At 43.9% G+C, this 60,948-nt stretch overlaps 2 protein-coding genes across 2 annotated transcripts; one reads left to right on the top strand and one right to left on the bottom strand.

Annotated features, from left to right (window-relative positions):
* Positions 1-9,808: 9,808 nt before the first annotated feature.
* gprc6a (G protein-coupled receptor, class C, group 6, member A) lies at positions 9,809-35,752 on the bottom strand. Its single transcript, XM_068760469.1, has 6 exons — positions 35,538-35,752; positions 26,223-26,517; positions 18,832-19,635; positions 13,394-13,609; positions 13,153-13,276; positions 9,809-10,908 (listed from the first exon to the last, which is right to left on the bottom strand). Exons 1-6 carry the CDS (start codon positions 35,729-35,731, stop codon positions 9,809-9,811), a joined length of 2,733 nt encoding a protein of 910 aa, XP_068616570.1. The 5' UTR covers positions 35,732-35,752.
* An 8,965-nt stretch (positions 35,753-44,717) lies between these two features.
* cnih4 (cornichon family member 4) lies at positions 44,718-56,594 on the top strand. Its single transcript, XM_068760045.1, has 5 exons — positions 44,718-44,792; positions 49,471-49,539; positions 53,332-53,444; positions 55,728-55,868; positions 55,944-56,594. Exons 1-5 carry the CDS (start codon positions 44,724-44,726, stop codon positions 55,969-55,971), a joined length of 420 nt encoding a protein of 139 aa, XP_068616146.1. The 5' UTR covers positions 44,718-44,723; the 3' UTR covers positions 55,972-56,594.
* Positions 56,595-60,948: the final 4,354 nt, after the last annotated feature.

The raw sequence follows: 60,948 nt of genomic DNA, 5'->3' as shown, positions 1-60,948 counted from the left end.
TCCTGCCTCTTCCAGCCACTGGTATGTTTCTCCCATGTCGGCTAGCACTTCAATTTGTCAGTGGTACATGCCATGCCATCCATGATAGGCCTTCTGGTTCCTCCTCCTTTCTGGGCTTCTGTTGGCTGAGGCATTCACTTAGCAGGTCGTCACTGGGTGCAATTTTCTCAATGTCTTCTTGGAGGGATGTCGTTTCCTCCTGGATAGTGGCCTTGATGCTCGTCCTCCTTCCTTCTGCTTTGAGTACATCCTCAGGATGCTGGACTTATGGTGAAACCCACCGTTCATTGTAAGGATCTCTTCAAGTGGTCAGGAAAGGATATTATGCCAACGGGGAATCTGATTACTTGTAGGGCATAGCTGTTAGTGGTCTCGATCTTATTCTTGCCATGAATCAGATTCTTTAGGACCTATATATATTACTGTGTGTGTGTTTAGTCTTTTAAATGTAGATAGATAATTTTTACTTACGTAGCAAATGTAGCTTGCAAGCTGAAAATATATAGGTACCCCTGCATATGCAAATTACTATATTATTAAAATTGGAAATATGGGGCACCACCCTGGAAACCGGGAAAAAGGCAACCAAATGCAGTCTCATCAACAGTCTAAATTTGAGCGCTGATCTAGTTTTTAAAAGAGTAATTTGGCAAAATGATATGAAATTCTTGAAAAATCAAACCAAATTTATTAAAAGTGACAAAATCAATCAGTAATCAACATACCTAAAACAATGAATTCTATTCATCTGCACTACTACAATCATTCAGTTACAGTTACTCCAATCTTTGAATCAGGTATACAGGGATAAAAGAGGAAACCTGTGGGAAAACTGCACATGAGTGCAATAGAGACTTAACAAGTAAAGAGTACAACAGTCATCGACAATGATCAACGACCATCGTTGTCGAACAGCGTCCGGGAGCATGATATTTGAGATATCAGAGATAGTTCCTGAACATTGTGTTGTGTGGTGCTTTTCTTTTGTACATTTTTGCTTCCCAACCTGTGTCCAAGCACTTCAAGGATTTTTACCCTCACCGAAGGGGAGGCGAGGGTATTGCAATTGGGTCCGTTTGTCTGTTTGTTTGCTTGTTTGTTTGTCTGTCCGAGCGCATAACTCAAAAACTAGTAACCCAATCGACTTGAAATTTTACACAAGCAAGGTTCTGTCCGTGGCTCGGTCCTCCCCGAGAATGGTGTTGATCTGGATGTGGATCCAGATTCTAGAATTTTTTAAAGAATTCTTTAACATTGCGAGATAGGGCACTTGGAGGCGAGGGTCTGCAATCTCTGATTGTTCAGCTTGTTAAGGATTGCCTTTACTCTTCTGTGTACTTGCGCTCTGATTGTCCTATTGTATTGGGGGGTTTTATTGTCTGTTCCATGGCTTTTATGATTTTTTTATTGTTTATTTCATGATTTAAATGATTATTTCATCATTAGTTTTGTGTTTTTAATAATTATTTATGTACAACACTTTGTTTCTCTCTCTCTCTCTCTAATGGACTGATGTATCAGTCTCTCTTCCGTTCAGATCAGTTGCAGTCATTTTTAGTACGCAATGATATTTTTGAGAAGTTTTAATCTGGTTTTAGGTCTGGTCACAGTACTGAGACTGCTCTTTTAAGAGTATTTAATGATCTTGTTAACGGTGGACTGATGTGCTGCCAGCCTGTTGGCCCTTGATTTGAGGGCTGCTTTTGATACTGTTGATCTTTGGACCCTCTTTTCATGCCTGTATCACTGCTCAAGCACTAAAGATGCTGCCCTCAAGCTGCTCCAGTCATGCCTAACTGACAGCATATCCCAATTCAATTCAATTCAATTCAGTTTTATTTCTATAGCGCCAGATCACAACAGGAAGTCATCTCAAGGCTTTATAGGATTAGCAGGGAAAGACAGAACCCAACTTGACCCACAAGAGCAAGAACTTTGTAGACGGAGGCAAGGAAAAACTTCCCTTTAACAGGCAGAAACCTTGGACAGAACCTGTCAGCCTGTCAGAGAGCAAGCAGTTTTTAAGTTTCAATCCAATATGACTGCCTTCCTGTGTGTCTGGGGGCGTGGCCATAATATATATATTTTTTCGCCCTGACTTGACACATGTGTGTACCGAATTTCGTGGCTGTCCGACAAAGTTGGCGTCAGACACCCCATAGGCACAATGCATTGTGATTTTTGTAGGTGGCGCTAGCGCGCCACTTTTTCATGCCCAATTTTGAAACACATAAAATAATTAATTTTTCGCCGGTTCTGAGCTTGGTTCAAAGTTTGGTGAGTTTTCGAGCACGTTCAGGGGGTCAAATTGCCGTTTAAACAGCAGAACAAAGAAAGACAGAAAGAATAAAGAATTTTAGCAAAAACAATAGAACTTTTTTTCTGAGCATGCAATTATTACACAAAATACATTTTCCGAATGGTCTCGACGAGGGCTACGCGTCAGTGACACACTGACACACACACAGACACGAGTTGACGAGCGTAGCGAGTCAACTCGTGTGTGTGTGTGTGTATGTGTGTGTTGTTTAGTGTCGGGGTGTGTGTGTGTGTGTTGTTGAGTGTCGTGTGTGTGGGCGTGGGTGTGTTAGTCGCCCGATGGTTGACGAGCGCAGCCCCGCATTCAGATCTGTACAGTTCTGACCACATCCAGACTCACTATGAGAAGCTAGGTGCTAAAAAGGACACTTTCTCTTTCACACCTGTAAATACCGTTGATGTGCTAAAAAAACGAATTGCCCTTCAACCTAACAAGGCCACAGGCCTCGACAACATACCCACCCGGTTCCTCAGAGACGCAGCTGTCTCTATCGCCCCCGTGGTAACCCATCTAATAAATTTATCCATCAATCAGTGCCACGTCCCACAGGAATTCGAGACGGCGCGGGTTATCCCTCTGTATAAAAAAGGAAACAAATTAGAACCTGGCAACTACCGCCCTGTTTCCATCCTTTGTTCCATCTCAAAGGTCATGGAGAGAATAATCCAGGAGCAAATCAACCGCTACCTCGCCGAGCATAACATGCTCTTTGAATTCCAATCGGGCTTCAGAACATCCCACTCCACTGACACATGCCTCATATATCTGACCGACTACATTAAGCGTGAAGTAGACTTGGGCAAATACTGCGGCATGGTCATGCTGGACCTCCAGAAGGCCTTTGACACCGTTAACCATTCAATCCTATTGAATAAACTAGGGGCGATTGGTTTTGATAGCACATCAACAAACTGGATGAAATCGTACCTTGAGGGACGAGAACAAATGGTGGACATAAACGGAACCTTGTCCTCGTCCCTCCCGGTGAGCTGTGGGGTTCCTCAAGGCAGCATTCTAGGGCCGTTACTGTTCCTCCTATACATTAACGACATGAATGCTGCCTGTAACTGCAAATTGTTCCTGTTTGCTGATGACTCAGCGCTCCTGATTTCGGGAGAGGACAAAGTGCAGGTTGAGGAAGCTCTCAGCTCTGAGGTCACCAGAATCCGTACTTGGCTTACGGATAACAAACTGTCACTACATCTTGGAAAAACAGAATCTATTCTTTTTGGGTCAAGACACTCTCTAAGTGAGATAAATGTTGATGATTTCAAGGTCACAGTCGATAATACAGTAATCTCCAGCAAAGAAGAGATTACCTATTTGGGCTGTGTTCTTGACAAATACCTGTCTGGTGATAGTATGGCAACTAAGGTGATCAAAAAAGTCAATCAGAGAACGAGATTTTTGGGCAGAATGTCTACTTTTGTCAACAAAAGTGCTCTCCGGACTCTTGCTGGAGCCCTCGTTCAGCCCCTCTTTGACTATGCTAGCACCTCCTGGTATTCAAACATCAAAATGTCCCTGAAAACCAGGCTCCAAACCTCCCAAAACAAACTGATTGGGCTACTCCTCAATCTGGGGCCCATGTCCCACCTTCTTCCTGGACATTTTGCTAGCCTAAAATGTCTCAGGGTAGAAGACAGGGTTAAACAGCTCAAAATGGGATTGGCATTTAAAATAGTCAATGCAGCTCTGCCCTCAGTCCCCTCAATCCCTGCATACCTGAATAAACACCTCCAAAGATTTAGTGACACCCACAGCCACAACGCTAGAGGGAGCTCAAACAACAACCTGATTACCCCCTCCTATAGGACTAACATGGGTAAATCATCTTTTTATAATACTGCCCCCCGAGGGTGGAACTGTTTGACTCCTGCCCTGAAAAACATGCACCTCTTTGACCTCCTTCAAAACGGCCCTAAAAATACACCTTTCAGGGGGGCAGAAACGGAGATAGTCATCACGACTCTCTCCGGATCAACCCCCACCCCCCTTTTTGTCCACCTACGTTGCACATATTAAGTGTCTTTGTAATTTATTGTAATTTATGTAAGTTATTGTCATTCGTTGTCATTTTGCATCAGTGTTGTAATTTATTTTAGATTTATTGTTAGTTTGCATCGGTGGTGTAAAATCGTTTTATTTTTCTAATGTTATTTTGCATCAATTGAGTAATTTAATATTAGTTTTATTTGTATTGTTAATTGTTGATTATTTATGTACTAAGGACTTTCAACGGAAACAAGACCGCAAGGGCTTTTTAGAAATGCTCCTCTGAGACAGGATGTTTGACTTTATTTGTACTGTAATACATGCTACTGTGTGACTGTACTTGTACTCTAACATTCTATCTAATAAATATTCATCATCATTATCGCTCAGTTTCATTCTATGCAGTTTGGTTTCCGTTCCAGTCACTCTACAGAAACTGCAATACCGTAAATCTTTTTCTAGTAAAAGTTGAATACTATTTAGATTCTTGTCCCCTTGTAGGTGCGGTTTTTCTTGATGGTGTATGGTATTCTTAAAGCATCCAAAAGTGTGGTCAAACTCAAATATATTTCTAAAAGGTGAAGAGCTCCAGTTTGTACACACATTTAAATATATTGGTGTTACCCTTGACTCAAATCTAACTTTTAAAAAACATATTAAAAAATGATGTAACACGGTAAACTTCAATCTTGTTAATTTTAGGCACATCAGACTGTTGCTCCCACAGAAGGCTGCAAAAAATGTTCTTGTATGATTTTTTTCTCACACAGAATATTGTATCACCAACTGGTCAAGCTAAAGTACGCGAAAACCGATAGAATCTCTATAAAAAAAAGCTGTAAGAAATATTGGACAAGAAATTATTTTCCTCCCATCACTGCCCTCTTCTCCAGAAGTACAGAGTAGTCCCTCATTTTCCGCGGAGGTTACGTTCCAAAAACAACAATAAGTGAAATCCGCAATGTAGTAATTTTTTTTATTTTTTTTACAATTATTATACATGTACATAAATGTTTTAAGGCTGTAAAACCCCTCACCACACACTTTATACACGTTTAACAGTCAGGCATTAATCTTTATAGATTGTTTCAGTATTATAGAATGAAACCAAAGATCAAAACCTTTTCAGAACTAAACATTTGTTGGAGAAATATAAATATATAGTACGTACAGTAAACGTTTTCCTGTTAATAATGTTAAGGCGTGCAGGTCGAGGAAAGAGCCGCTTGGAGTGTAGAAGAACAAATATTCTACTCGTGCTGTCTTTAGCCTCTCATGCTGCTTTATTGGATAGCTTAGCACAGCGGAACGGCAGCGGCTACATATATAAACAGGAAGAAACAAAACCCAAAAGGGACGTGACGTTTATGCTCCTACAAAATAAAAGCCTCTTTTTACACAGAGAATAAGAGCGCTATAAAACAAACGCTTAACAAATAAACATGATAGCTTTTAGAAATAAATAATTTAATTTTAATGATCAACCTACGAGGTTGAACACATGAGAAATGATTAATAGAAACTCGCGCGTATTTCACAGTTCCTCCGACCGCGCCCCTTTGTCCTTGCGACGTTTCAAGGCGCGTTCAAGTGCAAAAAATAAAATCTGAAAAATTGCATTAAAACTCCGCGAAGCAGCGAAGTCGCGGAAGATGAACCGTATTATATCGAGGGACTACTGTATTTTTTATTTTAATTCTGGTTTATTTGAATATGGACGAATACAAAACATAGACACCAGTGACGTGCAGTCAGGGGAGGCAAGTGAGGCACAGCCTCACCTGTCATCATATAAAATCATGTATTTGTATTTTTAAAAATAATATAAAAATCATATAATATATAATATAACATCAGTGATATTATATTATATATTTTATGATTTTTTCATTTTTAATAATACAATTAGTGCGTCACGTATTCTTGTGCTCAGCAGCATTAAAATACTGCAGAATGAGGCCGCATGTAATACGGCCTTCAGCCCATAGGAGACCCGTGAGTGATTCAGCGCACTCATCAGCTGATCCGCTCGTTCGAGACGGGCTTGTAAACACGGAAGCGCTGGCTGTCTGGATGTCTGGACGTCAAGCAAGAACCCGTGTTTTCTGCTTTTCTTGCCTTCTTTTCTCAACTTCTGAAGATGTCCGGACTCGGATGGGATATTGCGACATGAAGAATTTACCGAGAAGCCTCCAAACACGAGCAGCGACCACACATATTCAAAGTCAAATTGCGATAGAAACTTTTGGGACGTCCCGGATAGACCTGGCTTTGGACGGACAGCGGAGACTTAACATCAGCGTACGCAAAGCTAAGGAAAAGGAGAACCGAGAGATTTTATTCTATTTATATATTATATTGCACTGTTGCTGCTTCAAGCCCATGAGACCGGCGTCTGGCCGTTTCTGGGACCGATTCGAGCAGAACCAGGGTTATTATAGTTAACGAAAACTAACGAAAAAACGAAAACTAGAATTGAAAAAACATTTTCGTTAACTAGAACTAAATAAAATTAAGAATTAAAAGAGAAAACTAAAACTAACTAAAACTAATAAAAATTAAAGACACTAATCCCTTCGTTTTCGTTTTTATCGATTTTGAAATTGATTTATTTTGCTCGAGGAGTTACGTGTGCCGGCGGCTCCGTCCGGCTGTTCCCGTCACTGCTCGTTGAGAATCGGGTTGGTGACGTCACTAGCGACGGAAGCCGGCAGGAATGTTTTATATGTTATCATTTGTTGAGTTGTATTATTTTATTATATTTTAATCCTGCATCTGACAAATAACTCAAAGTATCAAAAACTAAAACTAATAAAAACTAAATTAAACTAATAAAAACAAAACTAAAACTAATAAAAACTAACAAATCCACTCTAAAAACTAACTAAAACTAACTGAATTAGAGAAAACAAATTCAAAACTAACTAAAACTAAACTATAATTAAAAATCCAAAACTATTATAAACCTGGTGCTAAAAGTGTAAGAAATTAAATATCATGAAACAAGTAACGTTATTATCCCTGCTGTAAAAACAAGGGTTATTACAGACAGTCCTAATTCATCAATAATTATTAAACTGTACTATTCTTTGTTTGTTCTTTTTGCTCAGAGCTTGACCTGCCAGATGGAGAAACCAACAAGTTCCAGAGGATCCATGTCTGGCTCACACCCTCCAGCTCACCCTGAACGCTGCCTGAAGAACCCAAATACTGACTCACTGATATCAAGAGCAAGAAAGCTCGTCCACGCTGAGAGGAAATCATCAGCGGCAAATGAAGTATTAATCACAACGTGTGGCTGAACTCTGGTCCGAGATTGTAGCACGTTAGCAGCTACGCTGCGGACTGTTACGGTTGGTCGTTTAAAATTACTGAATAAATGTTTTATATGTTATCTTTTGTTGAGTTGTATTATTTTATTATATTTTAATCCTGCATCTGACAAATAACTGAAAGTATCAAAAACTAAAACTAATAAAAACTAAATTAAACTAATAAAAACTAAATTAAACTAATAAAAACTAAATTAAACTAATAAAAACAAAACTAAAACTAATAAAAACTAACAAATCCACTCTAAAAACTAACTAAAACTAACTGAATTAGAAAAAACAAATTCAAAACTAACTAAAACTAAACTATAATTAAAAATCCAAAACTATTATAACCCTGGTGCACACCGCAGTGAACACACAACATGGACAAAAAAAAGTGACAAATACACAGTGTTCTGAGAAGAGAGTGCAATGGATTTATTTGTGCTCCTTAATTCTACCCCTTCCATCCAACCATCACCAAGAGTGGTCCCAATACACCAGGTTCACATCAGCCTCTAGAGGAAAGTCTGGATCACCAAGTTCTGAGGAAAAATAGGGAGAGCATAGTGAGAGCCACAAACACTGACCCAGCAACCTCCACTGACTCAGAGATCTGTGGGAAGAGTTAACTCTTGTATTGAGTTTTCAGTGCTGTGTGGTGGATCTGGCATGCATGAAACCTCCACCTAAGCAAAGGGCAGTCATCACGGGGCCAATAATGGCAGCACGAGCCCCCCAGAACACTCCAAGCCACCACAGCACCCAGAGAATGACCCCCGGGACTCCACCAGAGCCACTCGCAAAAGAACCAGCCCAGGGTCCCAGAACGATACAGCCGACAAAACCAAGGCCAGTGCAGGGCACAGCAAGCCGGCCCGATGCCCCACTTGCACCCAACACCTCACAACCACCAGCCCCTCCCCCCCGGCTCACCCATCCACTCCTCCCCCTGGCAACCACCACCCACCCCAGACCCCCTACCCGACTGACCGTCCACCCCATACCAACACCCCCACACAGAGCCCATCCCACTCCCCGCCACCACCCAACCCACCGCCGAGCTCAGGCCACCATCCAACCTGGAGGACCAGCATCTGGAGAATGTGCGAGCGCAGGGTCTTCAGCCCAACCCGACCCCTTTCCAGTCATGTGGGAAGGATGAATTCACAACCTCGGAAGGAGAGGAGGGAGCGAGAGGCTGGCACACCGATCCAGAGCCCCAGGCCCAGCCAGGCAAGACCCCGCATGCCACGCGAATGCTAAACCTAGTGGAAACATCTGTAGCCTGTTATTATATTCCCCAGTTCCCAGACTCGGGAACTATACCCCAGCACTGTGGATGTGTGTACACCCAGGTGCTATATACAGGTGAGTGTGGTGCATTAAAATTGGGGGCAGGTGGGGAAGGACGGCGAATGCGGAGGGAGGCAATGACGCACTCCTGCACCATGGTCGCCCCATCCCTTATCTCCCCGCCCAACACCCACTCGAACCCCAGGAGATGGGAATGTGTGGTGCATTAAAATTGGGCAGGTGGGGTTGCAAAGGAACGTCCGAGAACCGTCCCCTAGCACCAGGCCCCCCAAGTGTATGTGGCCTAAGGGTATATTTACAAAAGTGATGTGCTGTGCTAGGGTGGTGAATTAGGAGGCGAGACACACGAGGCCCCGACCAACCAGACGGGGGGTAGGAGGGAACTCGACCATAGTGCCCCCAACCTTAACCATCCCATCCACAGGTGCCAGAAGGCCCAAATGTTACTTTTTTATGGACTGTTTGTACTCATTGTACATTTTATTTAGTTTTAGCCTTTTTTTTAAATGTACCATGTGTTTTAATATTGTACTTTCTATTTTCTAGTTGTATTTCTTCGTTGTAAGGCTTTTTAAATTGTACAGCACTTTGGTAAACCTATATAAATAAATTGACTTTGACCATCTCTCTACAATGCTGTCTCTTCCTTGCAGTAGTAGTAGTAGTAGTAGTAGTAGTACCTCAAAGTGCAAGCTAATGTGGGTTTTGCTAGTATTATTATAAAGGCAAATGGAACTTGAGCAGGAAATACTACATATTTCATATGAAAACATAGTGAAGACGGAGATACACATCTATGTATGTGTATAATTGTATAGTAAAAACGTGCAAAATATACAGTTTGTAAATTTGTACAAAAATTTCATATGCTGGTGCTTCTTCTGAGGCATTGTCGTGCAGTTGAACTTCTGCGAAACCCTTTACAGCTTGTTTTATCGCTGCAGGTGTTAGAATTGGTTGCGGGTACAGAGAGGGAAGAAGTTCTGAGTATAAATCTTTGCCCATTTGACTGTTTCTCCGACACGGAACTCGTAGACACAGAAACGGGATCTCTGGATTTGTTTGAGTATACATAGAGATTCTTCCTGAAAGCACTTTTGGTGTTTTGTTCCCTTCTGAAAAGTATTACGTAGCATTTTGGGAAAAAATGACAGCTCAGGATTCCGTAGTTTGATATGAGAATGACGACCATCTCCACAGCAGAGAGGTACACTCCTGAAGTGGTGACGTAGACAGGAACAAAGAGCAGCCAGGAGATGAGGTAGAGAAGCATGCTGAATGTGATAAATTTGGCCTCGTTGTACTGCTGTGGCAGTTTGCGCCCTTTGAAGGCAAAGATGAAACACACAAACACCAGGATAGCGATGTAGCCTAGCATTACCCCAAAGGCCAAATACGAGCCCTCATGACAGTCCTCTAGCAAAGTGGTTGGATTCCGAATGATCTGATTAAATGGACTTTTGAGAATAAGCCAGCAGATGCAGATGGCTGCCTGTAAGGCCACGCAGATAGTGATGATGACGTAAGGCTGGTAGAGCCTCTTCAGAACCTCCTGCAGCTCAGGGTTGAAATGGAAGGCCAGTAGGATCTGGAGCGTCTTGACCAGGATGCAGGAGACGCACAGAGTAAAGCTCAAGCCAAAGAGCACCTGTCGGGCTTTACACTGGAGGCTGTTAGGCCGACCAACAAACAGTATTGCACTGATATAACTGATGACCAGAGAGAACAGGACGGCCTGACATAGAGGTCCTCCAGCAGCCTTCACCACAGGAGTGTCATGCTGATGTAGAAACAGAACTGACACTAGCAGTGCCAGAAGGATGCCCAGTGCACAAAACGTCAGGAGCACCACAGCAAAGCCATCCTGCCAGCCGAAAAAGAGGAGGGCTTTCCGCAGGCAGCTGGAGCTGCCGATCGGAGACCACTCTGTGTTTGTGTCACAGCTCAGACACTGGTCCATATCTGCAGGGACAGAGAACAAAACCATCACAAGCATGCTAGCAAAGAGCATACCTGTCAACCAGTAAGTTTTTGCCGTACAAAGTACGGGTTTTATGCATTTTAAGACGTGTACGGCGTAGAAGTAAATCTGTACGGAAAAATGCAAATCTGAAAATGATGGGTACTGTAGCGTCTGTCAGATGCTGAAATCAGGACGAGATGGGTCTCAGAACAAGCTTTTTTTAATCGGTAACCGCGCCGCTAACAGAACAGATATCCTCTCATGCCGTCCTCGACTCCCGACTCCCGTCTCTCTCACCCCCTCCCCTCTGGAGCACGCTCACACACACACCGCCCCTCCTCCCTGGATGCCTTCACTGACTCCCTGCAGAGTAGGAATTACGAACACGAACTGTTACAGTACCATCCGGTCTGCACCGAATATCAAGAAACGTGAAAAACATGTTTCCCAATCACAAGCCAGCAAAGGTTTGTATTTTTCTGTCCCTGTTTGAAATTTAAATTACAAGCATCATTGATCGATACTTAAGTTTGGTTTACAAAAATAAAAATGCTAACGATCTTTTTTTTTTTAAATATCTGTTCTTATTTAAAATTTTAAATGACAAGCATTATTAATGGGTATTTTATTCATTCATTCATTTTCCAACCGCTTATTCCATCATCGAGTTGCGGGCCAAGCTGGAACCAATCCCAGCAATCAATGGGTGAGAGGCGGGGTACACCCTGGACAAGCCGCCAGTCCATCGCAGGGCAACACAGAGACAGACAACCAGCCACACACACACAATTAGTGGGCAACTTAGTGTCACCAATCAGCCTAGGCTGCATGTTTTTGGTGGAGGGAGGAAGCCGGAGAACCCGGAGAGAACCCACGCAGACACGGGGAGAACATGCAAACTCCTCACAGAATGGCCACAAGTTGGAGACGAACCTGCGACCATCTCGCTGTGAGGCAACAGCGCTTACCACTGCGCCACCATCAAATGCTAAACTGTATCATAAGTAATAATGTCCAACTACGTACATAAACGCATTTGAAAATAAATGTATGGTGTAAGATTATTTTGTATTTTGTAAGGAAAAATACAACGGTTTGTAAGGTATGAAAGAGCTTTCTTTGGCCCAGAGAATCCAAGAAGCAGCATAGCCTCAGTGGACCCCTCCCCCGCACCAGCCACTGCTTCTCTACCTGCACACAAATCAGTCAACAAAAGCTTCAACATCTTCTGTTTCTTCAACTACAGCCACTTAGCAAATATTAAGCAAGCTTATCAAAATTTTTATTTGACCTATATTTCATTGTGAAGCTGTGACAATTAGAGTTGACTCAATGCAGAGACACCCAGCAGCTTCTGTGACATACAAAAGGTGGAGAGGAGTTGATTGATTGTTGATTGAACTTCTGTTAAAATGTGATGATGGAATAGGAAGCATTGTGCACATTCAAACACATAAATCAGTCTACATCAGATAAGAGCTCAAACTAGCCCACAAGCAGCAGAAAGCTCTGTGTGGGAACATTTCATATACAGTCGGGCTTGCTATTTCGACTGCTGCAACCTACCTAACCTTTTCGCCTCCCCTGCAGACTGTTTTACAACTCAACTCCAGCCCAACTCCTTTTGTGTCTGACCTAATCAATATCCTTTGTTGTCATTGATGTTTGTTTTCTGTTCTGAATTGGGTCTTTGTCGTTGGTCGCTTCCTGCTTTGGTCTTTCCATGAAGGCTCAAGGAAGACCCTCCACATAGGCAAGTGAACAGGCAGAGAAGTCCCAGAACTAAACCAAAAAGAAGTCAAATGAAGGCCTATCTATGTTCTACATTAAAGATGGATGTTGAAATGCCTGCAGCCTTCCATACATTTTCTGCTTTAGTTTTGTATATAATTGGGTACCTTTTCTGAGACCTTATGACTATAGGGAATGCAAGCAATTATATACAGATTTGTAATGCCCGAATTCCTAGTTTGCCTTTTATTACTGCCGTTACCTTGTCACACTGAAAACAAAGTCCTCGTCTGCGAACCGTCATTGACAATAAACCATTCTAATTCTGAGATACGGCAAAAAAGAAAATAAGTCAAGTAAAAAAAAAGTACTTCTTGGCCTTCAAGTGTTAATGCAGCTAGGTGTCATAGTCCTGTTAAATTGCTGCATTATCACAAACTCTGTCTGTTGCCGAAACGTTCAACGCTTCACTGACCTCTTGTGGCTGCTGAGATAAACAGTGAGATACTTACCTGTGTCATTAGAGAAGTAGTTCTCAGTACAGTTGATGCACTCATAGCAACAGGTGTGCTGACCCTCAGCTGTCTTCTTGAACTCTCCAGGGACACAGCTATTGGAACATTTTGAGACGATATGCTGAGGAAAGTCAGGAGATAGTTTATATGCTGAGTCATCCTTGCTGTTGTCAATAAAAACAGACATCTGTGTGTTGTATAAGCAGAATGAGATCAGGACGGCGGGATGGGGGCCTACCTCCAGGTCCTGCAGACATGGAGACGAGCTGTCGTTGATGTGGGTGAGACTGTTGTTCTGTGGGTGATACTCGGCTATGAAGTCATGGATGAGGTTTTTCCCGCCTTCTGACCTCCACATATTCACATCGTAGCCTAAATTAATGTCTCCATTACTGTCAAACTTGTACTTCTGTTCTCTAAGTTTAAACTCGTGCATCCACAGAGCTTGTAGGACCTACAGGACACAAGACAATTTATTATGTCAATAATAAATAATTTATTTATACAAAATAAAACCTTAAAATTAGATGATATTGTGAAAATTAAAATATTAGAGATTCTTTATAGATTAAAAAATTACAATATCCAAAACTGTATAAAGGACTTTTTCAAATTAAGGGAAAACCGTTCAATCAAATTTATGTTTGAATGTGTTAAAGCAAGAACCAACGTGAAGTCGAGGTGTGTTTCTGTTCTTGGAGTGAAACTGTGGAATGAGTTATCTGATGATTTAAAACAATGTATTTCATTATCAAAATTCAAAACATGTCTCAAGTGTGAAATAATTAATGAATATAAAAAGTGTGTATAAATAATCATTTAATATGTAAAGCCGATCTAATAATTGTCTGTATTATAGGATAGGCTTCAATAAGCATTGTTTCTGCCTATTCCTTTTTTGGTTGTAATATATATTTAGTTTAAATTTTATTTTTTGTCTTAATCTGACGACCAAAATAAAACAAATTATCAAAAAAAATAATAGCTTGGATTAATCTCTTAAAATATATTACTTGTAGGGACATATATTTATCATTTACATATATTTTTTGAAAAATTACTTTTTACATAAGTACATTTGTGAGTATAAACCGTTGAGTAGAATGAACTTCATCAGCATTAGTTATTATTTTTCAGGTGAGAGAGAAAATCACATTGAACACATCCTCATGGCTGCTTGCTCTTACTCTTTTTCCCTGCTCACCTGCTTTCTGTTTCTAGATTGCTCCTCAGAGTGCCACAAGTGAGGCTGGCACACCTGATCTTCATTTGAGCTGCTCCTTAAATCTCCTCTCCACCCCCATGCCTGTGCCAGACTCTACCTTCTGCTTGGCTACGTTGTACTACGCACAGGACGGAGCAGCACTCCTAATTTCGCCATAGCCACTATGCAAAGACAATAAAGGCTTTTTATTCTATTCTATTTCTATTCTCATGCCGGCGATCTCCTGCGCTGCAACTTTGATTTCTGTTTGGCCGTTCTGGCATGCTGCAGCCTGATTATTTAGTTTCTGCCGTGCTGCAGCCTGATTATTTAGTTTCTGCCGTGCTGCAGCCTGATTATTTAGTTTCTGCAGTGCTGCAGCCTGATTATTTAGTTTCTGCCGTGCTGCAGCCTGATTATTTAGTTTCTGCCGTGCTGCAGCCTGATTGTTTAGTTTCTGCCGTGCTGCAGCCTGATTATTTAGTTTCTGCCGTGCTGCGGCCTGATTGTTTAGTTTCTGCCGTGCTGCGGCCTGATTGTTTAGTTTCTGCCGTGCTGCGGCCTGATTGTTTAGTTTCTGCCGTGCTGCGGCCTGATTATTTAGTTTCTGCCGTGCTGCAGCCTGATTATTTAGTTTCTGCCGTGCTGCAGCCTGATTATTTAGTTTCTGCCGTGCTGCAGCCTGATTATTTAGTTTCTGCCGTGCTGCAGCCTGATTATTTAGTTTCTGCCGTGCTGCAGCCTGATTGTTTAGTTTCTGCCGTGCTGCAGCCTGATTATTTAGTTTCTGCCGTGCTGCAGCCTGATTGTTTAGTTTCTGCCGTGCTGCAGCCTGATTATTTAGTTTCTGCCGTGCTGCAGCCTGATTGTTTAGTTTCTGCCGTGCTGCAGCCTGATTGTTTAGTTTCTGCCGTGCTGCAGCCTGATTATTTAGTTTCTGCCGTGCTGCAGCCTGATTGTTTAGTTTCTGCAGTGCTTCAGCCTGATTATTTAGTTTCTGCCGTGCTGCAGCCTGATTATTTAGTTTCTGCCGTGCTGCAGCCTGATTATTTAGTTTCTGCCGTGCTGCAGCCTGATTATTTAGTTTCTGCCGTGCTGCAGCCTGATTATTTAGTTTCTGCAGTGCTGCAGCCTGATTATTTAGTTTCTGCCGTGCTGCAGCCTGATTATTTAGTTTCTGCCGTGCTGCAGCCTGATTATTTAGTTTCTGCCGTGCTGCAGCCTGATTGTTTAGTTTCTGCCGTGCTGCAGCCTGATTATTTAGTTTCTGCCGTGCTGCAGCCTGATTATTTAGTTTCTGCCGTGCTGCAGCCTGATTGTTTAGTTTCTGCAGTGCTGCAGCCTGATTATTTAGTTTCTGCCGTGCTGCAGCCTGATTATTTAGTTTCTGCAGTGCTGCAGCCTGATTATTTAGTTTCTGCCGTGCTGCAGCCTGATTATTTAGTTTCTGCCGTGCTGCAGCCTGATTATTTAGTTTCTGCCGTGCTGCGGCCTGATTGTTTAGTTTCTGCCGTGCTGCGGCCTGATTGTTTAGTTTCTGCCGTGCTGCGGCCTGATTGTTTAGTTTCTGCCGTGCTGCGGCCTGATTGTTTAGTTTCTGCCGTGCTGCGGCCTGATTATTTAGTTTCTGCAGTGCTGCAGCCTGATTGTTTAGTTTCTGCCGTGCTGCGGCCTGATTATTTCGTTTCTGCCGTGCTGCAGCCTGATTATTTAGTTTCTGCCGTGCTGCAGCCTGATTATTTAGTTTCTGCAGTGCTGCAGCCTGATTATTTAGTTTCTGCCGTGCTGCAGCCTGATTATTTAGTTTCTGCCGTGCTGCAGCCTGATTATTTAGTTTCTGCAGTGCTGCAGCCTGATTATTTAGTTTCTGCCGTGCTGCAGCCTGATTGTTTAGTTTCTGCCGTGCTGCAGCCTGATTGTTTAGTTTCTGCCGTGCTGCAGCCTGATTGTTTAGTTTCTGCAGTGCTGCAGCCTGATTATTTAGTTTCTGCCGTGCTGCAGCCTGATTATTTAGTTTCTGCAGTGCTGCAGCCTGATTATTTAGTTTCTGCCGTGCTGCAGCCTGATTATTTAGTTTCTGCCGTGCTGCGGCCTGATTGTTTAGTTTCTGCCGTGCTGCGGCCTGATTGTTTAGTTTCTGCCGTGCTGCGGCCTGATTGTTTAGTTTCTGCCGTGCTGCAGCCTGATTATTTAGTTTCTGCAGTGCTGCAGCCTGATTATTTAGTTTCTGCCGTGCTGCAGCCTGATTATTTAGTTTCTGCCGTGCTGCAGCCTGATTATTTAGTTTCTGCCGTGCTGCAGCCTGATTATTTAGTTTCTGCCGTGCTGCAGCCTGATTATTTAGTTTCTGCCGTGCTGCAGCCTGATTATTTAGTTTCTGCCGTGCTGCAGCCTGATTATTTAGTTTCTGCCGTGCTGCAGCCTGATTATTTAGTTTCTGCCGTGCTGCAGCCTGATTATTTAGTTTCTGCAGTGCTGCAGCCTGATTATTTAGTTTCTGCAGTGCTGCAGCCTGATTGTTTAGTTTCTGCCGTGCTGCAGCCTGATTATTTAGTTTCTGCCGTGCTGCAGCCTGATTGTTTAGTTTCTGCCGTGCTGCAGCCTGATTGTTTAGTTTCTGCCGTGCTGCAGCCTGATTGTTTAGTTTCTGCAGTGCTTCAGCCTGATTATTTAGTTTCTGCCGTGCTGCAGCCTGATTATTTAGTTTCTGCCGTGCTGCAGCCTGATTATTTAGTTTCTGCAGTGCTGCAGCCTGATTGTTTAGTTTCTGCCGTGCTGCAGCCTGATTATTTAGTTTCTGCAGTGCTGCAGCCTGATTATTTAGTTTCTGCCGTGCTGCAGCCTGATTGTTTAGTTTCTGCAGTGCTGCAGCCTGATTGTTTAGTTTCTGCCGTGCTGCAGCCTGATTGTTTAGTTTCTGCCGTGCTGCGGCCTGATTATTTAGTTTCTGCCGTGCTGCAGCCTGATTATTTAGTTTCTGCCGTGCTGCAGCCTGATTATTTAGTTTCTGCCGTGCTGCAGCCTGATTGTTTAGTTTCTGCAGTGCTGCAGCCTGATTATTTAGTTTCTGCCGTGCTGCAGCCTGATTATTTAGTTTCTGCCGTGCTGCAGCCTGATTGTTTAGTTTCTGCCGTGCTGCAGCCTGATTATTTAGTTTCTGCCGTGCTGCAGCCTGATTGTTTAGTTTCTGCAGTGCTTCAGCCTGATTGTTTAGTTTCTGCCGTGCTGCAGCCTGATTATTTAGTTTCTGCCGTGCTGCAGCCTGATTATTTAGTTTCTGCAGTGCTGCAGCCTGATTGTTTAGTTTCTGCCGTGCTGCAGCCTGATTATTTAGTTTCTGCAGTGCTGCAGCCTGATTATTTAGTTTCTGCCGTGCTGCAGCCTGATTGTTTAGTTTCTGCAGTGCTGCAGCCTGATTGTTTAGTTTCTGCCGTGCTGCAGCCTGATTATTTAGTTTCTGCCGTGCTGCAGCCTGATTATTTAGTTTCTGCCGTGCTGCAGCCTGATTATTTAGTTTCTGCCGTGCTGCAGCCTGATTATTTAGTTTCTGCCGTGCTGCAGCCTGATTGTTTAGTTTCTGCAGTGCTTCAGCCTGATTATTTAGTTTCTGCCGTGCTGCAGCCTGATTGTTTAGTTTCTGCCGTGCTGCAGCCTGATTATTTAGTTTCTGCCGTGCTGCAGCCTGATTATTTAGTTTCTGCCGTGCTGCAGCCTGATTATTTAGTTTCTCGCATGCTGCTCAAAACGTTCTGGATGGATCTTGATTAAAATTTCAGAGAATGTCGGGAATGTTATCAGGAACAGATAATTGCGGTGACAATCCAGAAGAGATTCTGGATTCTGGATCACTTTGAAATTTTCATTAGAATTGCAGTCAATGTAGCTTCAAAATGTGTTCCTCAATATCTCAGTTGATCATTGACCGATGTTCATGGGATTTGACACAATCCTGGAGGGTGAGGGTCTCTATCTCACCACCGAATTCCATCTGGATCAGATCCAGAATGGAGTCAATAGAAAATATTTAATTTTAACATTGAAAACCCAATTTACTGATTTAAAAATCTGTTTCAAATACACATCAAGTATTTGTATAGTATATAATTCAACACAATGAATAGTATATAATACTATAATGTGGATAGAATATAATTCTATTCACAAACCATGAAAATAAATTTTCATGTTGGTGTATAAAGATACCAAGAACAATCTGGAACCTTCTGGTGCTGATCCAGATCACCGTGTGGACGGTGTAGATCCAGTTAGGAGGGGAACGAGCTGCTTGGGGGAGGTCTGCGCTCTGAGTGCTGTTCTAGTTGTAAATGTGCCAAGGTATCATAACTCGGCAGCCTACCCCTTAACTAAACCTTATCCTCATCAGCAACATATGTGTACCTCATCTATAATCTGTTTTAAAGTACATATGGAGTATACATGTGAACGCACACACATAACACGCAAGTGGATACCTCCCAGGGTTGCACTCTGTCTGTTGATTTGCAATCTCTGCTCCTGCAAATAGATGCTACAGCTTGAGTGATGGCACTCACAGCCATCTCAACACTGAAGGAAACATCTGCTTCGGCGTGTTCTCTCAGGGTCCTCACGGCTTTGGACACCAGCTCATTATCTCTGTAATTTTTACTAGCATTTATCTCCATGTAGAATTCCCGCACAAAGGAGTTATTTTCTGTATCGTCATACCCAGTTGCCTCCAGTCTGTCTAGGTAGTCTCGGAATGATGACAGGTTTCCACTTTTGAAAGTGAATCCCAAAACATGTCCGATATTCTCCAGAGACAAGTTACCATGCACAGAGACTGAGGAGGACCAGCTGTCACTGGCCACCCAGACTCTTCTCATTGATTCCACGTTCTGTCCTGCTTTCAGAATCTGGCGCTTTAGTTCCTGGTAAAGGTCCATCATATGGCTTGGCTTGGCAAATGACACAATCACCTGCACCTTGGGATTCATGTTGATGGTTTTGGCAGTCTGCCTGATTGCAGACATCACATCTTCATTGGTAATGGATTGTGGGAGGACTGATTTGAAGGCCACACAGATTCCCTTTTCAGAGGCTTGGGACACAAAATTTTCAAGAGCTGATAGGCCATAATTTCCATCTGTGGTAACTATTCCAACCCAGTTCCAGCCATAGGTACTGAGCAGACTGACCATGGCAGCTGTCTGATGCTTGTCATTAGGGATGGTCCTCATGAAGGCAGGGAAGCGACTTTTATCACTTAAAATGACAGCAGTTGATGAATAACTGATCTGGAAGAAAGAAAAGCAAGGATGTTACTTATAGCGTCATTTCCTGTCAAAGACCAAGTCCTTGATAACGCAAATAGCAATCATAGCAAGCAAATAATAATTGTTTTTACCAATAATGTAATAGTTGGGGATTTATTACATTTTCAGCTGGGTCTGTTTTTTTCAAACTGATAATGTAATAGAGTTCTACATTTTGTGTTTTGAGAATCTGACAATGTTATATACACTGCATTTGAAACAAGAGAATGACCATTGAACAGTCTTCCAATAAATCACTACCTCGTGAAAACAACCACAAACCAACAATAAAATAAGTTTAAGTAACACTTCATTTGACACCCACACATTAAATGACATTTGACATAAATATAGGTCTATATATCCACTTGTAAATGGTTATTTCACTTTCAATGTCAATTTGATATCATTCTGGCCACTAGATGGCCTGCAAGGGAGACCTCAATCAGGGTCTCTTTCAGTGGTAGCTGGTCAAGAAAGACATTTCTCCCTTTATGTGACCATTTGGTATGTGAGTACGTAATGTCTCAGCATCAATACCTTCAGATTCCTGTCATACCAGAAAAGGTCCGATAATGGTTGGATTTAGGCAATATTTTATTGACCATGTGGCTTCATGGTGTATTTTGATGACATCTAACATTAATGACTGTATTTTGTCATTAATGTTAGATGTAGCACGACTTCACCGAGAAACGTTCCTAGTCTGTGAACCCTCACTGACAATGGCAATAAACCACTTCTGATTCTGATTCTGATTCTGATTCATGCTAGTTCTTGATGCTAACTTCTTGACACTTTACCCAAGGCTTACCTACTTCATAATAGCTTAAGACTTAAGACTTAAGTTCCCACCCCTTTTATCACCATGGACTTTTCATAGGTGAGCAATTTTTCCACAGACCACAAGTTTTATTTTTCAATCATTATTAACTTGAACTTCATAATGGTTAGTTATGGAGATTAGGACAAATGGTGATCTGTGTTTCTGGGGGTCTGCCCTGTCTAAGTTTGCAATATATATATGCACACAGCGAGCCTTGAAGCATGTCAATCAGGACACTTGGTTTTTCTTTTAAGTGCTGCTTTCTTTTTCTTTGCAGGTGTCGGGTCTTCTGTCGTCTCAAGCCTCAACTACTGTTTCCCATAATTCATCGTAAGACTCATCAGCTTTATCCCCCTATAGTTTCCGCAACTCTGTATGTCTCATCATATGCCCTCTGTTTGGCCTTTGCCACCTCTATGTCTACGACGCCTTGCGTCTCATCTCCCTGCACTCCTGTTTACTCTCTTCTGACCTCTCAATGTCCCACTTCTTCTTAGCTAACCTCTTTTCCTGTATACACTTCTGCAAACTACTTGGAAGAAGCAGAAAACTACGCAATGTGGTTAACAAAATGATAAAAAATGCCAAAAAGAATTTCTTAAATGAGAACATTGAGGCAAACAAAAGCAACCCCCAAAAACTGTGGGAGGCCCTAAAACAATTAGGCTGCAGCAACAGACTCCAAACAAAAACCAGTAATATCTGCATTAACTCAAGTGGTTCGCTCCAGACCGACAGGTTGGTGCTAGCTAATTGTTTTAACAGCTTTTTCACCACTATTGCCCCCTGTTGGTCAGCAAACTCCCCCCGCATTCAGGTCTGTATGGTTCTGACCACATCCAGACTCACTATGAGAAGCTAGGTGCTAAAAAGGACACTTTCTCTTTCACACCTGTAAATACCGTTGATGTGCTAAAACAACTAATTGCCTAACAAGGCCACGGGCCTCGACCACATACCCACCCGGTTCCTCAGAGATGCAGCTGTCTCTATCGCCCCCGTGGTAACCCATCTGATAAATTTATCCATCAATCAGTGCCACGTCCCACAGGAATTCAAGACGGCGCGGGTTATCCCTCTGTATAAAAAAGGAAACAAATTAGAACCTGGCAACTACTGGCCTGTTTCCATCCTTTGCTCCATCTAAAAGGTCATGGAGAGAATAATCCAGGAGCAAATCAACCGCTACCTCGCCGAGCATAACCTGCTCTTTGAATTCAAATCGGGCTTCAGAACATCCCACTCCACTGACACATGCCCCATATATCTGACCGACTACGTCAAGCGTGAAGTAGACTCGGGCAAATACTGCGCCATGGTCATGCTGGACCTCCAGAAGGCCTTTGACACCGTTAACCATTCAATCCTATTGAATAAACTAGGGGCGATTGGTTTTGATAGCACATCAATAAACTGGATGAAATCGTACCTTGAGGGACGAGAACAAATGGTGGACATAAACGGAACCTTGTCCTCGTCCCTCCCGGTGAGCTGTGGGGTTCCTCAAGGCAGCATTCTAGGACCGTTACTGTTCCTCCTATACATTAACGACATGAGTGCTGCCTGTAACTGCAAATTGTTCCTGTTTGCTGATGACTCAGCACTCCTGATTTCGGGAGAGGACAAAGTGCAGGTTGAGGAAGCTCTGAGCTCTGAGCTCACCAGAATCCGTACTTGGCTTATGGATAACAAACTGTCACTACATCTTGGTAAAACCGAATCTATTCTTTTTGGGTCTAAACACTCTCTAAGTGAGATAAATGTTAATGATTTCAGTCAGAGAACAAGATTTTTGGGCAGAATGTCTGCTTTTGTCAACAAAAGTGCTCTCCGGACGCTTGCTGGAGCCCTCGTTCAGCCCCTCTTTGACTATGCTAGCACCTCCTGGTATTCAAACATCAAAATGTCCCTGAAAACCAGGCTCCAAACCTCCCAAAACAAACTGATTCGGCTACTCCTCAATCTGGGGCCCATGACCCACCTTCTTCCTGGACATTTTGCTAGCCTAAAATGGCTCAGGGTAGAAGACAGGGTTAAACAACTCAAAATGGGATTGGCATTTAAAATAGTCAATGCAGCTCTGCCCTCAGTCCCCTCAATCCCTGCATACCTGAATAAACACCTCCACCGCTCTACTGATGATGCCATTGCCACAGCGCTTCATACTGCACTGAGTCACCTGGACCACCGGGGGCACTACGTGAGGATGCTTTTTGTGGATTACAGTTCAGCGTTCAAGACAATAATCCCAGACATTTTAACGGTTAAACTCTCCCACATTGGACTCTCCACCTCCATCTGCACCTGGATTAAGGACTTCCTGTCTGACCGCACACAAAGGGTCAGACTCAGCTCCCACCATCACATTCAACACCGGCTTCCCACAAGGATGTGTACTGAGTTTGCTCCTGTACTGTGTACTGAGTCCGCTCCTGTACTCGCTGTACACATACGACTGCACGCCAACCCATCTCTCCAACGCCATCATCAGGTTCGCTGATGACACCACCGTGGTCGAGCTCATCTCGGGCGGAGACGAGTCGGCGTACAGAGATGAGGTTGGTAAACTGGTGGCGTGGTGCTCGGTGAATAACCTTTCACTGAACACCACGAAAACTAAAGAACTCATCATGGACCTCCGTAGCGCAGCCCAGACCCGGCTCCACTGACCACCATGGGGGGCTGCGTGGAGAGGGTCCACTGACCATCATGGGGGGCTGCGTGGAGGGGGTCCACTGACCCGGCTCCACTGACCAACCTGGGGGGCTGCGTGGAGGGGGTCCACTGACCACCATGGGGGACTGCGTGGAGAGGGTCCACTGACCATCATGGGGGGGCTGCGTGGAGGGGGTCCCCTCATTCAGGTTCCTGGGGTCCACATCACCGACGACCTGTCCTGGTCTGCTAACACCACGGCGGTGGTGAAGAAGGCCCAGCAGCAACTCCACTTCCTGAGGGTGCTCAGGAGGAACCACCTGGAGGAGAAGCTGCTGGTGGCCTTCTACAGAGCCCCCTGGAGAGCATCCTGGGTACTGCATCACGGTGTGGTACGCCGCGTGCACAGCAGCAGAGAGGAAAACCCTGCAGAGAGTGATCAACACAGCCCAGAAGATCACCGGCTGCTCTCTGCCCTCCCTGGACTGTATCACCGGCTGCTCTCTGCCCCCCCCCTGGACTGTATCACCGGCTGCTCTCTGCCCCCCCCCTGGACTGTATCACCGGCTGCTCTCTGCCCCCCCCCTGGACTGTATCGCCAGCTCTCGCTACCTCAGCAGAGCTACAAACATTGTCAGAGACTCCTCCCACCCCGGGCACCACTTGTTCAACCTGTTGCCCTCGGGCCGGCGCTACAGGTTGAACAAGAGCAGGACCAACAGACTCAGAGACAGTTTTATACCGAGAGCCATCAGAACAACAACCGGGACTAAACAGGACAAATACTCACTATGTGCAATATCTAAATGTGCAATAACTAATGTACTATTTCTCTCACCGCATGCACTGATCACTTTAAATCCTACCTGAATTTTATGTCACATCTACTTGCATTTTCTTATATTATTATTATGTTGTACTACGCACCGGACGGAGCAGCGCTCCTAATCTCTTTGTATATCCACTATGCAAAGACAATAAAGGCTTTCTATTCTATTCACAGATTCAGTGACACCCACAGCCACAACACTAGAGGGAGCTCAAACAACAACCTGATTACCCCCTCCTATAGGACTAACATGGGTAAAGCATCCCCAGGGGGGCAGAAACGGAGATAGTCATCACGACTCTCTCCTGATCAACCCCCACCCCCTTTTTTTTGTCCACCTACGTTGCACACATTAAGTGTCTTTGTAATTTATTGTAATTTATTGTCATTCATTGTCAAAATGACAATGAATGACAATAAATTACATCGGTGGTGTAATTACCCTCGCCGAAGGGGAGGCGAGGGTATTGCAATTGGGTCCGTTTGTTTGTATGTTTGTCTGTTTGCTTGTATGTCCGAGCGCATAACTTAAAAACTAGTAACCCAATCGACTTGAAATTTTTACACAAGCAAGGTTCTGTCCGTGGCTCGGTCCTCCCCGAGAATGGCGTTGATCCGGATCTGGATCCAGATTCTAGAATTATTTTTACATCTGGAATTGTGCCTGTGCTGTAACATGGGAGTGTCACTTTAAGAGGGAGGGACACGAATGGCATGATGGGAAAAAGAGTCCAGAAGGTGTCTTGTAGTAAGTTCCGGAGCAGCAAGCTAGAGCAGGTTTGGCCCCTCTGATCCGGAAGCCCTGTTTACTGTCTCACAAGATCGAAGAGTCTTTTGGAGGCGGGGTCTGCAATCTCTGATTGTCTTTCTAGTTTATTTTAAATTTATTGTTAGTTTACATCTGTGGTGTAAAATTATTTTTATTTTTTTAATGATATTCTGCATCAATTGAGTAATTTAATATTGTTTTATTTTTATTTGTACAGTAGTCCCTCGATATAATGCGGTTCATTTTCTACAACTTCGCTGCTTCGCGGAGTTTTTTAGTGCAATTTCAGATTATTTTTTTTGCACTTGAACGCGCCTTGAAACGGCGTAAGACGAAGGGGCGCGGTCGGAGGAACTGTGAAATACGCCCGAGTTGCTATTAATAACTTCTTATGTGTTCAACCTCGTAGGTTGATCATTAAAATTGAATTCGTTATTTCTAAAAGCTATCATGTTTATTTGTTAAGCGTTTGTTTAATAGCGCTCTTATTCTCTGTGTAAAAAGAGGCTTTTATTTTGTAGGAGCATAAACTTCACGTCCCTTTTGGGTTTTGTTTCTTCCTGTTGATACATGTAGCCGCTGCCGTTCCGCTGTGCTAAGCTATCCAATAAAGCAGCATGAGAGGCTAAAGACAGCACGAGTAGAATATTTGTTCTTCTGCACTCCAAGCGGCTCTTTCCTCGACCTGCACGCCTTAACATTATTAACAGGAAAACGTTTACGGTACGTACTATATATTTGTATTTATACTCACCTCCTACCTGTGGAGCGTAAGAACTTCTCCTTCTCCTCTAACTCACCTCCTACCTGTGGATAAACCTTCCTCCTCCTCCTCATCATGTCCACCAGCTCTCTAGCTTTTCCTGTCATCGTCCCAACATTCAAAGTCTCTACTCTCAATCCCAAACTCTTCCATTCCCTCTTCTCTCACTGCTGATGCACTTTCCTTCCTCTTCTTCAATTCTGTCTTCATCCCACAGTAATCCAATTTACAGCAGGGTCCTATCCGTTAACAATGCTGATGGTAGTCGTTACAAGCCCGGGCCTTGACCGATCATTAAAGCTGCACTCTGTGAAAAATCCCAAACATATTATCTAAAACTACATCATCATGTCCTCACAGCAGGACGTGAAATAGATCATCTTTAAAACAATTACACTGGAATAGCTTGTGGTGTCTGATGGAGTCAATCACTGTTATTTGCATGCTTCCAGCATGCTCTCACTTGGTCAAGCACAGCAGCCTCCTTCGGCAGTGGCTTCAAAGACTTTGGACTCCATCAGGCGCTTGCTGGTGCATTGGAATCACACAAAACAGATGCATGACAGGTGCATAAAGTAAAGAAACAACAAAGATTTAAGTTCAATCCCAGTAGGGACAAAATGTACAGTGGTGACCAAACTGGTTATGCTGCTTCAGTTGCCTACAATACTCTTTGCTGTATCCCCTCACTGAGTCAACAGCTTTTTTTTGGTTTCTCAATACTTACTTGAGGAATCATCTGGAGGGTCAGTTGCCTTGCAATGGCGATGGAAATTTCAGAGTAAGTGGCACCTATGACAGCCATGACTGGCTGCCTGCAGGTGGGGGTATTGCTTCTTTCATGGCAGCTGACCTGCTGGGTGAAGTCTGTTGTGGCTCTTAGAGCTGTGCTGACATCAGAGCAGGAGTCTTGGATCCAGTATCCCAGTGTGATGTTAGCGTCAGCTAGTGGTGGAGATTTATTCATAATCTCTATGGCATTGATCATAGCCAGCGCCCTTGTCAGTCCTCTAATTTGAAACCTGTGTAAATAGGACAAGGCATGAGAAAATAAATATGCTGCAAATTGCAATGTGATAGTTAATCAATTTCCAGGCCAATTTGATTGTAAAAATAGATATCAACTTACTAATAAAAATAATGAGCAGCATATCATCAAAGTTGAAACATTTCCTCCAATCAGAAGGCTATGTTTCCAGCTGTGTTTGTTTGTAATCATGATGCAAAAATCACGTGGTATGGCAGGCCATTGTGTTGTGTTCTATGCTTTCACCACAAGATGGCGCATGTACTCGGATGCTCAGAAATAGGGACGGCAGAAGAAGAGAGAGGACAGAAAAAGTAGGAGAGAAGAAGAAGGTGGCGTGGATGTTCGAGCGATGTACTGAAGATGTTATAAGGACGTGCTGATAAAGTTGAGTGGTTGGAACTACTACTGTCTCCTTATTTCCAAACAACACCACAAATTGGTAATTTTATTGTCACGGAGAAGGCAGTCAAACTGATAATGATTCAGACCTCTGGCTCGGATTGAAGCCAGAGGTTTGAAAACAGTTCGGACAACCACCTCCATGACGTTATCCATTTTTAATGACTTGGAACACAATGCCTCCTGGTGCAAAATACAGTGAAATGTCCAAAATGCATCTCCTCCATTTGCGGCTTGTAATTTCTCTCTGAATTTTGTCACAACGCCTGCTTTTTTTCCAATCATTGCTGGCGCGCCATCTGCAGCCAAGCTGACAGCACTCCGACTCTGTCCAGTGCACAAATGAGAGAGCTGAACATGTCCCCCGCTGTTGTGGTGTCCATCATAGGCACCGACTCAAGGGACTTCTCTGTGACGGCCAATGTCTCATCAACTCTGTGGCGTAATCCAGAATGATATATATATGTGTTACCCTAGAGGGCAGCCAAGCTGCCGACCCAGATGTTGGCAGGAGGCTACGGGAACCCATCCATGGGTCCAGGATAGGCCTATATGCCCAGCTGAAGACCCACAAGGACCAAGAAGGAGGACAGTCATGCTCGACTACGAGAGACCGCCGATGATGATGATGGTATGTGTGTTTGAGTTCACGTGTGTGGAAAGTCAGAGAGACATGTCCTTGGATTGTTTTGGTAGACAGATAGGACCTGGCGTCGTACAGAACTCTCTCAGAGGGGGAGGGAGGGGGGGTGGGGGGGGGGGGGGGGGGCTGGAGACATAATAGATCCAATATTCAGCCGAAATGAAAATTTAGCTTAATCCAAATATACAACTGTTCCTCAGTTATTCCTCGTTTCATGTGCCAAGGTGAGACTTCAGTCCCTCCAAGCCAGGACTCAGTCCGGAGATCTGCCGATACAGTTCTACCTGCTGGGGCAAGATGGTATCCATTTCTGCCGGTCCTCCCCGGATCGATCCCTAAGCTCTTTGCCCAGATCCTTGATTCGAGCCACCACACGGTCCCCCAGAGCACCGAAGAGCACTTTTAGATCCATGGTCAATTTATCCAGAACTTTGAAAGCCGCCGTCTTGGAGTCTTTCCGGTACACCAGGGCAACTCCCGCCCCAATTACCAGATGCCCCCCCGCCCCCACCAATAAGCCAAACAGCCAAATATCTTCCACATCCTCTACAGAGAGGACTGTGAGGCAGACCACTCTCCATTTCTCCAGGGGTCCATGGTGTAACCTGCTGCGTGGGTCCCGTCTGAACAGGTGGCCCCCCCCGGAGTCCCATGCTTGGGTGAAAAAATGTGATCAATCGCACTAAGAGACCCGTTAATCAATTCCATGATTTAGTAGACCAGAGCTCAGCACGCAGCAGGTCCTGGAAAGCAGACAGGCGAGACGAAACAAAGAATGCAAGCAGGGACAAAAGGAGCAGAGAGGAAAAAAAGAACGTCTGCTCTCGTCAAAGACCGGGAAAAGTATTACAGTACAAGTACAGTCAACAGTAGCATGTATTACAGTACAAGTACAGTCAAACATCCTGTCTAAGATGAGCATTTCAAAAAAGCCCTTGCCGTCTTGTTTCCGTTGAAAGTCCTTTGTACATAAATCGACATTTAAAAATACCAATAAAACTAAAAATAAATTACTCCACAGATGCAAAATAACAATAAATTAAAGACACATAATATGTACAACGTAGGTGGACAAAAAAAAGGAGGGGGGGGGGGGTTGATCCGGAGAGAGTCGTGATGACTATCTCCGTTTCTGCCCCCCTGAAAGGTGTATTTTTAGGGCCGTTTTGAAGGAGGCCAAAGAGGTGCACGTTTTGAGGGCAGGAGTCAAACAGTTCCACCCTTAGGGGGCAGTATTGTAAAAAGATGATTTACCCATGTTAGTCCTATAGGAGGGGGTAATCAGGTTGTTGTTTGAGCTCCCTCTAGTGTTGTGGCTGTGGGTGTCACTAAATCTGTGGAGGTGTTTATTCAGGTATGCAGGGATTGAGGGGACTGAGGGCAGAGCTGCATTGACTATTTTAAAAGCCAATCCCATTTTGAGTTGTTTAACCCTGTCTTCCACCCTGAGCCATTTTAGGCTAGCAAAATGTCCAGGAAGAAGGTGGGTCATGGGCCCCAGATTGAGGAGTAGCCGAATCAGTTTGTTTTGGGAGGTTTGGAGCCTGGTTTTCAGGGACACTTTGATGTTTGAATACCAGGAGGTGCTAGCATAGTCAAAGAGGGGCTGAACGAGGCTCCAGCAAGAGTCCGGAGAGCACTTTTGTCGACAAAAGCAGACATTCTGCCAAAAAATCTTGTTCTCTGATTGACTTTTTTGATCACCTTAGGTGCCATACTATCACCAGACAGGTATGTGTCAAGAACACAGCCCAAATACTAAATACTTTTTATTGATTTGTCCCTCGGAGGGCAATTTGGTTTGCAGCAGTTATACTTTCTAACTGTAGTCTGCTGCTGGTCGCCGCGTGGGCATGCGCCCAGGCAATGTTGGTGAAGTGTTTTGCCTAAGGACACAACGACAGTGTACACATGTGCCTGAACCGCTCCATCATAGGACGACCCGCTCAACCACCTGCGCCACCGTCGCCCCAGGTAATCTCTTCTTTGCTTGAGATTACTGTATTATCGACATTGACCTTGTCATCAGTGGACCACAAGGGACACAATCAGACGGAACCACAGCCATCTCGTACCCATAGCGATAACAGAGACTCAGACGGAACCAAAATGGACCCAGTCTAATGAAAAGAACACTCCTACAGCGTCTTTGAGTCAAAACCACAACAAACATCTGTCGAAGTTATGCATTACCGGTAATGTTTCCATATGCAGAGTTTGAGTTCTGAACATGCATTTAAAATTGACATGTATGGAATCGATATTTTAAAATGTAGGAACACGAAAGTTATGGATTTTTTAAAAAGTAAATGAATTAATGTTTGCCTAAGTATAGTTAGTAGATCAACATGAAAATGATTTGAGAAAGAAATGTATTGTGTTTACAGCTAAAGGGGGTCAACCTAACTTCAGTAAGGGAGATGTGGTGTAATCCAGAATGATATATATATGTGTTACCCTAGAGGGCAGCCTATGCCTGTTGTTGCCCCAGTACGGAAAGGGAGAGACACCTCGGGGGAGAGTTAACGAGACAATGACGTTAATAAACTCAACGCAGCTGTCGCTATTTGTAAAAGAACCCAACACAACAAACTCTACGAATAAATATAGCCAGCTGAGAAACCTCTGTAATGTCAGTGCTCTCATCAATTGCAACAGCTAATGCAAGAAATGACTTGACTTTGTGTTTCAGTTGGTTGTCCAAATATGTAGATAGTTCCGAAATCCTCTCTGCAATAGTATTCTGTCAGGCTGATGTTTGCAAAAGCTTGTCGCTTCTCGGGACAAACGAGTCCTGCAGCCTAAAGCATGCATGCTTTGATTAACTCCCCTTCGTAATACGGCTTTGATGCTAATGCTATTTCACTAGCAGTTATGTAGCTGGTTTATACAGCTGCACCGCTGACCTCCCGGCTCCACGTGAAAATGCACGGCTTTTCTTCAGACCCACCACCATTTCATTTATCGTCTCTCTTCTCAGTTGTCCTTGCAGGTTGTCGTATTTTTCACCGTGCGTCTCATAGTGGCGCCGAATATTATATTCCTCGAACATGGGCACGTGTTGCATACACACCAAAAACACACTACAATCTGGATCCACAACTTTCGGGATTGTAGTTTATTTTAAAAAAAAATCCTATTTCATATCTCATTGCATTTTATCTCTTTCTCAAGATTCAAGATTCAAGATTCAAGAGTTTTTATTGTCATTATGCTAACTAGCTAACATAACAAAATCGCGTGAAAGCCCACGGCTTCAGGCACACACAGGGACATAAAGCAAAAAAACAAAATCTCTCTCCTCTGCGGGCCAGATTGAACCCATTGGCGGGCCTGAACCGGTATTGTTGATATAAATATATATCCATCCAATAAATATTAATCCGTTATCGGGTCGCGGGCCAAGCTGGAGCCAATCCCAGCAGTCAATGGGCGAGAGGCGGGGGACACCCTGGACAAGCCGCCAGTTCATCGCAGGGCATCCAATAAATATATATTATACATTTAATGTAGAACTTTAAATTTCATTTATTATAAAGTGTATTTAAATTACAGTATTATATTACTGCTTTCACTGAAATCAAGGTTCTAGGCCTAAAGTTGAGAACAATAATCAGTACTGGCCCAATTATGTGGCCAGTCCTGGGTGGTGCTTCGTGTCAAATCAATCAAATTTCAGTATGTAAAAGCATATTTGAGTCACAGATTAACTCTGAATATAGAGAGGAAGGAGGGAAAAGAGTAATCACATGCAACATCCATCCATCCAATTTCATCCGCTTATCCGGGGCCGGGTCGCGGGGGCAGCAGCCTAAGCAGGGAAGCCCAGACTTCCCTCTCCCCGGCCACTTCCTCTAGCTCTTCCGGGGGGATTCCGAGGCATTCCCAGGCCAGCCGAGAGACATGGTCTCTCCAGCGTGTCCTGGGTCTTCCCCGTGGTCTCCTCCCGGTGGGACGTGCCCTGAACACCTCACCAGGGAGGCGTTCAGGAGGCATCCTGAATAGATGCCCGAGCCTCCTCATCTGGCTCCTCTCAACGCGGAGGAGCAGCGGCTCTACTCCGAGCTCCTCCCGGATGACTGAGCTTCTCACCCTATCTCTAAGGGAGAGCCCAGCCCCCCCACGGAGGAAGCTCATTTCAGCCGCTTGTACCCGGGATCTCGTTCTTTGGGTCACTACCTAAAGCTCGTGACCATAGGTGAGGGTAGGAACGAAGACCGACCGGTAAATCGAGAGCTTCGCCTTTGGGCTCAGCTCTCTCTTCAGCATGACGGATCTGTGCAGAGTCCGCATCACTGCAGACGCTGCACCGATCCGTCTGTCGATCTCTCGCTCCATCCTTCCCTCACGTGAACAAGACCCCGAGGTACTTGAACTCCTCCACTTGGGGCAGGATCTCCTCCCCGACCTGGAGGGTGCACTCCACCCTTTTCCGGCTGAGAACCACGGCCTCAGATTTAGAGGTGCTGATTCTCATCCCGGCCGCTTCACATGCGGCTGATGAACCGATCCAGTGAGAGCTGGAGGGCGTGGCCTGATTAAGCCAACAGGATCACGTCGTCCGCAAAAAGCAGCGACCCAATCCTGAGGTCACCAAACCGAACCCCCTCAACGCCCCGGCTGCACCTAGAAATTCTGTCCATAAAAGTTATGAACAGAATCGGTGACAAAGGGCAGCCCTGACGGAGTCCAACCCGCACTGGAAATAGGTCCGACTTATTGCCGGCAATGCGGACTAAGCTCTGGCACCGGTCATATAGGGAGCGGACACCCCGTATTAGGGGGTCAGACACCCCGTACTCCCGGAGCACCCCCCACAGGACTCCCCGAGGGACACGATCGAATGCCTTCTCCAAATCCACAAAACACATGTGGACTGGTTGGGCAAACTCCCACGCACCCTCAAGGACCCTGCCGAGGGTGTAGAGCTGGTCCACAGTTCCACGGCCAGGACGAAAACCACATTGCTCCTCCTGGATCCGAGGTTCGACCCTCCGGACTATCCGGATGGCGGACCCTCCTCTCCAGTACCCCTGAATAGACCTTACCGGGGAGTGTGATCCCTCTATCGTTGGAACACTCCCTCCGGTCCCCCTTCTTATAAAGAGGGACCACCACCCCGGTCTGCCAATCCAAAGGCACTGCCCCCGATGTCCAAAGACACTGCCCCCAGTGTCAACCATGACAGTCCTGCAACATCCAGAGTCTTAAGGGACTTCGGGCAGATCTCATCCACCCCTGGGGCCTTGCCACCGAGGAGCTTTTTAGCTACCTCGGCAACCTCGGCCCCAGAGACAGAGGAGCTCACCCACGAGTCCCCAGGCCCTGTTATCTCACTGGAAGGCATGTCGGTGGGATTGAGGAGGTCTTCGAAGTAGTCCCTCCACTGATCTACGACGTCTCGAGTCGAGGTCAGCAGCGCACCATCCCCACCATACACAGTGTTGACCGTGCACTGCTTCCCCCTCCTGAGATGCCGGATGGTGGTCCAGAACCTCTTCGAAGCCGTCCGGAAGTCATTTTCCATGGCCTCACCGAACTCCTTCCATGCCCGGGTTTTTGCCTCAGCAACCGCGGTAGCTGCACTCCGCTTGGTCTGTCGGTATCTGTCTGCTGCCTCCGGAGTCCCACAGGCCAAAAAGGCCTGATAGGACTCCTTCAGCTTGACAGCATCCCTCACCACCGGTGTCCACAAAGAGGTTCGGGAATTGCCGCCACGACAGGCACCGACCACCTTACGGCCACAGCACCGATCGGCCGCTTCAACAATGGAGGCACGAAACATGGTCCAGACTCAATGTCCCCTGCCTCCCCCGGTACATGGTCGAAGCTCTCCCGGAGGTGGGAGTTAAAACTCCTTCTGACAGGAGATTCTGCCAGACGTTCCCAACAGACCCTCACAATACATTTGGGCCTGCCAGGTCTGTCCGGCATCCTCCCCCACCATCGGAGTTGGCTCACCACCAGGTGATGGTCGGTTGACAGCTCCGCCCCTCTCTTCACCCGAGTGTCCAAGACATGCGGCCGCAAGTCCGGTGAGATGACTACAAAGTCGATCATCGAACTGCGGCCTAGGGTGTCCTGGTGCCAAGTGCACATATGGACACCCTTATGCTTGAACATGGTGTTTGTTATGGACAATCTGTGACGAGCACAGAAGTCCAATAACAAAACACCACTCGGGTCCCGATCAGGGGGGCCATTCCTCCCAATCACACCCCTCCAGGTCTCACTGTCATTGCCAACATGGGCGTTGAAGTCCCCCAACAGAACGAGGGAATCCCCAGAAGGAGCACTCTCCAGTACCCCCTCCAAGGACTCCAAAAAGGGTGGATACTCTGAACTGCTGTTTGGACCATAGGCACAAACAACAGTCAGGATCCGTCCCCCCACCTGAAGGCGGAGGGAGGCTACCCTCTCGTTTATTGGGGTAAACTCCAATATACAGGCACTGAGCCGGGAGGTATTGCCACCCCTGCCCGGCGCCTCTCACATATGCAACAATTACTGTTATATCTGCAATCAATCTTTTTAACATCTAATTTGAGGAGACATAAACAAAACTAAATATACATTTAAAAAACAGAAGCCCATGTTTTCTGGCCTCGTCCCCACTGGTAGATGCAGCTAATGTTAGCAGCACATCTACCAACTTCACTGTGGCCATGAAGATCAAGGCTTCAACTGCCGCTGCATAATCCTCTCTTAACGTATCTGGTTAAATTTGCTGTTGCTTGGAAAATCTGGGATGTTCCACTGTCTTGTAGCATTTTCAGAAGCCTAAGTCTAAACCAGGGGTCGGGAACCTTTTTGGCTGAGAGCCATGAACACCACATATTTTTAAATGTCATTCCGTGAGAGCCATAAAATATGTTTAAAACTAAATAAAAGTAAATGTGTGCATTTTATGTAATAACACTTTTAAAGTACAATAAGTCTCTGAATTATTTGTAATAACATTGTTATGCCATTTCTAACAATGATGGATATTTCCTACCATTAATGAGACTTCTGGTGCTGCGTGGTTTTGCTGATGGCTTCGTGACTACAAAGTGAAAAGTACGATTCTCCTCGTCTTTTTTTCTTTCAGCCATCTTCTCAAAAGTGTTTCTAAAATTAGCGTGCCGAGGGATTAAAACGAGGGAGGTTTACTTCCTGATCTCACAACAGGCCGTTGTTCGGACCCTTTGCACATCGACCGCTATTTTCGAAAGCAAAATACAGAAACAACACTTGAACAGTGTCTCATCTGCGTTGTCTCCGCGATTGATATATAAATAGATAAATAGATAGATAGATTGACACAACTACATGTATGCTTGCCACTTTCCCACTGAGATTACTGGTTTGTCCCTTTCCCAGTGAGCAGAACGCCGTTTATAAGCCGGACTTCCTTTGATCGTTGCCTCATAGCGAACCGGCTTTCTACTCGCAGGTGACCATCGCTGTTTCGCGAAACAATTTTTTTTATAATTCAAGATTTGTCTGTGAGAATGATCCAGCCATCAAAAGAGCTGCATCTGGCTCCCGAGCCATAGGTTCCTGACCCTTGGTCTAAACGCACAGCCAGCACTGAGTCCGTATGAAAATCCTTACCAACATGATATTTAGCATAAATAAAATACGATGCCACTCGCTGTGTAAAATGCCTGAAACCTGACTAAGAAGCCATAAACTGCATTTTCACAATGGAAATGAACGTCAAGACACATTGTGGTAGTAGCATAACAAAAAAGCCTGTCTGTCTGCATGCTTAGAAGAGAAGCTGAGATGATTGCTGCCGACAGTGATGAGTGATTGTTTTGACAACGCTAAGCTTCCTCCTTTGGGGGAATGCAGGTCTTACAACATATTTGGTGATTTATTGAACAACAGAACTAACTTTTTGTCTCCTGGGTTTTTCTCTCTCGACTAACTTTCTCCAGATGATGAATTTGAAGTGAAACATATATCTGGTTCAGTGATCTCACCTGATGCATGTCTTTTGATGGGGTGCGAAGGACTCGTTTGCTTTGTACACATCTTCATGAATAGGAAATACTCCTCCGATGACAAAATCTCCTGATGCAGTCAATACTCTGGGAATCTCCGCAGAGGATTGTCCGGTTTCCAGAATAAAACAAAGTGTGATATGAGTATAGATTACAAGTCCAAGCCTGGCCATGCTGCAGCCTTCTGTGCTGGTTCTCTGAGTTGTGCTTCTAAGCTCCCTTTATGCTCCCTTTTCCCATCTTCCTTGACTCAATGCTGTATTTTGCCTCTAGCAGGGTGATACTCCTCTATTTAAGCATCTTCAAGAGCTGTAAAGGAAATTCCTTCTTGCTTCCTCCTTCACGCCTCACTATTCTCATGTTCTTCCCTGAAGCCCTGCCCATTCGTTCATGAGTGACAGCAGGGTGCGCCAGTTTTCTGTACGAGCAGCTTTCAGCAGATTTGTTGTTGTGCCGAAGCATTTTGACTCCTTTAGCCGTTAAAACACGATTAAAGGGGCAAGTTACAGTTCAGCAAGCGAAAGCAGGCCACATGAACGCGTTCGTTTCCATTGTGAAAGCAGTGTGTGCATTAGCCCAGACACGAGCCCGAGCAACAGAACAGCAACTCCCTTCCATTTTGACATTTCTCATTCTATTAACAAATTCTAACAGCACTAGATTAAAAAAATTATAATAATTAGTGCAATATTCTGGAAAATGTGATTTACTCAGTTTTCCTTATTTCATTTTATTGTGACGCATGCCTGATGTTTAAAATGAGACAGCCTGGCGTCTCCCAGCAGACGAGGACATTTGCCAACAGTGAGTGTGTCCTATAATTCAGAAAGACAAGGAGCTGCGGGGAAATGGAATTCCAGCAAAAATCAGTGCTACCAAGGGTTGCCCTGTACTTTTGTATGGGCTGCAGATTCTACATTCATTCTCACTGGTTTTTAGTTTTTATTGCGTCGTATATTTCGTGTATTTTTTGTGACCATCTTTCTGCTTTTTTTCTTCTGTGTATTTTCTTTCGATACAAAGGATAAATAGACTTTAATCGACAACATAAAGAGACAGTGACACAACGGTGAGACAATAATGCAGCAGTTATTACATATGTGTGTGAAAGAAGACGTGTGTTTTGCATTTTGTGTGTGGCATTAGCTCTGATGGTGAAGAATGTGATCATATGAACGTTCCCTTGGTAACAGAGAAGTGAGCGAGCTGTTTTTCTGTTGTGTCACCAAGCAGACAAACATTCTGCCTAAACGTTCTTGTTACCTTATCTCATATGTGTCAAACTCAAGGCCCGGGGGCCAATGTGGCCCCCGGGCCACATTGTTATGTGTGTTCTGTGCATTTGAGGTGCGGCTGAAGACGAACCAGCAAGATTCCAACAAGCCGCACCTGAAAGCCCTTACCTGTCACCAGCAGCCACTCCTTAAAACCTGACCCCGCCCTCTATTCCATGCCAAATGGTTATTGCTCCGGAGCGCATGCAGTCCTGGACGTTTCCCTTCTGTATCACTCTGCAGGCCATCGTTGAGTTCGTGCTGGTTCGTCTTCAGAGCGTCGATGTTGCTGTCGACGAGGCCTCGTGTTGCTCAATACTGCCACCTGCTGGATCTTAGAAATCACATCTGAGTATATCTCCTCAGAACACTGTTTGTTTGTCCCTTTTTGTCTGTCTGTCTTGTTGCTTCCATGTTTCACAGCCTTCTAAATTAAAGTTAATAAAATATGAATAGGCTAGTCTGCCAAGAGGGCGGTGACACAATCACAATAAAAATAAAAGTGCACAGAACTCTAGCAGTGACTGACTTCATGAATGTTGTCACTCTGGAGCACAAATGCAGACAAGTTTAGAAAGGGGAAGAAAAAATTACAATAAATGACCCAGTATAGGCTATCCAATAATATATTTTTATTATTATTTATTTATTTAAATAGGGACAGTACATATTAATGAACATATTAAAATGCGTAAATATGCCAGATTATAGGCAAAGGCTAATTTCTGTGAAACATTGCATGAAAACATAAAACAGATCACAATAATAATGCGTTGGTTTTATAGAGCACCTTTCTGGACACTCAAAGACGCTTTACTGTAGCCACAGCTGTATCTGCCCCGGGGCGGCTGTATCTGCCCCGGGGCGGCTGTATTTTTTTGTCCACCTACGTTGCACGTATTAATTGCCTTAGTAATTTATTGTAATTTATGTAAGTTATTTATTGGCATTCATTGTCATTTTGCATCAGTGGTGTAATTTATTTTAGATTAATTGTTAGTTTGCACTGGCGGTGTAAAATCATTTTCTTTTCTTTTTTCTTTTTTTTTTTTCTTGAACTTTATTCACAGAAAAAACAAACAAAACGAAACAACAAGTACAAATAATAATAATAATAATAATAATAATAATAAAATAAAATAAATAAATAAATAAATAAATAAATAAATAACAAAAAATAAATAACAAACAAACAAACAAACAAAAAAAGAAAAAAAGCTACTACAAACAGTGTTCTGAGACCGGGCATTACACAACATAAATGAATTACCATTGCAATAACTTAAAATGAAGGCTGGTTTGTGACATTGAGAAAGTTCTTGATTAAATCCCATTTTCTTTCAAAGACAGGTGTTTGTAACCGTAATTGTGCAGTCAATTGTTCCATAGAGTATACTTGTCTTATTTTTTTGTAGGTGGTTCAGGTTTCATCCAGCAGATTGTTAAAATTTTCCTTGCAGTCATTAGCAAGAGACGGAGTGTAAATTTTTGATCCTGGGATAAACTGTCTGGGAAAATGTCCAACAAGAAAACCAAAGGGTCCATTGAAAGATTGATTTTAATTACTGTTCTCAATGTAAATTGAAAGTTTTTCCAGAAGTTAAGAATAATAGGACAGTCCCAAAAGACGTGTGTTTGTCTCCCACAGGTCCAGTTTCTCCAGCATTTGTCGCTTGTGCTACATTTGATGAGGAAAGATTTTAAAGGCGTTGTGAAGAATCTCATTTTCATCTTCCAATCAAATTCTTTCCAAACCTGACTGCCCACCCCCCTGTGACAGCCAGAACAAATACTTTGCCAAACCTCGTCTAATGTGACATTTAACTCCAATTCCCATTGTTGTTTAATATGTTGAGTATTGTCCATGATATCAATCAGCAGCTGTTGGTAAATCAATGACACTTGTTTTTTCATTACTCCACCCTTTTCCACCAGATTTATAAAACGTTTCTCTATGTTTGTTGGTTCTCTTAAAATATCTTCCCAGTCAGAATGTTTTGTGATATAACTTCTTATCTGCAGGTACATGTACAAATCACTTGATGGCAAATCAAATTTACTTCCTAGTTGGGCAAAAGTTTTAAATACATTTCCTTCAAACAGTTGATTCACTGTGATGAGCCCCCTCTCAGCCCGTCTCCCAAATCCACCATCTGATAAAGAAGGGAGAAACTCAATGTTTCTATTTATAGCCATCGCTCGGGATCAGACAACCTTCCCCTTCAGCTGTTTTTGTGTCTTGTTCCATATCTGTAATGTTTGTTTAACCCATAAATTTGATATGTTCATTTTTTTCTGAGATTGCGGGCTCAGAAATGGAAGACTGGAAAGGGGAATCCCCGACAATGAATTCTTCTCCATAGACACCCACTGTGTTTCTGGGTCACTAATAATCCATGATGCTATTGCTTTTATTTGGGCTGCCCAATAATACAGTTTAAAATTAGGTAATCTTAGGCCCCCATTTTCCTTGCTAGACATTAAAACTTTCAGGCGTATTCTTGGTCTTTTATTCTGCCAAATAAATTTTAACATCAATTTATCCAGTAACTTAAAAAAGGATTGTGGTATGAAGACAGGAAGATTTTGGAACAGAAATAATAATCTAGGAAGAATATTCATATTTATACATGCAATTCTCCCAAAAAAAGAAATTGGAAGTATATCCCATCTATTTAGATCATTTTTTATGTCTTTCAATAATTTATCATAATTTGATGAGAACAGCTGTTTGATTTTAGGGGTAAGAATTACGCCAAGATATCTGAACCCCTTTTCGGAGTGTCTGAATGAAACAAGATTATCCAGCTGTGACGGCCAATTTCCAGTGATCATTAATGCTTCTGATTTGTGTGTATTGATTTTATAACCTGATACTGTGCTATATTCATTAAGACTATGGATCAGGGCTGGGACGGAAATGATAGGATTCTCCAGAAATAATAAAATATCATCAGCAAAAAGCGACAGTTTATGCTGGACATTAGTGTTATCTCTTATTCCCTGTATAAGAGGATTGGATCTAATCATTTCGGCTAATGGTTCTATACTCAGAGCAAATAATGAGGGAGACAGAACTTCCCCCTGTCTAGTACCACGTCCCAATGAAAAGAAATTTGAGCAATAGCCATTTACCCTCACTCGTGATTTTGGGTTTTTATAAAAGGTTTGAACCCACTTAATAAAATTATTGTTGAAACCCATATGTCTCAGTGTCTGTTGGAGGAATCCCCAGTCCACCCGATCAAACGCCTTCTCAGCGTCCAAACTAAGAAGCATCGATGGGGGGCTCCTTCCCTGCGCCTCTGTTTGAAGGTTTAATGCCCTTCGAACATTATCAGATCCCTGTCTGTTAGTAATAAAACCTGTTTGATCAGGTTTAACAAGCTTTCTTATAACTTTTTGTATTCTGTTTGCAATGATGGCAGTAAGTATTTTGAGATCAACACAGAGGAGGCTGATGGGGCGGTAAGACATACATAGAGTTGGGTCTTTGCCTTCTTTGTGAATAACACTAATAATAGCTTCAGACCATGACTGAGGAGGATCACCCTCTGCCAAAGCATAATTATAAACTTTATCCAAAAGTGGCGTAAATTCCTTCTCAAACATTTTGTAGTATTCTCCTGGAAGACCATCCACTCCTGGAGCTTTATTATTTTTAAGTTTTAAAATGCTATTTTCTATTTCTTCTTTAGTGATTGGACCCGTTGAGAGATCAGCTTCCTCTTCAGTCAGTTTGGTAAGCTCTATAGAGTTAGAAGTTTATCAGTATTTTCTTTTTTATTTGGACAGCTTTCTTCTGTATATAATTCCTGGTAGTAAGTAGCAAATGCTTTTGCGATATTCTCAGGTTGCAGTAAAATGTCCCCTGTGCTTGGACACTTGATTTTGTGAACCACTCTACTTGATTGTAGTTTTCGCAGTTGAAATGCTCCATTGCCCTGTTCATAGTACTTTTGATTTGTGAATCGAAGCTGCCCTTCTGCTTTATAGGTTAATAAATCATTTAATTTCTGCCTACTTACTTTCAACTCATTCAGTGTAACATTATTTTGTAGTCTTTGGTATTCTTTTTCCAACTTTCTAATTTTGTTTTCCAATTCAATTTGTTCAGAAAGTCTTTCTTTTTTTAATCTTGAAGAAATTGAAATAATATTTCCCCTCAGGACGCTCTTGGCTCCCTCCCATAATATGGACGGAGATACTGTGTCATTATCATTAAATTCAATATACTCTGTTATACCTCTTTTAATTTCTTGTTGAATGCTTTTATTATTTAATATAGATACATTAGCTCTCCAATATTTAAAGTTATTATTTTTACTCAACTTTAGTTTCAAACAGACTGGAGCATGGTCCGATATGGTGATTGCTTCTATACTCCACTGGGTAGCGCTGTGGGAATCTGCCCCAGACATCAAAAACATATCTAACCTAGAATGGCTGCCATGTACATGTGAAAAAAAAGTAAAGTCTTTTTCCCGCGGATGCAGCCGTCGCCAAACATCAATCAAACCCAGCTCATCCATCAGAGCACAAAGACTAAGAGTCGTCCTGGAGATTGGGCCAAAGTCAGAAGGGAGTCTGTCTATAGATCCTTTCAAAACACAGTTAAAGTCTCCCCCTATTAGGACAATTCCCTCGGCTTTGTCAGCTATCAGTGCTGCCATGTCTCTAAAAAAATTAGGACCTTCCTCATTTGGGGCATATAAATTAAATAAAGTTAGTTTTATTCCACTTATACAACCTATAACCATAATATATCTCCCCTCTTTGTCCCTGAAGGTTTTTTCATGACAAAAATAAACTGATTTATTAAACAGAATTGCCACTCCTCTTTTCCTCCCATATGAGGCGCTATCCTGCTGGTCGACCCAATCTCTCCTCATCTTCATGTGTTCTTGTTCAGAGAGATGTGTCTCCTGAAGCATCGCTATGGCACATTTACATTTATTCAGCTGATTTAGCACTTTTTTCCTTTTAATCGGGTTTCCCAAGCCTTTGACATTATAAGTAACACAGATTACATTATCCATCACTTTTTATTTTTAGTATAATTAAACCATGTCTTGTTTCAAACATATTTGTCACTGCAGATAAATCATTACATATAATAGAATAATTGCCCAAACTAAGTCTCATTGACAAAATAACATTTGTAAATAATAATAATAAACAAAAAACAAAGAAAACAACAAAAAGAATGATATAGGCTTCCACATACCCAACTGGATAACCCGACAGTAACCCAGTCCCTGATGGTTCTGGGGCGGAGGTTGGTGACCGGTCCTCCACGGGAATAACACATCGTGTGTAGCCGCTGTCGTCCAGCCGCTCAAAGAGCGGCACGTTGCGGCTTAAGTGGTCCCCCCCTTGATGCTCTGCACATCCCGTCCTTAAATGAAAATCTTGTTTTTTATTCTTCTAACTTATATTAATAAAAATAGTTTATCCGTCCTCGGTGCTGAAGAAAGCTTTGAACTCGGTGTGGGAGAGTGTCGCTGGGCCTCTGCTCGCTCTCCTTCCATCTCGGAACAACTCCGTCTCCAGGCGCTCCCTCTCGTCCACTCTGGTCTGCACCCCCAGCTCCGTTAGTGATGGTAGAGCGTCGGTCAATGTCGCGAAGGTCTTCACTCCATTCTCCAGAAACACTCTCAGTTGTGCAGGGAATATACACTTGGCCTGGATCTTCTTCAGCTTTAGCTGTTTTACTACATCCCGCACCAGTGCTCTCTTCTTCTGCAGCTCGGGAGAGAAATCGTGGTCAAAGTAGATCTGTCTTTCTTTATATATAACTTTTCTCTGCTCCCAGGCTTGTCTCAGTATAATGTCTTTAACTGAGAAATCCAAAAACCTAACGACTAGCGAGCGTGGGGCAGCATCGGGGCTCTTGGGCTTGGCAGTGAGAGCTCTGTGTGCCCTTTCAATGACGATGTTTAGCTCAGAGGGGAGTCGAAGAACAGATTTGAGCAGCTCGTGTACAAAGATCTTAACGTCTCTTCCTTCGCTCTCTTCAGCTACTTGATAAATTCTTATATTGTTTCGTCTTTGTCGGTTTTGCATCTCTTCGCATCGGGCAGTCAGGTCCATTTCTCTGTGTAGCAGGTGTCTCAGAGCCCGCTCATAGCGCTTAGCGGAGTCTTCGTTAGCACTAATACGTTCCTCTGCCGCTGTAGTTCTTTTTTGCAGTTGTGACATATCTTCTTTCAACTCACGTACAGACGTTTTTCTAATGTTACGTTGCATCAATTGTGTAATTTAATATTGGTTTTATTTTTATTTGTATTGTTAATTGTGGATGATTTATGTACGAAGGACTTTCAACGGAAACAAGACCGCAAGGGCTTTTTAGAAATGCTCCTCTTAGACAGGACGTTTGACTGTACTTGTACTGTAATACATGCTACTGTGTGACTGTACTTGTACTCTAACATTCTATCTAATAAATATATTCATTCATCATCTGCCCCGGGGCGGCTGTATCTGCCCCGGGGCAGACTGACAGGAGCTAGGCTGCCCTCCTGACCACCACCGACATTCACTCGCTAACTACATTCACACACACACATACACACACACACACACACAGGTGAAGTATCTCACCCAACAACAGTGAACACATGTAATGAGAGACGAGGCAGGGGACGACGGGGGACGGGGGACGGGGGACGCCCCAGGTCCACAGACTCAGAGAGCGATACAGATCAAATGTGAAATTCTTGCACTAATAAAATTCCTTTTCATTGATTTTATGCCTTTGTCGAGTGTTGCAGTGCCCAAAGGCCGAAGGCGCCGTTCTTATTTGTTTTTTATCAACACTAATAATATAATCAATGATGTTGTTTGGGTTGATTCATGGAGTTCATAAGATGCTCCCATCTGTTGTAAAGCTTCAATGTCAATTCTGCCACTATGCTTTTATGATTCATTGTTGAATTATATATATATGTTGCTCATATATAACTTCTATTTATTGTGTTATATCTTATATATGGATATATAAAGTATTGAAACAATTCAATTCAGTTCAGTTTTATTTCTGTAGCTCCAGATCAGAACAGGAAGTCGTCTCAAGGCTTTACAGGATTAGCAGGGAAACACAGAACCCAACTTGACCCACAAGAGCAACGGAGGCAAGGAAAAACTTCCCTTTAACGGGCAGAAACCTTGGACAGAACCTAGGCTCATGGTGGACGGCCATCTGTCTGACCGGCTGGAGGGAGGGAGAGGGAGGGGGGGGGGGGGGGGGGCAGGTCGGAGGAGAGTCAAAAACAAGGAGATGGATAGAAAGGGAGGAGCTCAGTGTGTCATGATGTTAAGCCACCAGTGCTGCCTAATGACAGCATATTGATTATACTGATTACTGTATCGATTAGTTATAAGCTTTGTTAAAAAGGAAAGTCTTTAATCTACTCTTGAACATAGAGATGGTGTCTGTCTCACGAACCAATCAGGGGAGCCGTTTTTCTTAATTTTTCAACTCATTAAAATAGCGGAGTAGAACACAATGTACCTAATGTGTGTGTGTGTGTGTATTTATATAGAATGTATTTATACATATCTTGTATTTTGCAAACTACTTATGCATCACATATCAGAATATTCTATGACTGTTAAACCCGCTTTGAATATTAAAACACGCCGGACCATGTTTCAGAAAAAACCCGCATTAAGATCAGTTTAGTGTTCAGCCGGTGCGCTGATCGATTAATGCGCTGATCGATTAATGCGCTTCACTGCGCCTGCCGAACAGATTCCATTACCGGATGCGGCGTCTTCTCGTTATGTCAAAACTCCGATCCGCTAGGTGGCGCCTTGCACGCGGGTTGAAGCCGGAAAGGCGGCTCAGCTGTCGTAAAAGAAACAAACCACCGTCGGAAAATCAGAAATGGAGGCGGCAGTGTTCATCTTGTCACTTGTGGATTGCTGCGCTCTTATTTTCCTCTCGGTCTACTTTGTATCCTTTGAGGTTTGTGTTTTACTCGAGTCCTCCCTTTACGCAGTGTGTTACGTAACGAGACGCGAACGTTACGCAAACTGCGGAGTGTGTTACGTTAACGAGACGCGAACGTTACGCAAACTGCGGAGTGTGTTACGTTAACGAGACGCGAACGTTACGCAAACTGCGGAGTGTGTTACGTTAACGAGACGCGAACGTTACGCAAACTGCGGAGTGTGTTACGTTAACGAGACGCGAACGTTACGCAAACTGCGGAGTGTGTTACGTTAACGAGACGCGAACGTTACGCAAACTGCGGAGTGTGTTACGTTATTTAATGCAGCAGGAGATAGTTCTGTGTCGTAACGGAAGGATCCATTAGATCCATTAGATCCATTAGATCAGCGGTCCCCAACCTTTTTCCTGCCACGGACCGGTTTCATGCCGTGACATTTTTTCGCGGACCGGGGGGGGGGGGGGGAGAATGAATAGATGAATATAATCTTACCAATAAACTTTATATTATGCACTTGCAATAACTATTAAATAAATATTTAATAATTACACAATATCTACTCACCATAAATTGTTGTCCCAATAATTACTTCTGTCCTTCATGGTTCTTTGTTTCATAAATTCCACATTCTTGTCTTTTAATCCGGGTTCTTGTTTTTTAATCCGGGTTCTTGTCTTTTAATCCAGGTTCTTGTCTTTTAATCCGGGTTCTTGTCTTTTAATCCGGGTTCTTGTCTTTTAATCCGGGTTCTTGTCTTTTAATCCAGGTTCTTGTCTTTTAATCCGGGTTCTTGTCTTTTAATCCGGGTTCTTGTTTTTTAATCCAGGTTCTTGTCTTTTAATCCAGGTTCTTGTTTTTTAATCCGGGTTCTTGTCTTTTAATCCGGGTTCTTGTCTTTTAATCCGGGTTCTTGTCTTTTAATCCGGGTTCTTATTTTTTAATCCAGGTTCTTGTTTTTTAATCCAGGTTCTTGTTTTTTAATCCGGGTTCTGGTCTTTTAATCCGGGTTCTTGTCTTTTAATCTGGGTTCTTGTCTTTTAATCCGGGTTCTTGTCTTTTAATCCAGGTTCTTGTTTTTTAATCCAGGTTCTTGTCTTTTAATCCGGGTTCTTGTTTTTTAATCCGGGTCCTTGTCTTTTAATCCGGGTTCTTGTTTTTTAATCCGGGTTCTTGTCTTTTAATCCAGGTTCTTGTCTTTTAATCCAGGTTCTTGTCTTTTAATCCAGGTTCTTGTTTTTTAATCCAGGTTCTTGTCTTTTAATCCAGGTTCTTGTTTTTTAATCCAGGTTCTTGTTTTTTAATCCGGGTCCTTGGTTTTTAATCCAGGTTCTTGTCTTTTAATCCGGGTTCTTGGTTTTTAATCCAGGTTCTTGTTTTTTAATCCAGGTTCTTGTCTTTTAATCCAGGTTCTTGTTTTTTAATCCAGGTTCTTGTTTTTTAATCCGGGTCCTTGGTTTTTAATCCAGGTTCTTGTCTTTTAATCCAGGTTCTTGTTTTTTAATCCGGGTTCTGGTCTTTTAATCCGGGTTCTTGTCTTTTAATCAGGGTTCTTGGTCTCTGTGCCGAAGCAGTTTTGAACCCTTCATTGCTCGTTAACGGAGCGAATCAGCTGTTTATAAACCGAGTTTTAAGTCTTAGTCCTGATTTCTCTTCTTGGAGGTCATCACCTCCTCTTCTTCCTCCTCTTCTTCCTCCTCTTCTTCCTCCTCAGCAGGACTTTTTTCCGTAGCAAAGAAGCTCTCCAAATACTTTTGTTTCTTTTTATTAATTTTCGCGAGTTCACGGCTGTTTTTTTTTTAGCAACGTATGAAGACGCGATTGTTACGTTGGAGAAAATCCGGTCGTTTTTCAAAATAAAACACCTTTTAGACGCTAATAATCGATACAACGGAAATTGTATACATTAGTTGTTCTTTCTTTGCGGCCCGGTAACAAATGCCTCACGGACCGGTACCGGGTCGCGGCCCGGTGGTTGGGGACCCCTGCATTAGATCCGTTGAATACTCAAACCACACTAACTGCATGTGATTGAATTGTGAAGTCATGGTTGCCAAAGGAGATGGATAAACAGATAAATACAGTAATTGATCTTTTATTTGGAGAGTCAAGGCACTCACACACACGGTAAACAGAAATAGTAAAATATGAAAAGTATAAAAAAAACATGTGACCCCTGACCTCTGTGCTGTTATACCGGTTGTGTCCTTTACACAGTGACCCCTGACCTCTGTGCTGTGATGTGGTCTCGGGTGACTCTCTCCTGCGCTGCCCTGACGCACCCCGCTGTCTGCTGTGGAAGCTTCTGGATGTGGCACAGGTCCGTGCACTGTGTGAACACTCTGTGAACACTGTGTGAACACTCTGTGAACACTCTGTGAACACTGTGTGAACACTCTGAACACTCTGTGAACACTGTGAACACTCTGTGAACACTGTTCACACTGTGTGAACACTGTGTGAACACTCTGTGAACACTCTGTGAACACTCTGTGAACACTGTGTGAACACTCTGAACACTCTGTGAACACTCTGTGAACACTGTGTGAACACTCTGTGAACACTCTGTGAACACTCTGAACACTCTGTGAACACTCTGTGAACACTGTGTGAACACTCTGTGAACACTCTGTGAACACTCTGTGAACACTGTGTGAACACTCTGTGAACACTCTGTGAACACTCTGTGAACACTGTGTGAACACTCTGTGAACACTCTGTGAACACTCTGAACACTCTGTGAACACTGTGTGAACACTCTGTGAACACTCTGTGAACACTCTGAACACTCTGTGAACACTCTGTGAACACTGTGTGAACACTCTGTGAACACTGTGTGAACACTCTGTGAACACTGTGTGAACACTCTGTGAACACTCTGTGAACACTGTGTGAACACTCTGAACACTCTGTGAACACTGTGAACACTCTGTGAACACTGTTCACACTGTGTGAACACTGTGTGAACACTGTGTGAACACTCTGTGAACACTGTGTGAACACTCTGAACACTCTGTGAACACTCTGTGAACACTGTGTGAACACTCTGTGAACACTCTGTGAACACTCTGAACACTCTGTGAACACTCTGTGAACACTGTGTGAACACTCTGTGAACACTCTGTGAACACTCTGTGAACACTGTGTGAACACTCTGTGAACACTCTGTGAACACTCTGTGAACACTCTGTGAACACTCTGTGAACACTGTGTGAACACTCTGTGAACACTCTGTGAACACTCTGAACACTCTGTGAACACTGTGTGAACACTCTGTGAACACTCTGTGAACACTCTGAACACTCTGTGAACACTCTGTGAACACTGTGTGAACACTCTGTGAACACTGTGTGAACACTGTGAACACTCTGTGAACACTCTGTGAACACTCTGTGAACACTCTGAACACTCTGTGAACACTCTGTGAACACTGTGTGAACACTCTGTGAACACTCTGTGAACACTCTGAACACTCTGTGAACACTCTGTGAACACTGTGTGAACACTCTGTGAACACTCTGTGAACACTCTGTGAACACTCTGTGAACACTGTGAACACTGTGTGAACACTCTGTGAACACTCTGTGAACACTCTGTGAACACTGTGTGAAGTGGAGTGCTGCATCTGTTCCGGATCTTTTCCCAGACGTGTTTGAGGAGTTCTCTGAGTTCCGCAGCACAGACCTGAAGCAGCTGAGAGCAAACCTTGTCTGTCTCCACATTTAAAGTTCTGCAGGGAAGGAGGGTTGATGGTTTAACCTTCGGCACCTGAATGAAGGAGGGTTGATGGTTTAACCTTCGGCACCTGAATGAAGGAGGGTTGATGGTTTAACCTTCGGCACCTGAATGAAGGAGGGTTGATGGTTTAACCTTCGGCACCTGAATGAAGGAGGGTTGATGGTTTAACCTTCGGCACCTGAATGAAGGAGGGTTGATGGTTTAACCTTCGGCACCTGAATGAAGGAGGGTTGATGGTTTAACCTTCGGCACCTGCATGAAGGAGGGTTGATGGTTTAACCTTCGGCACCTGAATGAAGGAGGGTTGATGGTTTAACCTTCGGCACCTGAATGAAGGAGGGTTGATGGTTTAACCTTCGGCACCTGCATGAAGGAGGGTTGATGGTTTAACCTTCGGCACCTGAATGAAGGAGGGTTGATGGTTTAACCTTCGGCACCTGAATGAAGGAGGGTTGATGGTTTAACCTTCGGCACCTGAATGAAGGAGGGTTGATGGTTTAACCTTCGGCACCTGAATGAAGGAGGGTTGATGGTTTAACCTTCGGCACCTGAATGAAGGAGGGTTGATGGTTTAACCTTCGGCACCTGAATGAAGGAGGGTTGATGGTTTAACCTTCGGCACCTGAATGAAGGAGGGTTGATGGTTTAACCTTCGGCACCTGAATGAAGGAGGGTTGATGGTTTAACCTTCGGCACCTGAATGAAGGAGGGTTGATGGTTTAACCTTCGGCACCTGAATGAAGGAGGGTTGATGGTTTAACCTTCGGCATAAGTCCGGTGACTCTGGTTTTTTAGTGCTACCTTGCATACTTTCTGACTGAAGTGCTACAAATCTGTTTTGCACCGACAACTGAAATACAGCAGTACAACTGAGAATGGATGACTTGTCAAATGAAGATGAAAGGAGTTGTAACGTGTATCTTGGCTCCTCGACTTTGAAGTCAGATCATCACTCTGTCCGATCTAGAATGTGACTACATCAACGCCAGGGCCTGCTGCTCCAAGCTGAACAAAGTAAGTGCTTCTTGTGTTTGTCAGTGCGCCCAAGAACTAGAGCAGATCTCGAATGCACCAAGAAAAAAAGTCCCCTTGGAGTCGGGATGAAATGAGATTATGAGATCAAATCAACATTTTTGTTTATCTCTGATGGGAAGGTTTCAAAATGTATCAAATATCTGAGGGACATGTCTCAGGTGGTAGGAGAGAGTGGAGCCAGCCAGAATATGCTGCTGGTGTGTAAGATGGCTCCAGTGGAGAAGAAGAGGAGGTGAGACAGACTCTGGGGGGGCAAGAGAGGCTTCCAGAAGACTGGAAGACAACGGCTCAGGTGATCAGGGAGACAGGTAGGAGAGGACTGGGTGTGTCTTCTGGAAGGAAAGGAGATAAGGAGACCTGGTGGTGGAACCAGGAAGTGCAGAAGTGTAGACAGGAAAAGAGGTTAGCTAAGAAGAAGTGGGACATTGAGAGGACAGAAGAGAGTAAACAGGGTACAGGGAAACGAGACGCAAGGTAAAGGTAGAGGTCAAAGGTCAAACAGAGGTCATATGATGACCTGTATGCAGGTTAGATAGTAAAGAGGGAGAGAAGGATCTGAACAGACAGGAAGGATGTTCAGCATGTTAGTGATGAAGAGTAGAGACAGGAAGGATGTTCAGCATGTTAGCGATGAAGAGTAGAGACAGGAAGGATGTTCAGCATGTTAGAGATGAAGAGTAGAGACAGGAAGGATGTTCAGAATGTTAGAGTGATGAAGAGTAGAGACGGGAAGGATGTTCAGCATGTTAGAGTGATGAAGAGTAGAGACAGGAAGGATGTCCAGCATGTTAGTGATGAAGAGTAGAGACAGGAAGGATGTTCAGCATGTTAGAGTGATGAAGAGTAGAGACAGGAAGGATGTTCAGCATGTTAGAGTGATGAAGAGTAGAGACAGGAAGGATGTTCAGCATGTTAGAGTGATGAAGAGTAGAGACAGGAAGGATGTCCAGCATGTTAGTGATGAAGAGTAGAGACAGGAAGGATGTTCAGCATGTTAGAGTGATGAAGAGTAGAGACAGGAAGGATGTTCAGCATGTTAGAGTGATGAAGAGTAGAGACAGGAAGGATGTTCAGCATGTTAGAGTGATGAAGAGTAGAGACAGGAAGGATGTTCAGCATGTTAGTGATGAAGAGTAGAGACAGGAAGGATGTTCAGCATGTTAGTGATGAAGAGTAGAGACAGGAAGGATGTTCAGCATGTTAGTGATGAAGAGTAGAGACAGGAAGGATGTTCAGCATGTTAGAGTGATGAAGAGTAGAGACAGGAAGGATGTTCAGCATGTTAGAGTGATGAAGAGGAGAGACAGGAAGGATGTTCAGCATGTTAGTGATGAAGAGTAGAGACAGGAAGGATGTTCAGCATGTTAGTGATGAAGAGTAGAGACAGGAAGGATGTTCAGCATGTTAGTGATGAAGAGTAGAGACAGGAAGGATGTTCAGCATGTTAGAGTGATGAAGAGTAGAGACAGGAAGGATGTTCAGCATGTTAGAGTGATGAAGAGTAGAGACAGGAAGGATGTTCAGCATGTTAGTGATGAAGAGTAGAGACAGGAAGGATGTTCAGCATGTTAGTGATGAAGAGTAGAGACAGGAAGGATGTTCAGCATGTTAGTGATGAAGAGTAGAGACAGGAAGGATGTTCAGCATGTTAGAGTGATGAAGAGTAGAGACAGGAAGGATGTTCAGGTGTTTGAGGCTAGACGAAGGACAGAAGTGAGTATTTGTGAGCAGCAGTATGGCTTCATGCTGATGAAGAGTACCACAGACTCAGTTAGCATTTAGCGTTTAGCATTTAGCGTTTAGCATTTAGCGTTTAGCATTTAGCATTTAGCATTTAGCATTTAGCGTTTAGCAGGCTTTGTGCGGCTTCAGGTCTGGTTGACTGACCGGCCCGTCTGAGGTTAATTAGAAATGACAAAATAAACACGCATTAACTTTACCTCATGCAGTTCACTTTGATGTCTCTTTCTTAAGGAGCACAGAGACAATATTGTGATGTCTTTATGAGGCTAACAACCACACAGTCGCACAACTTTACAACAGTATATTAAACTCAAAATGTGTTTTAGAGTGAATGTTCACTGTGTCACAAATGGTAAAACGTTCACATCTATTTTAACATTGTTTTGAGTATTGTAATTTAATAAATTACATTTTTTGTAAGGCAACCTCAATTTCTCATTGCTTAATTATAACATATATGTATTACAGTACAAGTACAGTCCAACTATAGCATGTATTACAGTACAAATACAGTCAAACAATAGTATGTATTACAGTACAAGTACAGTCACACAGTAGCATGTATTACAGTACAAGTACAGTCACACAGTAGCATGTATTACAGTACAAACAGTCAAACAGTAGCATGTATTACAGTACAAGTACAGTCACACAGTAGCATGTATTACAGTACAAGTACAGTCACACATCCTGTCTAAGAGGAGTATTTCTAAAAAGCCCTTGCGGTCTTGTTTGTGTTGAAAGTCCTTCGTACATAATGCTATTTACTGCTTCTTTTTTTTTTTTTATAAAGAAATACAATTAATAGTATGCAGAATTGAGTTCAGCCTTTTGGCCCGGCCCTCCAGAATATTTTCTGTTTCATGTGGCCCCATGGAAAAATTAATTGTCCACCCCTGGCATTGAGGCTAGCAATGGAGAAGAACAGGGAAGGTCAGGAGGAGCTGCATTGTGTCTTTGTAGATCTAGAGAAAGCCTAGGACAGGGGGGTCAGAGAGGTACTGTGGTACTGCATGAGGTACTGTGGTACTGCATGAGGTACTGTGGTACTGCATGAGGTACTGTGGTACTGCATGAGGACGTCTGGAGTGGCAGAGAAGTATGTCAGAGTAGTTCAGGACATGTAGGACAGCAGTGAGTGTGCAGCAGGAGTAACAGGAGTTTAGTGTAGAGGTGGGATGCACCAGGGACCAGCTCTGAGCCCCTTTTTGTTGCCATGGTGATGGATAGACTAACAGATGAGGTGAGACAGGAAGCTCCTCTGAATATGATGTTTGCAGATGACATTGTGATCTGCAGGTAGAGGAGAATCTAGAGAAGTGGAGGTCTGCTCTAGAAAAGAGAGGAATGAAGGTGAGCAGGAGTAAAACAGAGTACATGTGTGTACATGAGAAGGTCCCAGGGGGGACAGTGAAGCTACAAGGAATAGACGTAAAGAAGGGAGAGGACTTCAGGTACCTCGGGTCAACAGAGCAGAGTGATGGAGAGAATGTGGAAAGGAGGTGAAGAATCGTGTGCAGGCAGACTGGAACGGGGGGAGGAAAGTATCAGGTGTGCTCTGTGATAGGACGAAGGGACAGGAGAAGAGACATGGACGTAGTGAGGGAGGACATGAGAGTGGCTGGTGTTGGGGAGGACGATGCAAAGGACAGGGTGAAGTGGAGAAGGTTGGTTTGCTGTGGCGACCCCTCAGGTGACAAACCGTAAGTGCAGTAGTAGTGGTGGCGGTGCTTTTATGGGCCCACAAGTTGGTCATTATTTCAGCCTTTGAAGGTCCAACAGCTCCAGTATTTGTGAAGCTGGACACGTCAAATGCTCGTTTAAATGATGAGGTGGACGCAAACCAATACTTCCCTGTTGAAACCGACGGTGGTTGATGCAGTATTTCTACTTAAACTAAAGAGCCACCCAAAGAAAACAATGAGAAACAATCCTATTTGAAACTCATTTCCTATTTATAGATGGTCATGAAATATTATTTTCATTATTATTTTGAGGTGTCATTCTAATGTCTGTTTGTGTTTACAGTGGGTAACTCCAGAAATGCTCGGCCAGGGTCTCACCGCTGTGCTGATGTTGGTCTCACTGCATTGGTTCATCTTCCTTCTCAACTTGCCTGTAGCTACCTGGAACATTTATAGGTATTCTTATGCTGCTGCTTATTCTGATATCGTCTGAGACACCATGCACATCTGTAAGTTGTGACAATATATCGTACTGCACGAAATAATGATCATGAAATAATACAAAGGATCTCAAGAGGCATATTTAACTTACTCTAATAGGAATCTATTGGTCACCAGGGAGGCGGTTCAGGACAATAAGAAGCAGCACAGCGAGGCTCAGGAACAGCTTCTTCCCCCGAGCTGTGAAAGCAGTCGTTCCCTGGTAGCGATCTGGGACGCTTTATGCCGGTCCTGTTGCTGCTGCTTTGCTCTGTTTGCTTGATTCTCTGTCTCATGCTCTCTGTGTATGTATATCGCTGCTTTAAGAGAGATTTTGGTTTTCATTTTATGTTCCTATGAGTGCCTTAAGCCGTGGGCCTTCACACGATTTTATTATGTTAGCATAATGACAATAAAGAATCTTGAATCTCTCACTTAAAACTAGAAAGAGAATATTGGAATGCTATGTATGGTTAATCATGACGAGCAAAACGAAGGATCAACGGGACTTAAGGTTTGTTGATGACGTTTGACCTCTCATCTGAGGGGCTTCTTCGGTTCTTACTGACTGGTAGAGGGTCCAGATACTAATGTTGGAGAAGAAGACAAAGCAAGTGCCGAACCCACCTGTACAATTAAGTCTCTTTCACACAAGAGCTGTTTTGTCTGCTTTAAACGGACCAGACTTCGTTTCCTCGGATAGTCCGCATTGTTTGGGCAGGTGTGAAAGCTAACAAGCGAACTCTGGTCCGCTTGAAAACGTGGGTCTCAGTTCGCTTGCCAGTTATCCCTGCTTGGTCAATATGTGAAATGGACTTCAGACTCCTCTGGAGTCATAGAGGATGAACGGTTGTTGTTACCACACTCAGGACAGCCGTGATTATGAGCTGCACCCAGGTGTGGCTGGGGGCTGTGGATTTGGGGGACAGAGGTCAATCCTGCATTGTATGCTGCTGATAGATGGTGTCTTAATCCTCCTCCTCTGTTGAGGGACGGTTTCTCCAGTTTGACTAAAATGTCTTCTTTAACTCCGCTCTCAAACCATCTGTCCTCTCTGGCTAACACCTGGACATTACTGTGTCTTTCAGGTGCAGTCTTGTCCTGAGGATTTGTCTCTCCTATGTTGAGACATACGCTTGTGGAGCGGCTGTTTGGTCTCCCTAGTGTCCAGGTCGCTGCATTCTTCACTGGGCTGGACGCAGATGCTACGTTGCTCTGTTTGTGTCTGGGTGTTTTGTCTTTACACCCCGAGGCAGCATCTGTCTCGGGCTGTTGTCCTTAACATCTTTACGGGTGAATTTGATGTTACCATCCACCGTATTGATTCTTGGGTTCTGATTTTTTACCCGGCACCCAGGTTTCAGTCACGAATTAAGTGTTTCTTTGTTTAAGTGTCTTAATCTCAAGGTGATTCTTCGTTTCTGCTCTTCATGATTTTCCCGGACCCGGTTGACTTGTGGACTTAGACATATGTATGGTCAACTATGTTATATGGATGCAAATCATGAACTCTTACAAATAACATCAGGAGTACCTTTGACATCTGGACCGATAAAGGTGTATCACAAATGAAACGGTATTAAAAATGATACAAAGCAAAAGTAGAAATTAGAAGTAGATGTACAACCATTTCTTCCGACCCTGAAAACAATGGAACGCATGTGATTTGTTCTTAAGCAGACTTTATAAACAGTATTTCTCGGGATGCACCGATCGATTGCCGCTGATTTCCTTAATTTTGTGCGATTGGCAGATTTCTACATATGAAACCGGTCTTTTCCGCCAATTTTATTAGCCGATCTTATCTACCTCCGCGAAGGTCTGAAAGTCAGCCCACTGTCTCCTGCTCTGCCATTAAGTCGCTCTGAAAGCAGAATACTGCTGTGCGCTTTATTTAGGTGAGCGGCTAAAAACAGGTCTGCAGGGTCACCTGTTGCACAAATTGTGTTTTGTTCAATAAAATAAGATTAGAACATTGAAGGTGTTGCTGTCAGTTTTTTAAGAAATCGGTATCGGCAGGTCAGGATTTTTTTTAAATCGGCGATCGGCCAGAAAATTGCAATCGGTGCATTTCACAGATGCTGATATCGTGTAATCTCCATCTTGTGTTTGTCTTTGTCCAGATTCAAATGAACACAAATGAATTGGTTCAGAACATCCGAGGTGTGCGTTGTGAAAGATAAGACATGACAGATCTAGTCTCCTGTTGAGTCAGGGGTGCAAGGAGGCCCCCTCATGTGTTCTTTGCTGTGCCTGCAGGTACACAAAGGTTCCAGTGGGAAACATGGGTGTGTTTGACCCCACTGAGATCCACAACCGAGGTCAACTCAAGTCCCACATGAAGGAAGCCATGATTAAGCTGGGATACCACCTTCTTTGCTTCTTCATTTACTTGTACAGGTGAGCTCACACACTCTGACGTATGGTGGTGCCGGTTTGCCTGAACTAACACACAACGTTTCTCTGTTTGTCCAGTATGATCCTGGCTCTGATCAACGACTGAAGCTTCAGCAAGCTGAGCTCAAATCCTTCACCTGCTTCTCACCAACGAATGCGTGAGCTCGGAGATGAGACGTTTACATGATGATTCTCCACTCTGAGTTTTGTTTTGTCAGAATCCACAGAGTTCACTTTGGTGCAAAATGTAGAATTATGACATAGAATGATGTCATGATAAAAAATTCCTAAACTGCTGTTGGTGAGGAGGAATTAAATAATCATTTATTTTGCAAACTCTATCTGCAGCGTGTAAAAATATACCATAGTACTGGCCAACAAGTATACAATATACTGGTGGTTTTACACAGTACAAAGCTTAGCATTAGCCTTTCTGTTAGCAAACATTTGACATGTAATGAGTTGAGTTCTCATAAAGTTGTTCATTTCTGAAGGTCACAGGTTTGTTTGCGTCTGAATGAAATGACTGGATTTGACATGTTTAAGCTGCTTCAAGCAGAGTTGAGTCTAAAGCGGCTTAAACTGATGTTATTTGGTCCGCTGTTCACTGAGCTATATCAGAATACTACTTGCTTGCGTATAATGGGTATCGGTGGGTCTCTGCAGATGGATCTCATACAGTGTTTCTTCTTTGGAGGTTTTTAAAAAAAATAAAAAAGAGATATACTTACTCACAATTGCATGCAGCACAATGTTCATCCAGTTTCTGTAGCCATTTATGATTTTCTGGGTCATGAGGGGACCGAGCCAATCACAGCTGATATTAGGCAGGGTGCATACGCCCACGTGGCACAAGGGCTACGTGTTCCAATCCCGGAGTCCACGTATCCTGAGGTTATTGTTGCTGGGAATGGAGTGAGAAGGATCACAGGCTTCACTGGGATCATCAGGTGGACACCCTGATTAGCCTACGGCACCTCCACAGCGGACATTGGAATCTGCATCTGGTGTGCCCCCCCCCCCCCCCCCCCCATGCTCTGCTACCAGAGCAATATAGGGATTTGATCGCCTGTTACAATACCGGCCCTTCAAACCCTCTACACCCCCCCTCCACTGGGTAAACCCTAACGCCGGCTCCTAGTGCTTCAGGCTCTTTTGTTCGTGGGCCTCCTCCGCTGAGTCGTAACAGCACTGTCGCTTTGTTACTGTGATCTCAGTGGGAAAGCACAGTCGCTGATAATGGCTTCCGATCTCGTGCTTTAGAGAGTAGGCCAGGCTTGACTCGATGTGCTTCCACCCCGACAGCGCCCTTCACAAGAGTTTCCCCGTTTCCACTTCCCACTGTGTCCATTGTGCCTGTTTCCCCTGCGAGACTGCCTGGTATGCTTCAGCATCTGCTCTTGACCGCGCACCTCTTCCACAACTAGACCTCGGTGCTGTGAGAGTGTTGCTTTGTGTCAGAATGGTTTTCTTTTAACCAGATCCTAAACGCGTCCAACTTGATGCTCGCTTGCTTGCTCTATTGACACTGCTGAGGACCGCTGTCTTCCAGTTGACGAGGTAGGAGCAGACCTGGCAACCACAGTGTCTCAAGACTCTCCTCTGCACCGGGAGGTCCAGTATTCCTTTTTCGTACGAGAGCTGACCAAACGCTCCAGCTTTTCAACCTTGTCGAGTGGAATGTTATAAACTGTCAGTGTCCACATCAGGTGTGGGAGAAGGCCAAATTGCAGGCACCAGAGTTGAATCTGCAGGCAGTAAGGTGTTGTCGATGATCTTTAAACCAGCCTTGGTATTCTCTGCCTTGGTCAACCTGCAAAGTGTTCTTCAGTGAAGCATCGCACCGTCGTCCAAGGCTTTTATCTGGTCTCTCTGCCACGGTTGTGTCAGAATGGTTTTGGCTTATCGTCAATACAGAACCAAAGCTCTAAGAGGTAAGGTCACGGGTGTTGGTGTGTCTGCAATTTCTGTATTTCCTCATGTTTCATTCACTGCTGTATGAATGTTGTGCATGTTGGACTGTTGGGGATAGAATTGGGTCACTGATTGGCTATTTCACAACATTAATTAGATGTTATTACTCCCTCCGAGTGTCCCGGGTCTGTGTCTGACCTTAATAAACATTGTTGCACAGATAAAAGGAGCCTGTTTCTTGGTTGCACATCACCTAAAACACACCGCAGTCAAACAGGGTACACCAATCCGACTGATGAATGCCCCCCAACCACCCAGTGTGATGCGTGAATGATGACCGCCATCGCCATTGTGAAAGGTAGTGGGGAGTACGTTCAGCCATAATTCCTACTTCCAAGTGGCATGAGGTGTATATCCTGAAAGTAGGGTTGGACCGGGTTGAGGTTTGGCACACCAGAATAACTGATCTGAAGATCCAAAGGCATTTGCAAGATCTAAGAAAAGATCACTGGCGTCCCTTTTAGCAGCATGGATTTGGTGCCAGATCATGAATGGATGTTCCAAATGTTGCTGTCCAAAAAAAATGGATTTGAGCAATTACCGTATTTTCCGGATTATAAGTCGCGGTTTTTTTCATAGTTTGGTCGGGGGTGCGACTTATAAATCGGAGCGACTTATATATGCTTTTTTTTACAAAATCTGTGAGCGCAGAGACAGTAGCCTACACATTTCTATAACAGGTGTTACAGGGAACTCTGTGACCCGTCAGAATCTGTCGCGGTTTCTGGAGGTTCATAGTTATCTGTCACACCTGTTATCTAAAAACACCAATTAGAAGGGCTGATTGAAAATGGCGCCGAAAAGAAAGTCATATTCCACGGCTTACAAGCTTCAGATAGTGAAATATGGAGCCGAAAACGGCAATCGAGCAGCAGAAAGAAAGTTTGGAGTGAGCGAAAAACTTGTAAGGGACTGGCGAAAAGCGGAGGTTACGCTTACTGAAATGAAGAAAACAAAGAAAGCTAATCGCGGGCGACAAGCTAGGTGGCCGCAGTTGGAGGAACGAGTTCACGCATGGGTGCTTGAACAACGTGCTGCTGGGAGAGGTTTGTCAACGGTGCAGTTGCGTCTCCACGCCCAAGTGGTTGCCAGGGAGGTGAATATAAACGGCTTTGCGGGAGGACCTTCTTGGTGTTACCGCTTCATGCAGCGCAAACGCCTCTCTATCAGAGCTAGGACGACACTGTCCCAAAAACTGCCAGCGGACTTCCAAGCCAAGGTTGACAGTTTCCGCGCGTTCATTGAAAAGCATGTAAGTGATCACAACGTGACACCGGATCATATTATTAACATGGACGAGGTCCCCCTCACTTTTGACATCCCCATGGGCCGAAGTGTTGCAGAGAAAGGGCAAAAAAGTGTGAATATCGTTACAACTGGTCATGAGAGATCACACTTCACAGTGGTGCTGGCATGTTGTGGAGACGGATCAAAACTGCCACCGATGGTCATTTTCAAACGAAAAACCATGCCAAAAATCCAATCCTCCTCAGTTGAAATCGCCGTGAACGAGAAAGGGTGGATTGATCAAGAAATGATGAACTTGTGGCTTACAAAGTGCTACAATAAGCGACCGGATGGCTTCTTTAGAGCACGCAAAGCTCTGCTTGTGATGGATAGCATGAGAGCGCACATCACACCACAGTTAAAAAATAAATTAAAAGTTCTCAACTCCATACCTGCCATCATCCCTGGAGGCTTAACCAAAATACTCCAGCCACTTGATATCTCCGTGAATAGGAGCTTTAAGGCAGTTTTGCGTAACCTGTGGGAGCAGTGGATGACGGATGGAGAGCACAGCTTCACGGCAACCGGGAGAATGCGCCGTGCAACTTTCCTGGAAGTCATTGAATGGATCGACAAAGCATGGGCTTCAGTGACAACCGCAACCATCCTGTCGGGATTCAGAAAGGCTGGAATAATTGGAACTGCAACTGACGACGAGTCTGATGTAAGCGACGTAGAAGAGGAAGCGGCGTCTTGTCTACCTGCCGAGTTGGGGGAGTTGTTCAAAAGTGACACCGAGGATGAAGATTTCCTTGGATTTCGTGATTCTGAATAAAACCTGATATTTTGGTAAACGTGTTAGCATGTTCTTTGTGCTATATGTTGTTTGGTGTTGGATTTTATAAAATAAATTTTCCCCAAAAATGCGACTTATCCTCCAGTGCGACCTATATATGTTTTTTTCTTCTTAATTATGCATTTTTTGGCTGGTGCGACCTACAATCCGGAGCGACGTATAATCCAAAAAATACGGTAATTAATTATGATCTGCAATTAATTGATCTCTTTTTTAATCTCACTGAAAAATTACTGAGGCATTTTCATTTAAATTCATGATGTCATTGTGGCAGATCAAAATCTTGAAAGTAACTATAAAGTAATTTATTGTTCAGACTTGAACGTTATGCTGTATTTGTGACTCATCCTACGTGCTGCCTGCAACATCGATCAATCACTTCTAGTGACGTAGCAGCTGCTCTGACCAGACGCGGGGTGTCTCCTCCAGTTTAGCTTTGTGCAGAACTTTGCTATGGCTCGCTAGGTTGCTAACGCATGGAACTTACCCCAGTGACTGAGAGGGTTGCTTCCCTGTGCCTTCCAGTCAGAGACGGGTGTCTCACTCACTGTTGTACCCAGCCTTCCTAGAATCCCTGGGAAGTGTACATGATTGTGCTCCAACTAGGGCGCCATTGTTTTTCTCAGGGACTTCAACGCTCATGTGGGCAGCTAGTCATGGTTTGTCCATAACAAGTCCCACGTTCAAGCACAGGGGTGTCCATAAGTACCCATGGCACCAGGACAATGATTGACTTCGTTGTCATGTCATCGGACCTCCGGCCGTGTCTTGGACACTCAGGTAAAGAGAGGCATAGCTGTCAACTGATTAACACCTGGTGGTGAGTTACTGCTGGTGTTCACCACCAGGTGTTAACTGATTAACACCTGGTGGTGAGTTACTGCTGGTGTCCACCACCAGGTTCAGTGGTGAACACCAGAAGTAAGGGATGCCATCAAGATGAAGATTCTTATTGAAGCCGACAGGTACAGGCAGGCCGAGTGTATTGAGTACGGAAACTCAGGCCTGGGAGGAGGACTCAGGAGG

This window comes from Brachionichthys hirsutus, chromosome 3 (assembly GCF_040956055.1).
Source record: "Brachionichthys hirsutus isolate HB-005 chromosome 3, CSIRO-AGI_Bhir_v1, whole genome shotgun sequence".
Classification (NCBI taxonomy): Eukaryota; Metazoa; Chordata; class Actinopteri; order Lophiiformes; family Brachionichthyidae; genus Brachionichthys; species Brachionichthys hirsutus.
Note: the sequence above shows the minus strand (reverse complement) of the source record. Positions and strands in the feature narration are given on the sequence as shown.

Bases quoted from the DNA above. Each gene is read 5' to 3' on its own strand.
- gprc6a (XM_068760469.1), bottom strand. From the start codon at position 35,731: ATGGCCAGGCTTGGACTTGTAATCTATACTCATATCACACTTTGTTTT. The intron at 26,518-35,537 runs GTGAGATCACTG...CTATTTACACAG, and splicing joins CATCAAAAGACATGCATCAG to GTTTCAAATTAGAGGACTGA. The intron at 19,636-26,222 runs GTAAGTATTGAG...TCTTTCTTCCAG, and splicing joins CCCTCCAGATGATTCCTCAA to ATCAGTTATTCATCAACTGC.
- cnih4 (XM_068760045.1), top strand. From the start codon at position 44,724: ATGGAGGCGGCAGTGTTCATCTTGTCACTTGTGGATTGCTGCGCTCTT. The intron at 44,793-49,470 runs GTATCCTTTGAG...CTTTGAAGTCAG, and splicing joins TTTTCCTCTCGGTCTACTTT to ATCATCACTCTGTCCGATCT. The intron at 55,869-55,943 runs GTGAGCTCACAC...CTGTTTGTCCAG, and splicing joins TTCTTCATTTACTTGTACAG to TATGATCCTGGCTCTGATCA.